General features: G+C 39.6%; 1 protein-coding gene, 1 long non-coding RNA gene and 1 pseudogene across 2 annotated transcripts; 2 read left to right on the forward strand and 1 right to left on the reverse strand.

Annotated features, from left to right (window-relative positions):
• Window positions 1-30,218: 30,218 nt before the first annotated feature.
• Window positions 30,219-32,140, reverse strand: LOC131250118 (uncharacterized). The gene is made up of 3 exons (XR_009173074.1): window positions 31,992-32,140; window positions 30,564-30,641; window positions 30,219-30,415 (listed from the first exon to the last, which is right to left on the reverse strand). It is a non-coding gene; the product is annotated as an uncharacterized LOC131250118 (long non-coding RNA).
• Window positions 32,141-44,515: 12,375 nt separating this feature from the next.
• Window positions 44,516-44,998, forward strand: LOC131249713 (serine/arginine-rich splicing factor SC35-like). Its single transcript, XM_058250486.1, has one exon. The coding sequence runs from the start codon at window positions 44,516-44,518 to the stop codon at window positions 44,996-44,998; it is 483 nt and encodes a 160-aa protein (XP_058106469.1).
• A 19,624-nt stretch (window positions 44,999-64,622) lies between these two features.
• Window positions 64,623-67,320, forward strand: LOC131249714 (large ribosomal subunit protein eL31-like; annotated as a pseudogene).
• Window positions 67,321-72,089: the final 4,769 nt, after the last annotated feature.

The raw sequence follows: 72,089 nt of genomic DNA on the forward strand, positions 1-72,089 counted from the left end.
ATATATATATATATATATATATATATATATATATATATATATATATATATATATATATATATATTGCATTCGATCAATTGTTTAAAAATAATATTAGATACAAATATGTACAATTAAACTACTGAAATTATATTAAAAAACAATTCTTAGACTAGAAAAACAATAATTTTCCACCATATTTTAAAAAAATGAAAGAAAATAGTTCAAGGCAAAAGTCCTTCTATGACGGGCCATGATCCATCGCAAAAGCAACTAAAAAATGTCATGAATTGCTGCTTTGGGTGGGAATTTGCAACTGATCATAGTCCATCGCAAAATCAAAATTTGCGACGGATTTAGTCTGTCGCTATGTTATGACGGACCAAAATCCATTGTAAATCCATTGTAAATTAGGTTTTAGCGACGGATTTAGATCCGTCGTAAAATTCCACGACGTTTGGACCGGATTTTCGAGAAGGGATTGGCGATGGACTTTTTCCGTTTCGTCGTAAAAATCGTCGCAAATTCACAATTTTGGCGTAGTGTTGGTTTAGGGCTTTGGAGAAATGGGTATATCTAGTTTTGGATGTGTGCGTTGATTAGGCAATTAATTTTCAATTTTTTTCAATTAATGAGAAACGCCGACGACTTTTCGCCGTCGAAAACGCTTACTATTTTGGCCGTCACCATTAGCCGTTGAAATCGAAAACGCCGATGGCTAAAACTCTCCCTCAGTTGTCGGAAACGTCGACGATTTAAATCCATCGGTGAGCAACGCCCACGCTCCCTTTCTCGACCAACCATCCGATGGCTTTTAGCCATCAAGGAAGGTCATTGCCGACGGATTTTAGCCGTCGGCATTGCCCTCTTTTTTGGTAGTGTACTAAACTGAAGTCATGTACCAAACCAATTCTACAAAGTCCAATAGAAGTGGCTAATGAATTTCATATCACAGTCAGAATTAATGATCTTGAGAACCCCATGTAGCCACACGACCTCTCTAAAGAATAGATTTGCGACGTGTGTTGCATCGATGATTTTCTTACGTGGGACAAAGTGCATCATTTTTTAAAAATAATTTACCACCACGAACACCGAATCCATGCTGCGTTGTGTTCATGAGAGACCAAGAGTCTATATATAAGTCCTCCTAATAGTCATCAAGCACAGGTAACGAGGTATAAAGGCCCATATTCTAAGACTGTCCCTTGGAGGTCTGACAAACAGGATAGTGTTGTACTGCTTTCCCCATGTCACGTACCAATTGCGGTCAGTAATATCGTTCCTCAGCGAGAGCCCGCATTTTGTCTCATCAAAGTTGTCCACCAAGGCCACCTCCATATATCACTTGGATAATCTACTCCCTTAGAGAATTTTGGGAGATGCACAATTGATTTTATTTGAGAGGAAATCATCTTGCATATGTAGGTCACTGGGATGACCCTCTTGATACCTCATCCATGTATCCTTGAGGTCCCCTTCTTTATCGTACAACTCCTTAAGACAATCGAATATGACCACCTTATTGTTCATCGTAATAAGTAGTGATGCACAACAGCTAAGTGCATCAACCACCTTGTACTGCTGCCCTGACTTATGCTTTAGAAAGAACATGAATTTTTGAAAACATGTGACCCATCTAGCATGCAAAAGGTTCATGTTAGCATGACTATTAATAAACCTTAATGCTTGATGGTCAGTTTAGAGAACAAACTCTATTTGAATCAGATAATGCCGCCAATGTTACAGTGCTTAAACCACTGCATACAGGTCAAGCCCATACGTCGACCATTTCTTTTGGTCTTTACTAAGCTTCTCACAGTAGAATACTACCAACCTACCTTCTTGTGATAAGATTCCTTCAATTCCGATATATGAGGTCTCACACTCAACCTTAAACAGCTTGTCGACACTATAAAGAACCACGACTGATGCTGTGGACAATTGATGCTTGATTTTTACAAAGTCGTTATCAGCCTCATCGGTCCACTAAAACAACCATTTTTCATGCAATCTGTAATGGGTGTGACAATAATGCCAAAATTCCGCATGAATCCATGATAGAATGTCATCAACCAGTGGAAAGTTCTCACTTCATGAATGCTCGTCGGAATTGGCTATTCCTTGATGGCTCATACCTTTTGATTGTCCACATGGATGCCTATAGACGTCCATTTGATTCTCCACATGGATGCCTATAGACGTCATAACAAATCCTAAGAACAATAAGTTGTCCATTAAAAAAATTGCACTTTTTCAATTTAAGGTACAACTTGTTAACTGCCAGGACTTGTAATATCTGCCTGAGATATTCAATGTGCTCCATCTTGCCCTAGCTATATATCCGGATATCATCAAAATATACTACCACAAATCGAACAATAAATGACTTCAACACTTGATTCATCAGATGTATAAATGTGCTCGGTGCGTTCGACAGACTGAAGGGCATGCCAACCACTTATGCAACCCTTCATTGGTCTTGAATGTCATTTTCCACTCATCACTGGGCTGGATACAAATCCAATCGTACCCGGTCCTCAAATCTAGTTTAGAGAACACCTTGGCACCTTCTAGCATATCAAACATGTCATCCACCCACGTTATCATGAATCGGTATTTAATGGTAATCTTGTTAACTAACCAATTGTCGATGCACATCCACTAGCTCCCATCTTTCTTTGATGTTAATAAATATGGCACGTCGCATGGGCTCATACTCTCTCTTAGAAGACCCTTACGAATGAATTAATCCACATGCCCTTGAAGTATCTCACTCTTTTGAACTCATATGATAGTGAGGGTGATTGGGCAAGCCAGCCCAAGGATAGGTCTATGTGATGTTGGATGTCCCATATGGGGGGCAATCCATCAGGAATCCCAACGTTATCTCTGATACTACTTGTTGAAAATCCGTTGACATCGTCCCGAGCTCTTCATTAGTGGAACGCTTCCACGTCATTGTCCTCCCCTCTTAAAGGTTTGATCCCCATCTTCATCTTCTGAGAGTTGTGGCAAGCCAGAAACTCAAAACGTTTCAAAAATTCTTCCAGCGAGATCGCCTCTATTGAAGCCCGGATCCTCCAATGGGTGAACCGTCTCAACCTCTTAATGCCTGCTCCTAGAAAGATTACAAGATCGGTGGTTTCCTTGGCCGTTGGCTGGAATCTCATGACTCCTCAAACTCGGCAGCCGAAAAACTCTATTGTGAAGTGGTACACACCCCCCCCCCCCGGGATGGATCATGCTGAACGTGGACGAGTTGGCTCGGGGCAACCTGGGGTGGTGGGGGAGTTGGGAGAGATGAGGCAAGCAATTTCATTTTTGGTTTTGCCAATGGCTACGGCACTGGCACTAACACTAGGGCGGAAGCAAAAGCGGCTTGAGATGCCCTCACCCTGGCCCATTAGTTGGGCTTCTCCAACATTGTTCTGGCTTCCGACTCCTTAACTGTCGTGAAAGCCCTCGAGCATTCGGCGGCGTTTTCCTGGCCAATCTAGTATTGGAAGACTCATGTCTCCCATCTCGCCCATGCCCTTCACCTCAGAATTATCCATACGCCAAGGGCAGCTAACCAAGTGGCAGACGGCCTGGCCCAATCCAACCAAATTTTCAAGAGTCGAGCTGATCTTCCCGTTCACATTAAGGGCCTCTTGCTCCTGGACAAAGTAGGCCTTGGCGTTCTGCATCAAACCTAACTCGTCTTCTCTTGTCTTTGCTGTCTTTGCTCTTCGCCTATATGATAGGAGGGCCGTTCCCTTTTTGTTTCAGGATCTCCCGAATCTTGTAAAGTCGGTTCCAGCCGTTCATTAATGGAATCTTTTCTTTAAAAAAAAAAAAACCAAATTTGGATCATATGAGATTAAGTAAAAGTAAACAAAGCAATCATAAGATTCTATAAAAGTGCGCGTGTCATCGATCTAAGCAACAATTGATTGACATTGATCTAGCAATCCTCAATCGATCGAGCTCCCATGTTCGATCGATAGAACATGCTCAAAACTATCTAGAGAGTTTAGTGGTATTATCTAAATTCTGTTGATCGATTGAGCCGAGACTTCGATTGATCATGAGTGTCCAAAGTTTCCTTGAGACTAATTTGTATAAGTTGAGGTCTACTTGATTGATCGTCCACCCGGTCAATCGATTGAACCCATGCTACATGTACAGATTGAAGACATCTCATAACACTGGTATTGTGCATATTGTGTAAATGGAGTTTTTTCACTTTGTTAGAGTGTGATGGTTGATAGCATGTGCTCATGAATTGTACCCACTGGATAGTTCACTGAAAAAAATAACATCAGCTATCTAAATTGTGAGACCCACCGTAGAGAGGTTCTCATCCAACACTCAGATTTGTTGAGCCATCATAATGCCTGATTAGTTGGCCATCTTTGTTTAACAGGTCCCCTGTGAGTCTCCACATCCATACACTACAAGAAAGAGGGTTTTTAGCGACGAAACTTTTAGCGACGAAATAACTTTTCGTCGCTAAAAGTCACTTTTAGCGACGAAATTAATTTTCGTTGCTAAAAGTTTACTTTTAGCGACGAATATTTTCGCAGCTAAAAATTGTGGATGAGACTTTTAGCGATGAAATTTTTTGTTGCTAAAGGCTATAAACAATTTTTCTTACTATTCGAATGGATTACTTTTAGCTACGACAATTTTCGTAGCTAAAAACTCTGGATGAGACTTTTGGCGACAAATATTTTCGTCGCCAAAGGCAGCAAACAAATTTTCGTAAAATTGGAATGGATTACTTTTAGCTACGAAAATTTTCGTAGCTAAAAATCACTAGTGAGACTTTTAGCGACGAAAGCTAAAAATCATTGGTGAGACTTTTAGAGTCGAAAATTTTCGTCGCCAAAGGTTGCAAACGGCTACGAATGGCTTACTTTTAGCTACGAAACTTTTCGTAGCTAAAAATCCTGGATGAGACTTTTAGCGACGAATATTTTCGTTACCAAAGGCAACAAACAAATTTTTTGGAAATTGGAATAGATTACTTTTAGCTACGAAAATTTTCGTAGCTAAAAATCCTGGATGAGACTTTTAGTGACAAGCATTTTCATCGCTAAAGGCTGCAAACAATATTTTCGTTACCAAAGGCAATAAACAAATTTTCTAGAAATTGGAATAGATTACTTTTAGCTACGAAAATTTTCGTAGCTAAAAATCCTGGATGAGACTTTTAGTGACGAGCATTTTCGTCGCTAAAGGCTGCAAACAATTTTTCATAAATTATTTTTAGCTACAAAAATGTTCGCAGTTAGACAAATTGGATTACTTTTAGCTACGAAAACTTTCGTAGCTAAAAATCCTGGATGAGACTTTTAACGACAAATAGTTTCGTCGCTAAAGGCTTTGGGTAATTCAAATGGATTATTTTTAGCTACCAAAATATTTTGTAGGTAAAAGTCTCTTTTTTTAAAAAAAAATATTCCATCTCAAATTTCCTGATATACACCTATTAGAATATAATTCATCATATTCTTCCTGATATATACCTGTTATATAATATATTTCATCATATTCACATTCACATCCATCTAAACCTAAACTGCGTAAATTCATCCAGACATAAACTACATTCATCCAAACATAATCTGCATCCATCCAAACACAAACAATCTTATGGAAAAAAATAAATGAAAAGAGAGAGAACATATGAGAGGTGATTCAGACAAATGAAAAGAAAAACAACCTTAACCTAAACCTAAACCTATAACCTACACTTATAGGTTTAGGTTATAGGTTTAGGTTTAAGTTTTAGGTTTAGATTAAGGTTAGGTAATAGGTTATAAGTTTAGGTTATAGGTTATGGGTTATAGGTTATAGGTTAAGGTTTAGGTTATAGGTTTTTGTTTAAGTTAAGGTTATAGGTTTAGGTTTAGGTTTAGATTTAGGTTTAGGTTATAGCTTTAGGGAATTGAGAATAGGTTAAGGTTTAGGTTTAAGAAATCAAGTTCTAGTTCGAGTTCGGTATCGGGTTTAGGTTTCGGTTTTCAAGTTTAGGTTTAGGTTTAGGTTAGGGAGTTGAGATTAGGATTAGGTGTAGGTTTAGGTTTAGGGATTTGAGATTACATTTAGGTTTTAGGTTTAGGTTTAGGGATTTGAGATTACATTTAGGTTTTAGGTTTAGGTTATAAGTTTAGGTTTAGGTTATAAGTGTAGGTTATAGGTTTAGGTTTAAGTTAGGTTATAGGTTAAGGTTTAGGGAATTGAGAATGGGTTAAGGTTTATGTTTAGGAAATCGGGTTCGGGTTCAGGTTTAGGTTTGGGGTTTCAAGTTTAGGTTTAGGTTAAGGAGTTGAGATTAGGATTAGGTGTAGGTGTAGGTTTAGGGATTTGATGATACATTTAGGTTATAGGTTTAGGTTTAAGTTATAAGTGTCAGTTATAGGTTTAGGTTTAAGTTAGGTTATAGGTTATAGCTTTAGGGAATTGAGAATAGGTTAAGATCTAGGTTTAGGAATTTGGGTTCGGGTTCGGGATCGGGTTTAGGTTAAGGAGTTGAGATTAGGATTAGGTGTAGGTTTAGGTTTAGGGATCTAAGAATACATTTAGATTTTAGGTTATAAGTGTAGGTTATAAGTTTAGGTTTAAGTTAGGTTATAGGTTAAGGTTTAAGGAATTGAGAATAGGTTAAGGTTTAGGTTTAGGGATTTGAGAATACATTTAGGTTTTAGGTTGTAAGTGTAGGTTATAGGTTTAGGTTTAAGTTAGGTTATAGGTTAAGGTTTAGGGAACTGAGAATAGGTTAAGGCTTAGGTTTAGGGATTTGAGAATACATTTAGGTTTTAGGTTTAAGTTTAGGTTTTAGTTTTAGGTTTAGGTTTAGGTTTAGGTTATAGCTTTAGGGAATTGAGAATAGGTTAAGGTTTAGGTTTTGGTTAAGGTTATAGGTTTTGGTTTAGGTTTAAGTTTAGGTTATAGGTTATAGGTTTTGGTTTAGGTTAAGGTTATAGGTTTTGGTTTAGGTTTAGGTTATAGGTTTTGGTTTAGGTTTAGGTTATAGGTTTAAGTTATAGGTTTAGGTTATAGGTTTAAGTTATATTCAGCTATGGATTTTATCCGTAGCTTTTTACAATGTAGCGGCGGCCAGCACAACCGTTAGTAAAGGTTCTGACCGCCAGTAAAGCCTTTACCAACTGAGGCTTTACCGGCTGTTAGTTGACCGCGGGCAAAGGATTTCCCGACGGTTTTCTGTGCCTTGGCTGGCGTTTTTGACCGCCGGTAAAGGATAGTTTTCTTGTAGTGGCCATAGCCAATGGACTGCAGATTGTCACCAATATAGCCTATCTAATGAGTATATTGTTGTAATTTTCGCCCCAAGTGATCTTTGAAATATGAACCACGTTTTTCACAGCTCATATATTTAGACTGAGATGATAAATTGTAGGAAAATAAAGATGGTGTATGCAAACATTTCTTGTATATCAGTCCCCCGGGAGGACATGTTGCGAGGGAAGGTGGATTGTCTGTTGACACCCTTGTGAGTTGACTTGGCATGATTTGATTGAGTCGCATGTTGATGATAGAAATGGAAGAGTGGATTAGATGTGCCTTGGCCTCATCTAAGAAGGTGCAGCCCTTACCTTGAGGCCCACTTTGATGAATGTATTCATGATGCCCATCTATTTTACTAGGTCATTTTAGCTCATGAGCTCATAAATGAAGTAGATTAAAATCTAAGGTGGACCACACTATAAGAAATAGTTGTGATTTAATATTGGACCATTAAAAACTTCCCAAGGCACACTGTAATGTTTATTTCTCTACCATTAAAAACTTCATAAGGCTTATCATAATGTTTATTTTCTATCCAATTTGTTAATATGGTCACAAAAATCCAGATGGAGGAAAAAAAAAAACTAATATCAACTTCATCCAAAACTTTTGTGGCCTCCTAGAAGTTTTTAATGGTCAATCACACCACTGTTTCCTATTATATGGTCCACCTGATATTTAAATTTATTTCATTTTCTGGGCTCATGCATTAAACTAATATGAAACAATGGATGGACAAAATAGAGCATGGGATTGCCTAGTGATCAAGTCACCAAGGATAACTTTGGGTGACCTAACCTGACGTGACGTGAAAGGATTTGATTTGCCACATGTTTAGCTCAGCATGTATTTGATTGGGCCTATCTTTATGGCACGGTTAGACAACTTGTTTGTCATGGACAATCCCATCCATCATTCCATTTGATTCATGGCCATTAAGGTAGCATTGGAAAGAAATCAGCCATTTTTAAATAAAATGAGCGAAAAAACGAGGCAAATCCAAATCGAAAGTGAACCATACATCATGAAACGGTGGTTATTGAATGCTTGTAGGCCGTAAACGTTTTGAATTTTAAATCTTGGTAGACATGGGCATTTGAGTGACTGACACAAGTATTTAAAACTTGGTTTGTTCATGTTTTGATTTTCTAAACATTGTTATTGTGTGATTGTGGAAAGGGAATTGCTAATTATAATCAAGGAGAAATCCAGTGAAAGTTTGTTTGCTTTTATGATTCCTATTCTTACTTCCTCATTTATGAATAGTGTGAAAGATATTTAGATGATGTTTCAAATTGTAGCATGAGGATGTTTGTATGCTTCAATATTACAAAGAGTTTCCATAATGTTTGACTTGTATTAGTGATTTGGATGTAAGATGCCTATTCAAAGTTGAAGCAATCATTAAGAGTGTAGGCTCAGGGTTCCACAATGCTTACATGGATGCATGATATAATCTGCTTATCAGGTGAAAGCCACTATATGGGTTGCCTTGTGTAAAATTCACGGCAGTGCACAGATCTGATGGGCCACACATGTACATTAAATGCTTATTGTCCATTTCTTTTGCATATGTTTGTCTGCCAGATTTGTGACTGACTTGATTCTTGGACCCATCCATTTCTTTTGGATATTGTCTCCAACTTGAAAATTAGAACTGCCTAAATTTTGCACAAGAAGATTTAATCAATCTGGCACATCTAATAGAATTGTGGAAAGCTGGGATCTCACACCCATCTTTCATATTAGCATGTGCAGCTACATGTGGACGGGCATGACTCCAACTTGAAAAGCAGAACTGCCGAGATGCTCACAAGGTGTGGTATAGGACATCTTTTGTTGTACGATTATGACACAATCTAGTTAGCTAACATGAATCGGCTCATCTTTCTTCTAGATCAGGCATGCATTATTCCACATCCTGTCAATTTTCTCCGTTTGGATGCATTGTGCCCTCATTTTGATGGAGAATCTACTTGTATGACCCTTAACATCTATGCATCTTATTTCTCTTCCATCTCAAGGTGGCATGACCAAGACAGATGCTCAGACCCTTTCAGAAATTAATCCTGATGTTGTGCCTGAGGTAAGAATTCAACTAGGAATCTATTTATGTCAAAATTATTCGTTTAAGGTCCTTGACTTGATTATTTCAGATCTTTGTATATTGCTTGATGGTCATGTGTTGTTTATGCAGTCACAGGTCCCATGATCATGCTAGGATGTGTGCTTATGCTATTAATTGTGTTCCTATATAATGCGCATGCGTGGTTAGTTTCATGTGGATGCAGTGTCGCAATACTGAAGAATGTAGTGTAGTACCCATGGAAGGATCTTGGGAAGCAATCTTTAAGTGCTTACATTTAATAAAATGCACATTTAAGTTATTGATTATTGTGCTTACTGAAACACTAAAGATTTAAACTGAAGATACAATAGTAGTTCAACACCATTTAGCTATCAAATTGGCATTTAGCAAATAAAATGGCTAGAGGCCCGAATTCAATGAGCAATATCAGATTGTTAAGATCACAGAATCAAGTGTGGATTTGGGCTACATTCAACAATGGGGCCTCAATTTGTTATTTTGTATGCTCTTTGTTTTTTTTAAAGGGTAATTTGTATTGTCTGGGGTTGCCAACTTGCTATGCATTTATGCCATATGGTGGATGAGAACCAGACATTAAGAATTGTGCACTATTTGAATTCTAGCTCATGTTTTAATGGTAGCTACATTTTAAACAACAAATGCTACAAATGTCACACATTTGCTTGCTAAATGGGACTCAACAAATTTTATTTATTTTTACTTTTATTTGTAAATTATTCATTTATAAATGGAAAGGGTGAACTTGTGAACACATGGTAGTGACATAGCATTAGCTAGCAGCTAGAGCCAAAACAAATTTTGGCATGAGTGTGGGAATGCTGAACGAGTGGCACAATTGGTGACATGTACCATATGCATATGCTGTTTAATTTCCCCAGAAAACTGAAGCAAAACCTGTTCAATCTTAATTCTTTGCCAGGAATGAGCTATCTATACCAAGTTTCAATTTTTATTTTTATTTTTGTCTCACTTTATATCTTTGTACAGACTGGATATAAACTAGAAAACTGAGTTGAAATGGATAACGTCCAATATGGAAGCCTAAAATTGAACCCTTATTGCATTTTTATCACTCTAGGCTACCTAGCCTTGAGAAATTCTAGAAATTCTATACTCCCATAAGTTCTGATTCAAAAACAGGCAGAAGACAGGTGGAGTTAATATGTCCATCTCATCTTTCAATCCAAATTGCATTTTTTTTTTCATATTTCAGAAATAGGAAAATACTTGTTCTTTGGGTGTCTTTTCTAATACTTTCAGGTGCTTTCTTGTACTAGCCAAGAAACCAAGTGTATGAAGATTCAAGTACTAGAAATCAAGTGATGCTAGCAATGATCTGCAGATTTTCAATGTTGAGAACTTACAGAGCAATAGTAAAATCTACTACAGGTTTGTTTTCACAACCAAATTTAGGTGGATGTCCTTTTTTGTTGGTGGATTGGTGGTGGCCTTTTTCACCAAGTTGATGTCTACTTTGAGGCTAAATCATTTTTGAGTTTTGCAATACTGAGTAATCTGAGAAAACCTAAAGTTTTTGACATAAGTTTCTGATGTAGAGTTTGAGAACCAAAAATGTTAGAAATATGAAGAAATTCTATGTCCACATTAAGATGTTTCTTGTTGCTTGATTTTTGCAGGTTCATATGTATGTAGATTCTCTCAGGAAAAGGTTATAGCTCAGTATCAGGTAACACCATTTTAAACCTAGTTTTTTTTTTCTTGCCAAACATGTAAGGAACCCATTAGAACATGAACTCAATCCTCGTGTACTATAGCATTGGACAACCACATGCATTATGACTCATCAGATGTATAGTTCTAGATTCACCATCCATAAAAACATGTGTACAGTTGAGTGGGAATGAACCATCCATAAACCATGTGTGCAGTTGAGTGGGAATGAAAGGGACTAATTAAGTCTTGCAATAATGTGAAGGTTCATGTAACTTAAACTTTGCAATCTATTCTTGGCTGTCATTGTCATAAGGCCATAAGATCTAAACATTTTAGCCCTATCTATTAGTTATTGCATGTTAAGGGTGTCTTCATGTGCAAATTTCTACACTTTGCTATATACCAATATGTGAAGACTTCAGCTGTATTATACTTAGTGCTCTTTGCCTCCTGATATAAAGCAATCGTTGTAATTTCTCCATTTCTCTGTGTGTTGTCTTCATTGTAACTTAGTTGCACTGGTCCTTTGTAATACTATTGTTTGGTTTTTGGCTTTTTGCTAATCCTTTGCTTTTAAGATGACTCAACATTGGGGAGATAAATGGACCCTCCTTGAAACCATAATGATAATTTGGTATAAAAATCTCAACCATTTATTTTTATAAGCTGGCTTATTGTCATTTGGTCATGTTTCTATTCTTAATTACTTCTCTGAACTCTATGTGATGTGATAAGATGGTTTGTGTTTGGATGAATGTACTTTTATGTTTGGATGGCTAGTTTGGGTTTATATGGATGTAAATGTGAATATGATGAAATATATTATATAACAGGTGTATATAATATTCCAGCAATTTTGTGTTGGATGTGAATGTGAGTATGATAAGAGACTTTTACCTACGAAAATTTTTGTAGGTAAAAGTTTTGTAAGTATTGTAATTATTTTAGCAACGAAAATTTTCGTCGCTAAAAGTTGAAGGAATATTTTTTAGCAGCGAATACTTTCGTTGCTAAAAATAGAATGAATAAAAATTTTCGCTAGAATATTTTTAGCAGCGAAAACTTTCATTGCTAAAAGTCTTGTAAAGTTTTTTTAGCGACGAAAATTTTCGTCGCTAAAAGTTGAACTTATATTTGTGGCAGCGAAAAGTTTCGCTGCTAAAAGTCTTGTACAATTTTTTTAGCAACGAAAATTTTCGTCGCTAAAAGTTTAACGTATATTTTTTGTAGCAAATATTTTCATTGCTGAAAGTCTTGTGATGTTACTAAAAGTGGAACATATATTTTTGGCAGCGAAAATTTTCGCTACTAAAAGTCTTGTGATGTTTTTTTAGCGATGAAAATTTTCGTCGCTAAAAATATTGCCTTTGGCGACGATTCGAATTTTTCGTTGATAAAACCCTTGTGTTTTAGCAACGAATTTAGCGACGAAAATTTTCGTCGCTATAAGTTTTTAGCTACGAAAATTTGACTTTCAGCGACAAAAATTTCCGTCACTAAAAGTGGGATTTCTTGTAGTGATACCGTACATGGGTTGAGAATGCACACGGGAAATATTGTAGAGAGGCTCTATGGCTCTTCACGTGGGGAGAGATTGCTGAAGTGAAACGTGGCACCTGCCAAAATAGGACAGGTGAGAGTTTAGGCCAAACATTAACCATGGCAGATCTTGGATACGCCTGGCTGGCCATAAATCAGTCCCATCCACTCATTAGGTGGCCCATACTGGCTAGGAGAAAGTTGAAGTTAGTGAGAAAATAACTAACGGCATATATTCAATGTTCACATGCGGTCCCCTGATAATTAGACCAGCCTGGATTTAGGGATAGGACATGTTCATGTTGGTCCCCACCTAGTACATAGTCCTGATCAGTCACACAAGTTCCTCAATCTCTTCTCACACGAAAAGCATTTCCCTCACTAATAATATTTGATCAAACTCCCTCCAATTTTATTGAAAACTAAGCTTTAAAGCATACACACTTTTATTGAATCAATCGTAACATACATGAAAAAAATATAAAAATAAAAGTAAAAATAAATTAATTAATTAAACTTTTGTATGATGGACATGCATCAGAGCTCTCCCTGTAATGCAGATCATGACCGTTGATCTGTGAAGGGAGTTATGACATTGAGAGCAAATGCGAATGGAAACGGGTGATGAGTCCATGGACGCTAGAAGATCCAGTGCGGGTAGGTCTGGCGAAGTTCCTGGCTTTGATAGGGCATTCTCCACCTTTCTTGGGGACGTGAGTGCAATCAGAACGTTTTGAAGGCGGAATGGGGCCTTGCTGGAGGGACTCGAAGGTGAGACCATTACTCAGGGACGGCCTCAGTCCTTCCCAAGGTCTAGTTGCTTCAAGAGATTGAGAATTCAATATCAAGAAGATGATGAAGAAGAAGAATACCATGGCAGTTCTTGTGAAGATATTTCTTTGGTAAGAGCCCATATTTGAGACTGAGAAGATAAAAAAGGAAGAGGTGTTTTGATGCAGGGTTTTGAAGTTTTTGGAGGGAAGGAGACGGTGGTTTTTGCTGTGGTTGTTGATGAGAATGAGAATGAGAAGTGGTGTTATATAGAGGTGGGAAGGTCCTGATCATCAGAACGATACTAGTGTCCTTATGTGCGAGTTTGTACGTGTAGGGCCATGCTTCCGTGAGACCCTTTCAGGAAGGAAAGAACGTTGGACGTGTGAGGTGACTTGAGAAATTTCCAGAGTAGAGAATGGTCAGAATAAAAAAAGAGCCTTACAAAAAACAAAAAAAAAAAGCCTTCCCAAAAAGTAGATCTCATAAATCTAGAGGGGCCCATCATACCAACGGTCTGGATCATAGAAACTGTCCCAATTTGTACAAAATAGCTGTTCCAGACGGGCTACAATTCCTCCATGCCGTCTTGTATCATCGTTTTATTTTTGCGGGTTTGAAGGGGGAGTTTGACTGCGAGAGATGATCGTTGACCAGGAACGGAGAAATGGAGAATCTGACCGACGGGGAAACGCGTTATAAGAAGTACTATAAGGTCCTGACGCGTCTGAATGTAAATAGTATCCTGATGCGCGAGTTTGAGTTGTAAAGCCATGGTTCGGATATTACAACCGTTGATTTCAAGGAACCCTTGACGGATGTAAGACTACAAAAATGTCGTTAGGATTATGCAAACTTGACCTTCGATCTTTGGTCTAAAAATTAACATGCAGAAGTAAAAGACATAGATGGGTCTGAAATTACCGGCACAGATTGCAAAGCTAGAATCATTGAATGTCGATATTTTGTGAGAACTTCTCAATTCAGTCTGGATCTCCCGACCATGGGCCCCACTGGGTACATAATGAAAGTAAACGGATTGGCTTCTCCCCCTGCCACCAGGCAATGGCTAGTGGTCGGTGCCCTTTGCGACCCACCATGATATCTGTGTTTAATCTATGCCGACCATCTATTTTTTTTAGATCATTTTATCGTTAGTGTTATCATTCCTCAACAAGAGCTTGTGTTTTATCTCACCCAAGTTGTCCACCAAGGTCACCTCTACGTAGCTCTTTGATAATCTGCTCCCTTAGAGAACTTTTAAGGATGTATAATTGATTTTCTTTGAAGATGAAACCATCTTGCATGTGTAGGTCACTAAGATGACCCTCTGGCACCTCATCCATGCATCCTTGAAGTCCTTATTCTCGACATATATTTCTTTAAGACAGTCGAATCTGACCATCTCGTTACTCATCGTAACAAGTAGTGATGCACGACGGCTAAGTGCATCAACCGCCTTTTTCTGCTGCCTTGATTTAAGCTTTAGAACGAATATGAATTCTTACAAAAATGTGACTCATATATCTAGCATGCACACGGTTAGTGTTACCCTGACTATTAATAAACCTTAAGGCTTGATGGTCAGTGTAGAGAACAAACTCTCTATAAATTAGATAATGCCACCAATGTTCCAGCGCTTGAACCACTACATATAGCTCAAGCTCATATGTCGATCATTTCTTTCAAGCTTTGCTGAGATTCTCGATTTAGAAGGCTATTGACCTACCTTTTTGTAATAAGACTCCTTTAATTTTGACATATGAGGCATCAAACTCAAACTCAAATAACTTGTCAAAACTGGGAAGAACCAAAATCGATATTGTGGACAATCGGTGCTTGATTTCAGGAAAGTTCTTGCCAGCCTCATCAGTCCACTAAAACAACCATTTTTTATGTAATCTATAATGGGTGCGATTATAGTGCTGAAATTCAGCATGAATTAACGATAAAATATTGTCAACTCGTGGAAACTCCTCACTTCATAAATACTCGTCGGAATTGGTCATTCCCTGATGACTTGCACCTTTTCATCGTTCACAAGAATTCCTGTGGACATCACAACAAATCTTAAGAACAATAAGTTGTCCATTAAAAAACTACACTTCTTTAAATTGAGGTACAACTTGTTAACTGTCAGGACCTGTAGCACCTGCTTGAGATATTTCATGGGCTCTGTCTCACCCTGGTTATATATATCAGGATATTATTAAAATATACTACCACAAACTGACCAATGAACGGCTTCAACGCTTGATTCATTAGACATATAAATATACTCAGTGCATTTGATTGACTGAAGGGCATGACCAGCCACTCATACAATCCTTAGTTTTAAATGCCGTTTTCCACTCATCATCAGGCTGGATACGAATCGATAGTACCCGCTCCTTAGATTTAGTTTAGAAAATACTTTGACACCTTCTAGCATATCAAGTATGTCATCTAACCACGGTATCGGGAATCGATATTAATTGTAATCTTATTAGTTGCCCGGCTGTCGACATATATGCGCCAACTTTCATCTTTTTCTTGCATTAATAAAGCTGGTATGACACATGAGCTCATGCTCTCTCTCTCTTAGAAGACCCTTATGGATGAATTCATCCACTTATCCCTAAAGTATCTTACACTCTTTCGGACTCATCGGATAGTGAGGGTGGTTGGGCAAACCAACCCTAAGGATGAGGTCTATGTGATGTTGGATGTTCTACATGGGGGGCAATCCATCAAGTAACTCATTCAGCGACGACCGTAAACTTGGAGGAATGTCAAAGAGCTTCAATTCCTCACCCTTTAGTAGTATGGCATACACCTCGCTGGTTTCCTTGGATTCCTCTACAAAATCCCGAATGATCAGGAGGGATCTCTCATCTACTTTAGAAACTTTGGGTTGGTTCTCTGGTGCCATAGGGGCAATGATTGTCTTACGACCATCATTGATGAATACGTAGACATTATCTCATCTTTTGTGGGACGTATCACGGTCTAATTACCATGGTCGACCGAGCAACATATGGCATACTTACATATCAACCACATCAAAGTACTTGATTTTTATAATTCCTACTAATTGAAAATAAGACAGTATATTATTCAGTTATCTTGGTCTCATTCACCTTTTTTATCCAGCCAAATCGAGTAAGGAGAATGATGTTTTTTCATAAGTAACTGCAATTTGTCCATCATCACCTTCAAAATGATGTTCTCACTACTACCATTGTATACGATTACATCACAGACCTTGTCGTTGATGGTACACTGTGTGTGAAATATATTGTGTTGTTGCAGGTGCACTTCCTTTCTTGGAGTATACAATAACCGCCTTACGACCAATGATTCACCATGATCCTCGGTCAACCATTCTTCATTACCAGCTCATTCTTCAGCAATTTGTTCGTTCTCATCAAATTCAGGGTCTTCTTCCACTGCCTCACCTTTAGCGCCCCCTTCGTTAACAGCTAAGTGGTCTCTGGGGCATTGAGACATGTTTGGCCACAACAAAAATAATAGTCCGGCCTTGACTAACCATAAGGATTTAGAATTCTGCTTGAACCTGCTGATGTGAGCGTTATACGTTGAGGCATAGATGGACAACTCCCTGTGTCATAATTTGCGATTGTAGGAGGTTGAGGACACCCTCCTACTGGTTCCTTTCCTTTGGCTAGTGCCAAATCTTGAGTGGAACCCGTCATGGGGGCCTGAGTCGAAGGATAAGGCCGAGTAAGGACCCTTATAAGCTAAATTTCTACCTTACCCGCCAACTGAACTGTTTCATCAACGGTCCCTACTGGGTACATCTGAAATCGGTCCTGAATTGTTGATTGTACACCGCCTATGACCTGTGCAATGTTTTGCAATTCAGTCTCTGACAAAACATTCTGTATTGCCAACTACTGGAATTCTTTGGTGTAATCTTTGATAGTTCGATTCCTTACTGACAATTTTAGTATTACTGGAATAACACATGTTTGTAATCACTGGGGAAGAATCGTGATCGAAAAAAGTATCTCATTTGTGGCTATGATTTGATGGGTGCCTTGTTCTGTTGAGCATGTGAGAGCTGTAATTGCTCCCATCATATATAAACATCAGATTTTAATTTAAACACAACCAACTTCACTTTGTTTTCTTCCGGCACATCCATATGATCAAAATACCTTTATACTTCGAGTAACCAATCGAGGAAGTCTTCTATTGGTAAAAGACAATTAAAATTGTAAAGTTTGTCCTTACCTCGATAGTCTCTTTCATCACAATCTAGTTGATCATCTTCATATATCAGTCGTCGGGTAACGATGCCACCGATGCCCTCATCATTGGAGCTCGACTCATCTAGCATAGCCCCGCGACTTGCCTTCGGAAGTGCTCTACATAAAATATGGTTGTGTTATACAATGATCATGGGTGGTTAAGCGTCGCATTGGGTTTAGGGTAGGATTAGTGCATCCATAATACGGTCGAGGGTTGCTTCCAGCCCTTGCATGGTTAACTAACTCTCCTACTGGAAAGCTTCCATTCTTTTCGATAGATAACGAATCCGATAATCACCATCGATAGGATTTTAGTACATTCCGTCGTTACTTACCATCGACCTGAGGGGAGTCCCTGTTATGATACCACCTGGTGTAGGGAGGGACATGGTTGATCACCATTTTCCTTAGGTGATAACTACTTCAAATCCATGGAGCTCTCTAGACTCCTCACAGAGCTTCCTCGAATCCACAAGGGATAAAAGCAAGAATAATTCCTAATAAATTTGAAATAACTTGATTGATGATATAAATAAAATAAAATTACAACTACTCTTTAAATAAGGAACTCAAACCTAGGATGGAGTTTTAGACCTTTTTTTTTTTAAAAAAAAAAAAAACATTTTTTTTTAAAGAAAGTGGGCTCATGCCGCGAATTCATTAATCACAGAAATTTATAGCCCTTTGGGTGGGTCTAAACAAAAAGATACGGGCCTCACCTATCAAGTACCCCCTAACTAAGCTAAATACAAAAGAAAATCTCAAAAAGGAAAGAGGAGACCAATTGCTTCCCTAAACGAGCCGAAAGCCCAGCGGGCCTAAGCTGGAAAACGAATCAACATCAAAGATTTCTGAAAGACCCTAAGCCTGTATTGTCAAGGACTAGCAAACCCCTAACTAACCTCAGAAGGAGAGAGCGGGAATTGAATATCGTTTCTAAGCACCCTTCACTAGCTTGCCTGGCCAATGCATCGGCCACCGAGTTCCTTTCACGATAGATGTGGCTAAAAGAAAGATTGAGCCTTTGCCTTATTTGTTGAATTCCTCCTATGGTGTGCCAAATATTCCAGGGAATGGGGGCTGAAGGGTCCCCTGCCGCTTCTACTATGAGCTTGGAATCTAATTCCACTACAATATTAGTTAACCCAAGGTTGGAGCAAATGATCAACCCATCTAACATGGCCTGAGCTTCCGCATTTGAAGCTACCTCGTAACTTCTCGAGAATTCAAAGATGAATCAACCCTGGCAGTCTCTACAGACACCCCCACCGCCACTCTGGCCCGGATTACCTCTCGAAGAGCCATCTATGTTTAGTTTTAGACTTAGACTCTAACTCAAACACCCTAAAAACATGACCGACTATAAATAGTAAACTTAGTATTTATAGACAATCTCTATTTCTACTAGACTTCATGGTTTTCAGCCAAAAATAGTAAGTGTCCAATTTGGCCCACCATTTTATTATCCTAACTTTTCTAAGACCTTTTCATGTTGTGCACTACTTCTACAACTTAAAGGATCAAAAATTATACTTGAGCTAAAACTTTTTATTTATAGTAAAAACAGAATTAAATAGGACTCCGACCATCGATTTGATAGAATCTCGCAAATCCGGTGTGATAATTCAGCGTAGCGGGTTGGTTGGCTTAAGTAGGTTTTCTTACCCCAAAATCATATATAATATGTCAAAAAACTCATCCCAATTTCCGATATACTACTAATTAAAGGTCCTAACAGTCTGGATCCGTTTCGCCTTAGATCGGGCCTTATTTGCTCCATCTTTTCCATGAAAGTGTTTGCGACCCTCTTTACGTCCGTGGTTGTCCATGGTTTCCTGTGGTGTGGCCCACCATGTTGCTTGTATTTGATCAAGCCTTTTTTTCTTTTGGAAAAAAAAAAGAACAAGGAAACAACTCCTATAGAAATACAGCACTGTATATTTGGAACATCACTACCAGTCATGGATGGCCAGTCTCGATCTCCTGGCCGCCCATGTTTGGACCGCCATTTACTTCCGGTTCCACAGTGTTAACATGGCGTCGCATCAGATTCCTTTCTCTTCCTCCATTGGAGTTGGGATCCACCTCATTTACATGGTTCCTAGCTAGTTCGACACTAGTGCTGGATGCAGTTCCATGATCATTACTAGATTCGTTGCCTTGGTTCGGTCTGACCGAGCGGGCCCTTCCGGTCATGAAATCAGCGATGGCTCTGAAGCACCTCAATAGCCATTCATTCATGGCACATATGGAGAGGATGTACATAAAATCCAGATAGTATGAATTGGCTTTCATTGTGTAAAGCAGTGGACAAATAATAAAATAATAAAATAACACCGATTAGACGATCCTTATAAATTATCCATCTGGTTATGCCCAGATGCTCCCCAAACGTGCCACGTTAGCACATGTGCTTCAATGTAACCTTTAGTTGTGTGTAACACTTTCAATTTCCGGCCAAGAAACACATGTTTTACTCGGTCCGAGCTGCAGTCAAAACTATTGACGTGACGATTCGATTGCCACTGCAACCCTTCCGGGTCACGGTCAAACTATCTCTAAGTCCTACAACACACCTGCACATGAGAAAAATAGCCCAAGACAAAATCTCTCTCTCTCTCTCTCTCTCTCTCTCTCTCTCTCTCTCTCTCCACATCTATATATAAAGTTCCTCTCTCCTCCATCTTCCCATCTTTCGAAGACCCCCATACTGAGTGGTTCAGATTTATTTTTGGGAAACCATATAGGAGATCGGACCAACGTGATGGCATGTTGACGAGCTTTATTGCATATGCATTTAAGCCTTGGTTGAACATTCAAGTCAACAGGATCTGAGTCGAGAATTAAGTCTAAGGTTCTAGTTTTTGGAACTAACATGCTGCTTTGAAACTTTTCAGGAGATTGGGAGTCCTCGCGCCCCCCCATGGAAGACTTAGTAAACAATGGCTGATATTAGAAATGAACTTTTTTTTAAGAAAAAAGTGGACCCATGCCACGAAAATTTCATTAATCATGAAAATTTACAGCTTTTCCAGTGGATCCCAACAAAAAGGTTTCAGACCATACCTATGATATAGCCACTAGATCTACTAAGATGAAGGACTAACAAAAGGGAGAAGACTGAATTCTCTGTACAACAGGAAAACAAAACAAAAATGGGAATGCAGGAATCAGAAAACTAGCCCCGATCAAGTGCACCTTATGGCCCCAAGGCCAGCATTATCCAAAACGAGAGCACCCCTCACTAACCTCAGAAGGTCTGAATGAGATCCAAAAATTCTGTTCGGGCATCCATCGCTTGCCATTCTTGCTAAGGCGTCAGCCATCGAGTTCCCCTCTCGATAGATATGGTTGAAAATGAGACTGAGATTCTGGCAAAATTTCTAAATAGCTCCCAACTTTTACCAAAATTTTCAAGAAATGTGGGCCCGAGGCTCTTCAACTGCATTGGCAATGATCTTAGCTTTAAGATGTGAATATTGTAGGCAAAACACTACAGGGGGTTCGTCGGTTGAGACCATCCAACATTTGTTTCTGGATAGTGAGATGGCAAAGCCAGCTTGGCATCACCTGGGAGAACAGTTTGGGATCAGCGTTCATTCATCAATTTTTGTTGAAGCTAGGCTGTTTCAATGGTGGGGTGCCATGTCAGGTAGGAGAAATTCTTGAGTGGTTTGTAAGCTCGTCCCTAGCTGTCTATTGTGGGAGCTCTGGAAAGCGAGGACCGCAACACGCTTTGAAGGGAAGGCAACCTCTCTAACGGCGCTGATGGGGCGTGTTTGTTGGTGAGCGTCCATTATTCGCGACTCCTTGGGCAGCAGCCAGAAGTATGGGCTGATGATCAGTGTTGCGCAGCAGCAGAGGAGTGCGGCTACTGACTCCGTGGCCCCTTTCTCGATCTTCACAGGTAGGGCAAATCACTCGAGGTTTGCTGAGGTGGTCAAGTGGATCAGGCCATGCTGTAACTAGGTTAAAATCAACGTTGATGGTTCTTCTAGAAGTAACCCAGGATCAGTAGGAGGAGGCGGAGTTTGCAGAGGCGACAAGGGCCAATTCATTTTCATCTTTTCTACAGGCTACGACTTTGGTTCTAACTCCTATGCGAAGCTTCATGCGGTGTATGAGGGCTTAGCCATATGTTTGTCTAGAGGCTTCAATCAGGTTATTCTAGAATCCGATTCTTTGCAGGTCGTGAAAGTGTTGAACAGGCTAAGCCAACCGGGTTAGAAGTGGAACTACTGGCTAAGATGGATTATGTACATGAAGAGTAGAGGTCGAACTGAGTTCGCTCATATCTTTAAGGAAGGGAATGCCCTAGCGGACGCCTTGGTTGCCAAGGCAGTGAGACTCAGATCTCTACCTCCTTTGATAGGCTAGCTGATCTCCTACCCTGGATCCGAGGTCTTCTCTTTCTTGATAAGTTGGGGCTGGGGGCGATTAGAGAGGTTTAGAGAGGTTTTGGTGTCGGTATTGGCTTACTAGGAGGTGCTATCTGGCTGGTTTTTTTGTTTTTCCTTTTCATGATATGATAGGCTTCCCAGGTCCTTTTTCTCCTAGGGAATCCCGAAATCAGGCCTTTTGTAATTTCCTTTGTACATCAACGAAACGTCCTTTTTGAAAAAAAAAAAAACGATGTCTAGATTTTGTTCAAAAAAAAAAAAGATCTTAAAGTCGGTTTCTACAATAATGTTGGTGAGGCCCAGGTTGGAACATATTGTTAAGCCATCCACCATGGCCTGCACCTTCGCAACCATTTCATGGAATGCCCATAATATCTATGAAACGCAAAAAGGATCTTGCCATGGTGGTCCCTGCAAACTCCCCCTCCTCCACTCTCACTTGGGTTCCCCCTTGAAGAACCATCAACATTCAGCTTCAGCCAACCTATAGGGGGTCTTTGCCATCTGACTACAATGGGTTTGGCAGCAGGAGGAAGATCTACTTTTGAAATCCTTAGGGCCTGGAGAATGATAATATTTGTCATGGAGTACCTGTCCGTAATAGGGATGGAAGACCCAATTTCTCTTAGCCATCGAGAGACGTTGAATATGATCTGCTTGTCTGACATGGTGTGGCCTTCAAATCGAGCATTATTTCTGTTAATCCATATCTCCCATATAATTAAGTTGGGGACGAGGCCATTCAGGAATGATATTCTGGTTTTCTTGCTTGCAATGGAGGTCCACAGGTGAATTCTCTGGAGGATAGACTGATTGGGCACTGGATCAATGTTAAAGAGTTGATTGAAATAGCCCCATACTTTCCCTGCAATGTTGCCGAGACTAAACAGGTGGTCAAGGTCCTCCACCGTCCCTTGCTCATAACCAGAGATGAGGTATGGCTGTTGTCCCTTGTTCAACTGACTAGGTTGTTGGCCGTTGGCAGAGATCTAAATCCCTTGCTGAGTAGCAATATGGGATGTGGGAAGGGCTGATTGGAATGAGGGAGACAACCTGCAACATTCACATTTGACGCTAAAGATATACCGAGTCTCTGAATTGTCGAATCCACCGGAACCGCTCCATAGGTGATTTTCCAAACAAATATTCTCATTTTCGGGGGAAGAGGTTTGTTCCAAATCCACTTAGACCAATGAACTGTGGGCTGATGTTGTCTGATTCCATTCCACGGTGACTTTATGGGGAATTTACCTGTAACACCCCGTACTTTCGTGTACTCGGGTATTGCCATTTAACCATAAGAAGTATTTAGGCGTGTGGGGACAATATAGATATCATCATCAGTTAATTCATGAAGAGACTATCTTTGAAACTCATGAACAATTCTAGAAAATTTCATTAGTCACAACTCTCATCGAGTCAAGTCAAAAGTCATTCTGAGAGCCCATTGAAGCTTAAGAAAAATCCCACTCACCAACCACTTTATAAAATAAGAAAATCGGTAATCCAATATCTACATCGTAGTGTGCACATATATACATAACCTAATCATATAATCAACACCACTAACCTTTACTATTTCGGACCACCTAAACCATAAGTCTAGTTAATCTTCTCACCAAAGGAAGTAGCTAAAACACTAAAATAAATGTGTGGCTCAATCGCTCAAGTCTACCTTTAAAATCATACTAGAACTAAAACAAACACCATTTTACTATGTTAAGACCCCAAATAATAAACTCTAAAAATGATGATACTAGGAAATCTTTAACCTTAAGTGCTCTAGGGACCACCCGAGAATAATTAACGGCGTGGATTAGCGCTAATCACTCCATGGATCTCACATCTGTTCGTGCGTGTGCACAGATTTTATGCACACGTCGTGCACGAAACTTACCATCGGGTCAAATGAGTGTTGACCCATTGAAAAACTGAAAACCTTAAAATTTCAAAGTAGACTCCCACCCGACACACGTTTAAACTCGACCGTTCGTTCGTCGACGCAAACAACCATCCTTTCGAATACAGTAGAAAAATCCAAACCATCCATCCGATTAGTAAGGTCCCACCGACCCTAACCATGCTGAGATTTACGATTGAAAACTAACTGTGCCACCTCTGTCAGCGACCAATCAAGCAGTGTATGAAAATGGCACTAACGAGGAAGGTAAATCCACATCTGCCACTCCTCTAGCACATCTGACCGTTGGGAGTCGTCAGATGGAAGCCATGTACACAGAGAAATCCCTATCAGCCCTACTGTTTTCCAAAAATGCTCCCCTACTTGTTGTAAAGCGGAAAGGATCTTTCCACTTATAGCAAGCATCCATCCCAGCTGACTGTTGGCTTTTAGAAATCTCTCTCGAACTAATCCTAGGTGTCGGCTTTAGGGTTGATAGAATTCTCGTAGCTAGACGAGAAAATCACGATAAATTCACAAGATAGTCGATCGGCGCAAACCGCCTCCGTGTAGCTAATCATGTTCAAGCTCTAGATTTCTATCACCATTGGGTGGACCCCACATGCATCCTAGGAGTCATCCGAGCCATCCCAATGGCCCTGATCAAATCAATCAGACATTGCAAAACTGCCATGGCTGCCAGATCATCTTCCCCGTTAACTGTATATACCCATTATCTTACAATGGGTCCTGTTTCATGATCAAGGCCGCCCATTCGGTGGGCCACGGTGTCAGAAATCTATCTGTGACAACAGATTTTGACCATACAAGCAATCTATAAAGAGATCACTCCTTGTTAATCTGGATTAGCAGGCGCAGCTGTAGCTAATCGGCCGATTAAGAGCCGATCTTTCTGGACCTTCCTCAGGGCTATAAATAGCCTCTTTTCCTTTTAGGGTAGCCATTCCAAAAGGAGGAAAAAAATAGAAAATATAGGAGAATGTGCCATTTTCATTGCCGCACCGAGTTAGGTTCCAGGCATGAGAGCAATGACTCGGTGAGTCATCGGGTTTGCTGATTCTCAGGTATTTCTGAGTTTGGGTCATCGGGTCTGTCTTCCAAAGAAAGAAAAGGAGAAATGATAAAGAAAAAGGGGAAGAAACAGTGGAAGAAGAAGGAAGAAGGGGGATAGAGAGAAGCAATGTCGTTGGTGTGAGTTTCCGACCGTCCATCCTCAGCCGGCTGTCTGGAGTTTCTCAGACTCATTGCAGACCTTGTTCCGTCTACTCTAGCCTGATTCAAACCTCTGTCATCCCAGTCGCATCCAGTCCTGACTCTTCCTACCTCTGAAAATGGCCTCAGATAAGGTAACCGCATTTGATTTGCACCCACTCGACCGACTGTATTCACAGTTGCATCCAAACTCAGGCACGAGTTGGTGTGACTCAGATCCGTGTTGCAGGATAAAATCCTGACTGGATCAGTGGTGGAGATCAGTTGATCTCTTAAACCAATCTCAGTTATGTCTTCAACACCACATCTAGTTATTTGAAATTCACGACTGGAATTCCTGTGTAGATTCGGTGACTCGAACTGAGTCCAAGGCCGAGTCCCGTGATCTAGTCAAAGCCTGGATCGAGTAACAACTCCTCTTATCCATCTACACCAGCAGTCAAGACCGTTCTGGATTTTAACAACTTAGTCAGCCATTGAAGAAGGCTTGCTCGGGTTGAAATCTCATCAATGATAGAAGGTACAACCAACAACTGTTCACCTTGGAAAACATTTCTTCCTTTAATAAATCCCAACAAGATCCTTCACTCATCTCATAAGAACATTCCAGATCAAGGAAATTACCCATCCAAGGTGAGGGATATCCCACATGGCTTCCTCATTTCATTGAATTCTAAGATAATTAAGCCTAAATGTATAAAAATATTTTAATTGTATATATCTTAATTTTGCTTCCTTTAATCTTGAATTGACATTGATAATCATATGGGATTGTTTCGAATCTTATTGTTTTAATCCATCTTATAAGGATTTTATTACGCACATTATGCCATATTTGAAATTACTTACGTACATGTATACTTCTACTATCTGCACTGAGAAGTAACGGGTCTTGTTTTCATGATGAGGTTGCTCCATTAATTCCATATATATGCTAGTTTAGTTTTAAATTGAAGTTAATGAGGTATTAGAATATTGCAAATAATGACTTGGTTCCTTAGTTTCTCATTTGGATGTGGTAAACATGAGTTATTTCACTAACTTTTATCACTCAAGTCCTATGATTAATAATTATGTGACTAGAACTTAGAATTGCATTCTTTATGCTATCCTAGAAAATTTTCATATTTGTACATAGTTTTATTAGTGGAGAAAAGAATCGTGATGCTTATATTCTTTCTATCTTATAAGATGTACAATGAATATCTCTTTTCTTAAGATGTGTAGTAATCCTGTTACTATCCTAATGTGTTTGAAATGTTATATTTGGGCCCTCCTTTGGACCTTGGGAAAGTAAATGAATTTATATTGAGCTCATATTTGAATGCTAGATATCTTATTAAAGGACCACAAGTCTTGATCATGCTTATGAGAGTAATCTTATTAATCCTACGGAATGTGCATGACCATCATGGTACATGACATTCATGCATGACATATGAGTTTTTCCGAGTGCTCAATGTAAGCCATACTCTATTCAATTTACTACAAGAAATCCCATCTTTAGCAATGAAAATTTTCGTCGCTAAAAGCCAAATTTTCGTGGCTAAAAACTTTTAGCGACGAAACTTTTCGTCGCTAAAAGGCCGATGCAAGAGGTTTTTATCAACGAAAAATTTGAATCGTTAGCAAAGGCAAGATTTTTAGCAACGAAAATTTTCGTTGCTAAAAAAACTTTTAGCGACGAATTTTTTCGCCGCTAAAAAATCTTTTAGCAACGAAAATTTTCATCACTAAAAAGTGAATGTTAAACTTTTAGCGAAGTTGCAAAACTTTTGGCGACGAAAATTTTTGTAGCTAAAAAATATTTGCAATACTTTTAGCTACAAAAATTTTCGTCGCTAAAAATAATTACAAAACTAAAAAATATTTGCAATACTTTTAGCTAAGAAAATTTTCGTCGTTAAAAAGTATTTGTTTAAAAAAAATTCAGCACAAAATTCCGGATATACACCTGTTACAATATATTTCATCATATTCATCCTAATATACAACTGTTATATAATATATTTCATCATATTCACATTCACATCCATCTAAACCCAAACTAGTAAATCTATTCAAACATAAACTACGTTCATCCAAACACAAATAATCTTATCCACATCACATTCATTCACGCATAAATATATATAAGCTTAACATCATAAACAAAAATACCCTAAACCTAAACCTAAAATCTATAACCTATAACCTAAACCTAAACTTAAAACCTAAATTATAACCTATAAGTTTAGGTTTAGGAAATCGGATTCGGGTTCGGGATCGGGTTTAGGTTTGGGTTTTCAAGTTTAGGTTATAGGTTTTGAGATTTGAGAATAGGTTTAGGTTAAGGTTATAAGTTTAGGTTTAGGAAATCGGGTTCGGGTTCAGGTTCGAGATCGGGTTTAGGTTTGAGTTTTCAAGTTTAGGTTTAGGTTTAGGTTAGGGAGTTGAGATTAAGATTAGGTGTAGGTTTAGGTTTAGAGATTTGAGAATACGTTAAGGTTTAGGTTTAGGAAATCGGGTTTGGGTTATAGGTTTAGGTTTAGGTTAGGTTATAGGTTAAGGTTTAGGAAATTGAGTTTAGATTATAGGTTTAGGTTATAAATTAAGGTTTAGGTTTAGGTTTAGGTTTAGGTTATAGGTTTTGGGATTTGAGAATAGGTTTAGGTTAAGGTTATAGGTTAAGGTTTAGGAAATTGAGTTTAGGTTATAGGTTAAGGTTTAGGTTTAGGTTTAGGTTATAAGTTTTGGGATTTGAGAATAGGTTTAGGCTAAGGTTACAAGTTTAGGTTTAGGAAATCGGGATCGGGTTTAGGTTTAGGTTATAGCATTAGGTTATAGGTTTAGGTTTAGGTTTAGGTTTATAGGTTTTGGGATTTGAGAATAGGTTTAGGTTATAAGTGTAGGTTTAGGTTAGGGTGTAGGTTAGGGTTTAGGGAATTGAGTTTAGGTTATAGGTTTAGGTTATAGGTTATAGGTTTTTGGTTAAGGTTTAGGTTATAGTTATAGGTTTTGGGATTTGAGAATAGGTTCAGGTTATAAGTATAGGTTTAGGTTAGGTTATAGGTTAAGGTTTAGGGAATTGAGTTTAGGTTATAGGTTCAGGTCATAGGTTATAGGTTTAGGTTAAGGTTTAGGTTTAAGTTATAGGTTTTGGGATTTGAGAATAGGTTTAGGTTTAAGTTATAGGTTTTGGGATTTGAGAATAGGTTTAGGTTATAAGTATAGGTTTAGGTTAGGGCGTAGGTTAAGGTTTAGGGAATTGAGTTTAGGTTATAAGTTAAGGTTTAGGAAATTGAGTTCAGGTTATAAGTTTAGGTTATAGGTTAAGGTTTAGGTTTAGGTTTAGGTTATAAGTTTTGGGATTTGAGAATAGGTTTAGGTTAAGGTTATAAGTTTAGGTTTAGGAAATCGGGATCGGGTTTAGGTTTAGGTTATAGCATTAGGTTATAGGTTTAAGTTTAGGTTTAGGTTCAGGTTTAGGTTTATAGGTTTTGGGATTTGAGAATAGGTTTAGGTTATAAGTATAGGTTTAGGTTAGGGTGTAGGTTAAGGTTTAGGAAATTGAGTTTAAGTTATAGGTTTAGGTTATAGGTTATAAGTTTTTGGTTAAGGTTTAGGTTATAGTTATAGGTTTTGGGATTTGAGAATAGGTTTAGGTTATAAGTATAGGTTTAGGTTAAGTTATATGTTAAGGTTTAGGGAATTGAGTTTAGGTTTAGGTTCAAGTTATAGGTTATAGGTTTAGGTTCAACTATAGCAATTTAAAATAATAAATATATAACAGAACAAGAACTTGAAGTTTCATACCGGAGAAGAAGAACCAAAAGTCTTTGACCCAAGTGTCGATAACAAAATATGAGCAGAGGATAAGCATTTGAAGGCTACTCAAATTTCAACTAGTGAGACTAAGAACAACAAGCATGGAATTAGAATTGACAATCTTAAAACTATTTAAACATGAATACTAAAGATGTGTGTGTCTTATGTAGACATGTATCATGTTTATGTGTGTGCCTACGTAGTTGAAGTACTATTCTTTTGACCAATCCATGAGATTCCCTGAAATCTGTGGCTCCTAAAAAAGGAAAAAAGAAAATAATGAAATCCAAAAGGAGGTTGAGAAAGGGTTACCACGTAGGCAGCCCTATGTCCAAAACTCTCCCACTTGAAGTTAGTGGTTCTTGTAAGTCTCATTTTAACCATCCATGAATGAGCCTCATATCCAAATATTAAGAATTTCCTGTCCACAATCGGACACAACATGCTAATGATATCAAATATAAAAACCACAGACAGAACTCACATATAAAAATTGAGAACTAGGGATGGATGGGACTATTAATGGGACCAAATTGGCCAAGGAAAATCAAAATTTTGAATAGCCCCTGCCTATCAGACCTAACCCAAACAGTTCAAAATTCAAGCCAGAGAAAGCCCAGGCTTAACCAATATGATATTTAAATAATTGAATCCGCAAAAAAAAATAAAAATAAATAAATAAATAAAAAATAAAAAATAAAAAAAATCTTGAAACATGTAATTTAATTTAAATTACTTATACAAAGTAATAGACTTCTCTCATGAATTTGGGGAAAAAAGGAAAATTGATAGATGTTATTTACATTTCTGCCTCATGGTGCCAATGTAACCAATCCTTTCCAAAATAAAATTCAAAAATGAATATGACAGAAAAAATTGAAAATATGAAAAAGAAAGATTTTCCATCTACAGAGTTGCTAAATCTTTTATGTACAATATTTGATTGATCAATATTTCCAGAGTTGCGAAATTTATACATTTATAATCTACTGGAGTAATCAGTTAATGAGTTGAGCACTTTACCAGGTGTGCGTGGACATTCCCTCAACTAGAAAATGCACATTCCATCAGCTAGAAAATATGAAGAGAAACATTAGAAAATCAAATAATTGCAATCATGAAGAGAGTTGCTGGTGGTTCTTACATAATGGGTTTTGAAAATCAAACAATTGCAACTGTCGACAATTCTTACATAAATTTCAAAATGGGTTTTGACAGATCATGTCATCATACATAGCCCAAACTTCAAGAGCAATCAGGGTTCTCATATCTTACTGTTGAAAGCTAGCTGCATGAGACCATTAAATCAAGAGAAATACCATTAAACAAAACACGTGCCACCAGGAGTTAATTTTTCTGAGGCTTAAACCCCAATCAAGAGAAATACCTTTAAACCAGTAGAATTCCAGAACTGATTTTGCACCGGTTGGTTTCCACCTTTTAGTAGACTATACTACAATGATAGTTCACCACCAATTTCTTAGTTCCAAAAGAAACAATAGCCTACATAGTAAACTAGCTCAAACTTGATGCCATGCCTCATAAAAGCCCCAAAATATTTAAAAACATAGTTTTAAAACTCGCCTCAGAAATGAGATCACCTGTAGTTGGATAGGGCATGCAATCTATCTCATCCTTGATAGCAATTGGAACTCCGTCCAAAACTGAGATTGGTTTGCCTGTAAAAGGCCATAATGAGCACTTATACAGGTAAGAGTACAACAAAAAATCTTACATCGTGAGTTGAATTTTCAGTGGATGATCCAACTTATGAGTGTTTCTTTGTTAGCATCGACAGTAGAAAGTGTGTCCTATCATATAAACAGTTTGTATCATTGGAGAACAAACCAGTTTTCCCAAGTCCTAATACAATGGACTGTGATACATTGGGATGTACTCCAACAGACTTCTTGTTTGATTTTAGAATGGCATCCAAGGCACCTGAAATATTCTTTTCAATGTTTTAAGTTTATCTTTCTAGAATCATTCCTCCAAAAAAGATGGCCTATATGAGCAAGATTACAACTTTCAAAACAATTAATTTATTCACTGTGAGACTAGAAAGTTTTTATGCTGCCATTTTCAAAAATTACATTTTTTTCTCTAGTTGGTTGACACACTAGATTGTAACAAGGCTCTTGTTTGATTTTAGAGAAGTATGTGAGGCTCCTTAAATATTCTTTTCAATATTTTAAGTTCATCTACATAGAATAATCCCTCTAGAATTTTGTACAGCTACTGGAAAACATTCTCAACCTCACGTAGGACCTCTCTTTATGAGAAACTACACGGCACATCAAAGAAAATTTAAGCTTGATACCAAAAAATGAGCTCAAAATAAATCTCGGGTGAACCACACCACAGGAAAACAGTAGTGATTGAATGTCCACCGTTAAAAATCGGCCCTTCGGCCACGGATTAAACAGGAAAATTAACAAAAAAAAGGAAGCTTAAACAGGAAAATTAGCATTAGTCAATGATAAAAGCATTTTTAAATAGTTAAAGATAAGTACAAATGAAGTTTCTCAAATAGACAGCCATGATCTTATTACTCGGCAGAATCCCCCATTGACACAGTTCAGATGCACAACAGAAACAGAATACCAGCAAGAAGATGGATGAGACCTGCTGTGAGCATTCCTGGTCTGAAAATCAAGGCAATCTAATTGCAAGGTGGGCCACACCTGTACATTGAGTATAATTGTCGGTCTTACTTTTCCAACCATCTAGTTTCTCATACATGCGGGGCCCACTTGATGGCCAGATTTTTAGGACTAGGGCATTCAAATGGTGCACCTGATCAATGGCCCAGATGTCAGACTATATGTCCAAACTCTCCTCATGTGCATTTCCTTTACCAGTTCTCAAGCTCTAAGTTAGAACCCAACACTTGTCAGGTAGGCCTTTTCCAACCATTCCTTTTCTCATACATGTGTGGGCCACTTATTATGATGTCATTGGAAACAAAATAAAGAAATACATGACAATTGCATTGGCATTTATATAAACAACAATAACAAACATCTCACCATTAAATCCACGGACAGTTGCAACAACAATGTCTTTGGTTCGAGCTTTGTAAACTTCCGCAGTCTCATAGTCTTCTCCAAAGATCTGATATGAGAATTCGAGAGATTGAGATAAGAGCATATAGTAGAAAGACACGCCTGCTAACACAGGGCGCTTGTTTATAGTAATTAGGACCATTGATTTTGTGCGCCACCACATGAATGGGCCATATCCAATGGGTTTGGACTGACATTCAATAGGCAAAACTTATATGGCGACAGTTGTCTGATTGCTGCAATCTTCAAACTATGGCCCATTGTAACGCCTTGAAATTCGGGGGTCGAGCATAACTCAGCTCCCGAGTTCCAAAACATCACTTATGCAACATATTTAATGATGGATGTATGTTGGCTGTATTAGTACATAAAACATGGAATAGATTAAGCCCAAAACACAGATATGATTCAGGGATAAGTGAATAAAGCAAGCGGAACACTTATAGAAAAGTATGTGTACAAGTGTAAATCCCTGAAATACATATACAAGCCAGATCGTATGAAAGTGTTATTTAACAAAATTATAAGTATCAAGTTACATCATTTAAATTCCCAAAAATAATCCCAGAGATCCCGCGCATCAGGCCGAGGCTCGCTAGAACCCGTCTGAAAACTGCATATAAGAGAACGCAGCCTCATCATCATCCAGCTCCCGCTCTGCCTCAGAAGTCGCATCCACATCTGCAACATCAGAGCCTAAGACAGAGTCTGGTAGGTGTGTAACACCGCCCCAGAAACGTGGGAGTGAGTGATCAAGTCAGTGGAACAATAAGGCACTGGTTAACATGTTATCAGTTCAATCAAACAGTAATGATAAAGCAGAACAATTAAATAAATCCTAAGTACTCTTGTTAATGCAAGGATGTATGCAATATGATGCGTGCCCTCATGCGTACACCCTCAGCGTCTTCATCTTACGTTACGCATGGCATCGCCTCAAAGTGCGCCACATCTACAAAGGACATGCAAATGCGGTGCATAGATATGATTACCAAGTTGTTATTAGTCTATTTTATACAGCAGGATTGGGAAGCTAAGATACCTTCCTCATATCACCATCCAAACAGTAATCCATACTAAGGTCGTCAATCCTAGACATCTCATACGATCATATATTTGAGGTCGTAGCAAAGGGCTCGTCACCAATCAATGCACGCCTTTCATGCCTTTACTACCACAATTCGGCTCGTCACCTCCTTGCGGTATCCAGGTATGCTTGAGGTCACTACAAATGGCTCGTCACCAATCAATGTAGGCCGACAGCACGAATATAGTGTCTCATACCACCATAATCGGTTCACGAGTTTAGTTGCTCACTGGTCACTACGAGGAGTCTCGTCACCCAAGCGTAGGCCGACAGCTCGACCACGGTGTCCCATACCACCATGTCCGACTCATGAGTTTTAGCGGATCGAGTACCATAGTTAATAGGATTTCACTGGTAAGTTCGGTACCCTAGATTCAAGCAGTAGCATCCATATATGGTGAACATACATCGGACAATCAGGTTACTTGACGAACTCGACTAGCACGAGCGCACGTTGAATTAAGCGACATAGAGTGCGTAAACACTCCGCGTGACCAAACCATTGCCGACAACTCTAATACGGCTCGGGTTCATCTAATACGTCCTACGTGGCGAAAGCAACCTCAACCACGAATATAGAGTCGATTACCGATTTCCTGGACTAATGCATAGTCCCACACACCTTACACTACAACAGGTATTCATATGGAATGTAAAACAGTAATGGAACAACAACTTAAATCATGGTACATAAGCACTTGAGGAATATCAACTTAACATAAATGTAAGCACAAGTGGTGCTTGAATTTAAATAACATAGAATGTAACTTGCATAAAGGAAATCATGCACATCAATAGGAGTATTGAGAATCACTTCTCAATGCCCGCAATTAGTGTAATAAGTTACACTTTAGATCATTCATACATTTCTACAAACACTTAGCATACATGGAACAACATACATGACATATGTTGAAATACATGCATTTTGACAATTCCTTTTACCAAGGAGTTATCATACATGCATCTAGCATACATACATGACAAATAATCATGGCAAACATAAGTGCATATTTTATACGTATACGGTACTTTATAAATACACATAGAATACACAAATCTCAATATAACACATGCATATCAGGAAAGCAATGTAAACACAACATTTTGCATGTGAAATCTCATCCATGACAGGAATAAATCATTAACTGGGATTGAAAGCCTTGAAAACCATAACCTATACACTTAAAGTCCGCACCTTAAGCAAGGAAAGAACACCGAACTGATTTAGACGAGATGTCTTCGTCAACGGCGAAAGAATACCCTAAAGCAAGGATAGAAATGAGATACAACGACACCAAGACTAATCTAAGTTCCAACACAGATTAGGGTTAGATTAACTTACCCCAAAATGAACTCAGAATCGTCAGAAGAACGATTCAAAGTGAAGGTTCAAAGATGAAGAAGAACAAGGAAGAATCCAAGATGATTCACCAACTTATCTCTCTCACTTTCTCTCTCTTTTCCACTCTCTTTCCAAGCTAGGGTTAGAGAAAATTCGTATGGAAAAGAGAGCTAGGGTTTAAGGACTATAAATAGGCCTATATTTGATGAAAATAACCCCAGGGACAAGGTATACTTAGGTTATAACCAAAGCATGCCTTTCTCGATCCAACGAAGCACTTCTGGTGGGCCTATAACCACGAAAGGTCGGACTTAAGCTCACTAACCATGGATCTAGGTCAGGCTGAGTTTTCGTACCGACCGGCTCTTCAGATCAGCCGTGGCGGACCACACTCAAAACAACGGTCACAGGATCTCGATCAGGTCCACAAGCACTAGGATATGCCTGGGCCAACTATCTTGATCAGAGGGTGAAATTGGGTCAAAATCCAATGGTCAGATAGCTTAAAATCGTCGCGCAAGCGACACGACTCAGATTTCATAAAAAGCTTATTAAATTCCAACCGTTCTCACACTCTTCACTCCGAGCTCAATCAAATCGACCCAGAACATCAGATGGACTTGATTTTCGAGGAGATGGTCAAGCCCAACTCGGTGACCGCAACAGCCTAAGATTATTACCATCGGACTTTCGACTCGCGGTCCAGGTCCGATCCAGATCTTCCAAAAATTCCCTAGAACAACTGGATTTAGCGATGGATCTCAGATTTCAGAGTAACGTAGCGCTAACTAATCTACAAGTTTAGAGCCAAGCAGATACAATTTAAAGTGATTGATGCGAATTTCACAAGCAATCGAGTATAGCGCTAATTACCCCAAAAACAACTACTTAAGGAAAGATTAGCACAAAAATTCCAAGGTCGTTACACCCATCCAAGTTGTGGTCCACTAGATCAACAGCCCTAATCACCATACATGTTTGCATTGGGAGAAAGGAAGAGAAGATTCGACAGAGAGTGAGATGTACCAAAGTCAAATTTGGTGGAATGGTTGGAGATTCAGATGGAATTTCTGTTCTACCAACTAGGAGTAATTCCAATAGCTTTTGTCCTGATGATGGAACAAAAAGACCCCATGCTATGGTTTTAGTTATCTAGGGGTAAGGCTAGTAGCTTGTGTGAGTGCTAACTCTTTCATTGACAACAAATATGATAAAAACATATATTAAAAACATTCAAGTCAATGGCACTTTACAAAAATTGTATGTCAAAGTCAATGGACTAGGATCTAGTGTTTCCTACAGACCATCAATGGCATACAAGTCATCAATCACTCAACAGAAGTATGTTTACAGATTGGAAATGCCACACTTTCATTCCTTGGACTAGGATCTAGTGTTTCGTACCGACCTTGTTCTCTCTCTTCTTACAATAAACCAAGAATAAACTGATTTTCACAGTTAAAAGGACTCCTATCTGATACCTTAGGCTAAGCCCAAACCTAGCCAAGGTGGACTCAGGCTTGCCCTAGGGCAGTCAAGTCCAGTTGCACCTCTAGCTACAGTTTTGGGTTCTAAGAAGTAGCAACAATACTACCTAAGTCTTAGATGGTGATGCTGCCTTCACGAGTTCAAGCTAGTTTTTTACATGCATGCAGTCATGAGAAAATACCAACATCCAAGTAGGGAAAATGTGAACCCATCATTTCTTCTTCTTCTTTTTCTTTTTTCTTTTTTTTTGTTTTGTTTTTCTTTTTGAATAAGGCTGCCATCCAAGTGTTAAGAATTTCCTTAATTTATGTTATCAAGTACTTCAGAAATTTCACTCTTTCTTAAACAAGACAAAAACAACAGAATCAACTAAATTTTGACAATTCACGATACAAATTAGAGAGACAGAGAGAAATTCAATGCAATGGTGGCGGAAAATATCATGAAATTTCTCACGATTAATCAGTCTAATTTAGTGAAAAATGTCATGATATTTCATGAAATTTGGTGAATCAAATAAACCCTGAAGCAAGAAAACAGCGCCAGTGAAGTACATTGGTGGAATTTTAAAAAGAAGAAAAGAATAAAAAAGAGGTATGAATGACTCCAAAGGCGACGAAAATAGATGCAGAAATCCAATTCCAATCTATTCGTAGGGGATACCAGATCAGCAAAAAATCCATCCCATGCAAGAAACAATTCTTGAAAGAGAAAGAGAAGAACCCTAGGAAGCAGTTACCTATTGAACGCATGTAGGGGGAAGTAGATATCCATGGTGAGAATCCCAACGTCCTTTTGGGAATCCATTTCCCTCCCTGGAATAGAGAGAGAGAGAGAGAGAGAGAGAGAGAGATTTCTCGATGGAAGATGAAAGACGGAAAAGAGGGAAAAGAGGGAAAAGATGGCACTCGATATGGATTTGGGATGGATTTGGAAATCCTCTTTCAAATAAGATAACTCTTTGAAATCCATATGTTGTGAGTTTTACATTAAATAATAACACAAACTCTATTAACGGTCGTACATGCATGGGACCACTTTCTGGATGGTTAGGATTGTATTATATAATAAAAATTTATAAATATTTACCATTTACAACTAAATTGATTATTTGGATGGTCTAGATAACTCTATATCTTAGCCACTATTGTTATGAACAAGTCACCACTATTTTATATTAAATACAAAACTCTAGTGAAAAACATAAAAATAAAAAGGGTAAATTAAGCTTTGGATCTGGTATGGCTCTGTGGGTCCCACCATGATTGATTTGTTTCATCCATGCCGTCCATCCATTTCTTAACATAATTTTATCATTTATCCCAAAAAATGAGCTTGAACTAAAGCTTGGGTTGACCACATAATGTGAAAACACTAGTGAATTTAACATCCACCATTAAAAAATTGCTTTCGCCGATGGCTTATTTGGGCCTGACTAAATGTGATTCACATATCTAACCGATTCATTATGTGTGTCCCACTTGGATGAGGGGTCAGACCGAGTTTCAGCCGCATTCAAAACTCATGTGGGCCTCACCAAGTGCTTTTATATTTTTTTAGATGTCTTCACATAGTTTTAGATGGATGACCCACCTGAGTTTCATATATGGATGATTTTTGAGATATCTCATAAGCTAAGGGGGATACATCAAATGCACGGTGTTGATGTTCGACACACATCATGATGGGCCCCACAAGACTTACTAACATTAATTCTTAGGTTCTCAGGGTGTCAACAAGTTGGGTCACAATTTTGACGATAATATTTGACCTATTTTACATGTCTGCTCCATTCACTCTATTTTACTGATCATTACACTCAATTTGACTAGTTACTCGTCCCGATCATGCTACATATGAGAAAGATATTAGGCAAAAAAGATTGATCAACCATTTGAGTGAATTTTGATTTAAACATCTGAAGTTATTTATTCTTCAATTTGGACTATTCAAATTGTCCAAAAATGGTTAAAGGTTGAGTAGACCCTGCATCTTTGCAAATTATACATGGGTTTTCAATTATTAACAAGTGGAGCTCATGGTTTTGTAATTCGGACCAGTGGTCTGTTGAGTAGACCCCACCTCTGATGGAGCATGCCCAAAAAATCTTCTATCGGTCGATCGCTTTGACTAATATTAGGACCTTTTTCAGTTGAACATGGATTGGTGTTGTGTTTTCACAACGTAACCTTTTATCTACAAGCCAGAAATTGAAAGGTTAAGATTATCCTATCGAGGAGATTCTTAGGCGCAGCCCATCTGCTGTCGGGACAAACAAACATGGGTTTGGATTATTGGACCATGGACCCCACCTGTCATTGAAAACTGAGGATTAAAATCAGTGTATTGGGTATCATATCATTCACCACCGATAAGGCGGCCAATACTTCAAACCTTGTTCAAAACTGTTGTATTCTGTGCAAAGATGTAACATTGCTACACGAGGCTCATACAAACATGCCCATCATGATGTATGTGTTTCATCCCAGCCGTCCATCTATTTTTCCATATCATTTTATGGTATGAGACAAAAAATGAGGTATATCCCAATCTCAACTGGACCACATTATAGGAAACAATGTTGAATGAGCGTTGACCATTAAAAACCTTTTGGGGGCCATAAAAGTTTTGGATCAATCTGATATTTGTTTTTTTTACTTTCATCTGGGCCTGTATGACCTAATCAACAGATTGGATGTCAAATAAAAAGTACAGTGGGCCTTAGGAGGGTTTTAATCGTGGATATCCAATCACTATTGTTTTCATGTGGTGTGGTCCACCTGAGATTTATATCCCTCTCATTTTTTGTATCAAGCCCTAATATGATATGTAAAAATGGATGGACAGCATGGATGAAGCACATACATCATGGTGGGACCCACAGAGCACCTACCACCAGCCACAGGGCTGGTGTCAGGAGTAGCCAATTTGTTTCCCTCTTGGATGCCCTACGGTGACGACACCAAGTTTTGTGGGCCCCACTATGATGTATTTGTTATATCCACACCGTCCATCCATTTTGAGATATCATTTTAAGTCATGAGCCAAAGAATGAGGCAGATAAAAACTCTAGTGGACCCCACCACAGAAAACAGTGGGGAGTGTGATTGCCATCGTTGAAACTATCATAAGGCCCATCGCAATGTTTATTTGAAATCCAACCTGTCCAAAAGTTAAAAAAGACATGAAATAAGGGATTTATTCCAAAAATGAGAGGTATATAAATCTTGATGGGCCTGTTTGGATGCCTGTAAGTTCTTTTTAGTTGTAAGTGACTTACCTGTAAGTCACTTACTTACAGGTATGGAGTAATAACTCAATTTATGTTATTTTGTTAGGCCCATCAAGATGAATATTTGAGATATTTATTAAGCTAAACCAATCATCAAGTGGGGTATAAAAGTGGGCCCACAAATTCAAAATATCTATAATATGGAGTAATAACTCAATTTAAACATTGGGAATAAACTTCTTCAGTGAAAAACTCGGCAACACAAACAAGGTGGGCCTAAAATTCCTGATGGAAAAATGGTTGGGTAGAGTGGATATATAACACATCATCAAGGTGGGCCCACTTGAGTTTCGTATATAGATGATTTTTGAGATATCTCATAACCTAAAGGGGACACATCAAATCCACGGTGTTGATGTTCGACACACATCATGATGGGGCCCACAAAACTTACTAACATCAATTCTTAGGTTCTCACGAGGTCACTAAGTTGGGTCACAATTTTGACCAGAATATTTGGCCCATTTTACATGTCTGGTCCGTTCACTCTATTTTACTGATCAATACCCTCAATTTGAGTAGTTACTCGCCTTAATCAGTTTACATATGAGAAAGATATTAGGCATACAAGATTGATCACACAATTTCAGTGAAAATCGATTTAAACATTTGAAGTTATTTATTCTTCAATCTGAACTAATTAGATTGTCCAAAAATGATTAAAGGTTCAATTAGTGGATGTGCCTAATAATTTAGTAATTTTATTTTTCACAGATAAATTTCAATTTTCATTTAAAAATAACATTTTTTTTCAAACTGTATATATTTTTACTCTTTTAATAAAATATCATTTTTATTATAAAATATTTCCAAAAAAAAATTATAATAAAAATTCTAAATTTTTATTTTTAAATTCTTAAAAGATTTCTCATATTTTAATTTTTTTCTTAAAAATTTTAAAATGCCATTTTTTTTCTTAAAATTTTTTTTCTTAAATTCTTAAAAATTTTTTTCTTAATTTTTTTATAAAAATTCAAAAACCCTTCACCAACGAAAATTTTCATCGCTAAAAATATTATTGGCGATGGTTTTGGTTCATCGGTAAAAGTCAGGGCGAAATTTTCTTAGTCAAAATTACAACACTTTTGGCAAATTACAACACTTTTGGTGACGAACATTTTCATCGCTAAAACTATTATTGGCGACAGTTTTGTTTCGTCGGTAAAAGTTAGGGCGAAAATTTTCTAATATAAAATTACAACACTTTTGGTGACGAAGATTTTCATCGCTAAAAGTATTGTTGGCGACGGTTTTGGTTCGTCGGTAAAAGTCAAGGCGAAATTTTCCAAATTAAAATTTACAACGCTTTTGGCGACGAACATTTTCGTCGCTAAAAATATTATTGGCGGCGGTTTTGGTTCGTCAGTAAAAGTCAGGGTGAAAATTTTCTAATATAAAATTATAACACTTTTGGCGACGAAAACTTTCGTTACTAAAGGTGGCTTTCGATTTTTTTCTTTTTTTCAAAAATTCAAAACACTCTTTAGCAATGAAAATTTTCGTTGCTAAAACTCTTAGCGGGAGAATTTTCACAATAGCGGAAAATTACTTTACCGACGAAAATTTTCGTCGGTAAAAGTGACTTTTAGCTACGAATTTACAATTTCGTCGCTAAAAGTCATTTTTAGTGATGAAAAAAAGTTTCATCGCTAAAAACCCTCTTTCTTGTAGTGATTTACTGAAAGTTCCAACACTTCAATTAAATTCACAAAGCATGTGCATTTGTGCCACTTTGGGCGTTCTTTCTTTACATGAGGCTTTTTCGGGATTTTAGAACCTCCTCAGGTGTACCCCGTGTATTTTTCCAGGAGGTTAGACATCCTTGGATGCGCTCACTTACATGGATTTTTCCAGGTAGATAATCTATCGCGGGCGGTCTGCATGGTCTTTTCCGGGTGACTAGTTCTCTTTGGGCGTACCTTTGGGTATTTTTTTGGGTGACTAGTTCTCCTTGGGCAACCCTTTATTTTGACAGCTGGATGTGCATCCCCAGATCTGTGACTTGATCATACACCCATACATTCATTTATAATTTCATGATTAGTCTCCTTGTAATTTGAATATGTTGTCTTAAACTATTTTGGAATGACATGATATGTATGAATCCGTGTGGGAAATTCCCACTGAGTTTTCACTCACCCAATCGTGTGGTTGCACCAAATAGACATAGGTATGATGAACAGGTGAAGGCCCCTATGACAGGATTCCAGAGACGGCTGAGTAGGAGTTCGAGAAAAAGGGCCTCTATGCCGATGTAGTTGACCCGTTGGAGCTCAACTGATATTTTAGAATTTTCATATTTTCATGTTTCATACTTTACGTGTTACTTGGATTGTAATAAAAATTTCCCTGCTGAGGGATTCCATGTTGCTTTCATTTTACTTGTATTACACTTCCTTATTGTTACTATTGATATTCTAGCTTTACGTTATGAGATTTGCTACTAATTAGATGTATGTTAGTTCACTCCGTGACATAACCCTCGGGTTCTCGTAGTTGAGAGACTATCCTTGGGTTTTGAGAACCAGGGTGTTACATTACCTGAGGCAGATAGGTCCCAGATCATCCTGTCTGCCCTGTTTGTTAGAGCTACTGGAATAGCAGAAACTGTTTACATTGTTGCTGGAGAAATAAGCTCTTAGACTTCAATAAGATTTCTTATGCTGTGATGGGAGAAGAAATCCCTTACCATGGCACTCTGCAGATGTTGCGGAATGAGGCTCCCAGCCGTACCAGCAAGAAGCCCTCTTCCCGTCCAATTCTGGGTCCACATTATGCAAGAATTCTATAAAGTGGGTTCTATTTATCAATGGTTTGGACTTCCCTAAGGGTTGGATAATGTGATGTTGGGCACGCATATAAGTGGAATCCATAAAGGTATGATTCATCTAAAATTGTGTAAGTAGTGGTGCCCTACAACTGCGTCACACACACAGTATTCTAATTAGACTAGAATTATCAAATTTGTGTGGAGCCTAAAGGAGAAGAGTTTTGATAAGTTTCAAATTCTTCAACCCTCTAAACTACATAAGCATAATGGGTCTCCAAGACTATGCACGACTAAAGCTTCTATTCCCATCCCAATGCTTCTGTATAGGGTGTAAGGTGTGGAAGACTACAATATCAGTTCTGTAGTGATGATGTCACAATCAAGTACAAATTTTGATTAAGGTTCATCTTCGTTGCACTGCATGGTCCTTTCAATTCTGCAATCTAGTTTAACAGTTGGTATTAGAGCTGACTAGGTCCCCAACCCTACACATGACTGAAGCTTCTATTCCCATCCTGGTGCTTCTTTATAGGGTGTAAAGTGTGGAAGACTTCAATAACAGTTCTGTAGTGATGGCCTCACAATCAAGTACAAATTTTGATTAATGTTTCCCAATTTCCATATTCGTTGCACTGCATGCACGGTCCTTTTAATTCCACAATCTAGTTTAACAATTGGTTTCAGAGCCAGCTGTGCATCATCTATGGAAGATCAATTCAGATTATTAAATCTGTTTCTTCCTTAGTTACATTTGGCCTCCATCCATATGAGGATCTATACTTGATCCAAATAGTCAACTAATGGGTCAGATCATGCAATAAACTGTTTTACTCTTTTAGCCATATAATGTCATCTTGATCTCTAAGGATGGTGACCCGATTGCAAACTAAAATCGGCAGTTCAATTTGGCTAGGGTTTTGCAAAACCCATCAGTTTTATCCTAACTTGTGGTGGGATTGGTTGCTAGAGAAGGGACTGGATCCATTAACGGTGAAAGCCGCACCGTCCTCGCCTCTAACGTCTATGAATGGCAACGTTTTCGACCATCATAACTACCCATTAAGATTAACAGAGTTTCCAAAACCCTTACCTGAGGTTCTCTAAACCTGGCGCCTCTCCTTTTTTTTTTCCACCATCAGCCATGTATGGTTGAGCGAGCCGGTAGCCCTGGACTTCTTTAGAGACCCTTGTCGTTCTCCATTGTTGTCAGCAACAGTTGTAGCCCTCGTTGGAGGTATCATTGAGGTCCCGTGTTGTGGAATTGGCCACCTGTAGCATTGTCTTGTCCTCTTCCCCTAAGTTCCAATATTAATCAATAGTGGCGGCGAAAGCTACCATTATTTCCAATGTGAGACCTCCATTACTACTGGGAAATCTCAGCGATGACTGGATTTTAGGGAAGAGGGCAGGTGCATTGACGACTTCGTCATTGCGAGGTTAGGGTAGGTATCACCAGCAATTGCCAGTCCCAGCTTTTCGGTCGTGCACTTGTCGACAAGATAAGGGGCGTCAGGTTTTGACATCTCCCTCGAGCCCTAGGGTTTGGGGTCTCCCATAACCGAGGTCCTACGACCCTATTTTGTTTTAAGTAATAAAAAAACGAGAGGGGCAACACCCTTTTCTTTTTTTCTTTTTTCTGGTTCTCCAGTGAGACTTGTGGGCCCACCTATTTTGGGCCATCAGTATGGACACATAATGGTTGATGGCATGCATAATCCTTCAGTCCGTGCCCATTTATAGTCAAGATGTGGGTCTCCTTCCATATGTGCTTTATGAACATTAATATATATGAGATCTGGACCGCCTATTTTGTATATTGTGGGTTTGCCATCTAGACCATTCGCTAGGTGGACAATTGAGGGTGTGTATGCATCATAGTTTGGACCATAATGTAAGATTTGACCAACCATTTAAATCAAACTAAAATATCTTGACTAGATCGTCCATCTTATGAACATTATGGCTAAATTTAAAACACTCACAAATGATGGATAAATCATATAGATTAAGTTTTGATTGGGCCCAATTATGGGTCCATACCCATTCTTTAGAAGTTGACGTAGACTATTGAGATGGAAGTGAAACTTAATTGTCATTTTCAATTGATGGATTTCTTATCATTCGACGGTCAATGCCAGTTGCTTACTAGGCTAAATCAGACCATTTATAGATAATCCATTGAGGATAAGATTATAATCGCAATCTTAAGTCTAAATCCATAGGATTGGATCTAATTGTGTTATCCACTATAGTGACCTCAATTGATGAAGATTGTTATGAGTTCGGACTTTTTCTTTTCTTTTCCACCATCAAACACTTTTTTATTATATATATATATATATATATATATATATATATATATATATATAAAACAAAAAACAGCTAGTATTAGGGCTGTACATCGAGTCGAGGTGGGCCGAGCTTGGCTCGACTTGTCCATGCTGTACTCGAGTTCAAGCTTGGCCAAAGTTGGTGTGCCTTCAAGTGATCTTTACTTTACCCACCCATGGAAGTGGACGAGCGCCCATGGATCCCAGTCACTAAAAAGACCCACCCTCCCTCTTCTTTCTCCATCTTCATCGGCAATATTACTTTCGATACTATGGTGGAGGATCTCAATTGGATTTTCGGGGCGTATGGTAAACTAGTAGATGTATTCCACCCTACGGATAGGGCTCGAAATCGATCTAGGGAATTTTCATTTGTGCGCTTCCGATATGAGCAAGATGCAATCAATGCTAAGAACTGTCTTCATAGGAGAAGGGTCGATGGTAGGATCATTACAGTGGAAAGGGCGAAGAATCAGAATGACCATTCCACGCCTACCCTGCAAAACCCCAATCGCAGCTCCCGTCATCAGCAAAACCCTAGTTCTTCTTGGGACAGGAGTCTACCATCCCCTCCATCTTATTTGGACAAGGCCTTAAACAATCCTCCTTTATATTCGGAAAAGGCCTTACCCCCCCTTCCTGTGACCCAGGCAGAGTAGTTGACGCATAGGACTCGGAGTCCTCAGTCCCCTTCCATTGCTTCGATCCACGTTAACAAGAGAGAGGTCAATCGATTACAAGGTAATCTTGCGGCAACTCTTATAGCTATGGCGACAGATGACAAGGTTTCCATCGTACGCTTGATCGACTCACTCCACACATCTGATCGCTCGAAGGCAAAGATATCTGTAGCCAGGGTATCATCCACACAATTCTTGATTAAGTTCCAGACCAAGTAGGAGATGGTATCCTTTTAGTCTGATTCATCTCTCCACAGCTGTATGGGAATAGCTGAACTTTCACAATGGAATCCGGAATCATCCTCCCTGTCGAACGACATCTGGATTCGCCTGGTGGGAATCCCAGCTCATGCTTGGTACAAGGGGGTGATCGTTGAGCTCGCTAAGACATGGGGAGATTTTCGAATTTGACAATGCTTCACTATAGGGGTCATTTCTCGGATTTGCAAGGGTTAAGATCAAACTGTTGTGCCAGCCCGATCTGCATAATCCTAGGCATCTGTTGCTGAATGGAATTTCCTTCCCAATCATGGGATTCCTGGAGAATCTCAGCATCATGTCTCCTCATGGGATTCATGGGGTTCCTCAAATCTTGCCCCGTGCTTCTCATCCTCCCAAATCCACTAAAGAATGGGTCTCAAGGGCTTTCGATAAGGAGGGTGCCCACCCTTCTCAGAGCCTTCCACCTGTTTGTGATATTGCTCCTCCCCAAACCTCTTCAATCCCTTCAGCCCAACCCTTCTATAGTGACCCCCCCCCCCCCCCCCCCATTAGTTCCTTCAGCCCACCCTAGCCCTTGCCGTCCTCCTATTTGTGATATTGCCCCACCTCTCAACCCTCCACCCCCTCCTCACATCCCTTTACCCTCACCTTTGGAGTCCCGTCCGGGCGCCTCTTCCCTCCCCTTTTTACCCCTCATCCCCTCCTAGCCAGCCCCCTCCCCCTTATCCCCTATCTCTAGAACAGGGTCCTCCCTTGCTCCCCCCCAAAACCCTGCCTTCTGGCCTTTCAACGACCTTGTTCTGTACCGGGTAGACCTGTAGCTGATCCTTCTCTAGATGTGGACCATGCCTGAGGCCATAACCTCCTTAACCTCCCCTCCCTGCCTTCTGGTCTTACAGGAAACCTCTTTTGTTCTGAATAGAACTGCAACTAAACCTTCTCTAGATGTGGACCATGTTATATGGCGTGCCCCTCCAAGTGATCTGTGCTAGGCTTTTTCCCCTCCAAGGCGATGCAAGATAAGGGCCAGGTCCGTTGGTGGCTCCTCCCTGTGACCTCTTAAACTCCTGCCGGATTGGAGAGGGGAGTTCATTAACCCGGTCCAATCTAGCCCCGGTGATCCCTCTCATGTACAATGCTCGCCATCCAGATATGAAGATTCTATTCAAGGCACCTTCACAATGGATTTGTCTCCATTTTTTGCCATTGAAGATAGAGATGCTGGCCCCCGGGATCCCCATCAATCAGGACCTCCCCTCTCCAATTCCTCGCATGCTACCATTTAACATTCTCCTCAGGCATTAGCGTTCCAAGATCCGAGTCCGAGGGCACAGTCTCCTCCAAAAGCCTCGTCTCCGCCTAACATACTCATTAATGACAGGAAAAGTAAGCTTCAAATAAGAAGGATTTCCATCTCGCAGGAAGCAGGAGAGTGGAACTGTAGGGTACGTCGGCTGAAGCGTAGGGCCATGAACTCTGGTTGTTTGACCGATGGATAGAGCGCTCATTTGGAATGCCCGTGCTGTGGGCAATTCGGCTACTATCAGAACGTTGAAGCGTCTCATTAGAAAATTCAATCCGTGCCTAGTGGAGATTCTTGAACGTATGCTTCGTGATGAGAGAAGGGTGGCTATCGGCCTGAAGCTCGGATTTCACTCTTCTGTTTTGAATAACGACATGGGGGGTAAAATATGAGTTTTTTATCATGCCAACATAAATGTTGCAGTTATTTCTTCTTCTAACTAATTGCTATCTATTAGTATGTCTTTTCAATACTCTAACAGTCCCATCCACCTCTCCATTGTCAATGCCCGATGCAGTTTGGTTCTCATAAGATCTCTTTGGCAGGAGATGGAATCTTTGAGTAATCTCCTCTCTGGGCCGTGGGCGATAGGTGGTGATTTTAACGCCGTGTTAGAATCGAGCGATAGATCAGCTAGCCAGTCGGCAGGAAACAACAGCAGGGCTGAATTCGCAGATGCAGTGCAGAATGTCGGCCTTATTGATGCAGGCTTTACGAGTAATTGGTTTACCTAGAGCAACAACAGATCAAGGCTTAGTCGCGCATGGGCGAGGTTGGACAGGGTTCTCATCAATGAGCAATGGGCCTCTTCCTTCCCGTCTTTCCAGGTCCAACATCTCCCATGCTGTAACTCGGATCACTCCCCGCTACTTCTTTCTTGTCCAATCCACGCCTAACCCAAGGTATGACCTTTTAGATTCCAAAGAATGTCGACTTTGCATGATTCTTTCAAGCAGGTTGTCAGCAAAGCTTGGACCAGCCAATGCTTAGATCAGCCTCTGTTGAATGTCCAACTCAAGATGAAGAAAGTTAAACAACTTCTCAAGGTGTGGAACAAAGAAGTATATGGCAACATTTTCAGTAGGTTGAAGAATGCTAAAGAGGACTTGCAGAACGCTGAGTGTAGGTTACAGGAAAACCCAAGTGATCTCCTCTTCATGGAAACTGCAGCAGCTAGGAGAAGGTTGGCAACCATATAACAAATAGAGGAAGTTTTTTAGAAGTAGAAAGTCAGGAATTCATGGCTTCAGGAAGGAGACCGCAATATGTGGTTCTTTCATGCCTTTGCTAATCAGAAGTTAAGACACTTAGCAATTCAAACCATCAAGCCACCCAACGGATCATTTATTTCCAATGTCAGTGTGATCCGATCAGCGGCTGTTGAATTCTTTGAGAAGCTATTTCGCAAAGAGCCCACCTCCACAGTCCCTGACCTGCTCTCCGCTATCCCATCTATCGTTTTGCTTCACAACAATGTCTCCTTTTCGTCCCTCCCTTCCAAGGAGGAGGTGCATGCGGCTGTCCGATCCATCCCTCAGGACAGTGCCCCGGGGCCTGACGGTTTCTCCGCAGCCTTTTCTCCGCCTGCTGGGAGATAGTCGGTGATGACATTCACGCTGCTGCTAACTCATTCTTTCGTGGTGATCCTCTTCCTAGGGCTTTCACTACTACCCTTATCTGTCTTATCCCCAAATGCCCACGCCTACCTCTTTTGCTGATTTTCGCCCCATTAGTTTATGTAACATCATTTACAAGATCATTTCAAAAATTCTGGCCACCAGATTAGGGACTATCCTTCTCAATTTGATTTCTCTTTAACAAGCGACAGTCGTCAAAGGTTGTAATATTACCAAAAACATCGCATTGGCCAATGAAGCTATGCGTGAGCTTGGAAGGAAAGTAAGAGGGAACAACTTAATTATCAAATTGGACTTAAAGAAAGCTTACGATCGGGTTAACTGGAAGTTCCTCTCTCAAGTGCTATCCAATTTTGGATTTAGTGAATCATCTATCCGTCTAATGGGAGCATGTTAGAAAAATTGTTGGTTCTCTTTCCTTATTAATGGCGAGCCGACGAGCTTCTTCCAATCTTCCAGAGGCATCTGCCGAGGAGATCCGATGTCCCCTGGCTTGTTTCTTATTGCGTCTGAGGCCTTCTCTCGGATCTTTAACATCTTCATGGGCAGAGGTTAGGTTCCTTCGTTCTAGCTCCACCGAGGTAGTCCACTGTTATCTCACTTGCTATTTGCAGATGACACATTGCTTTTCATCAATGGTAGCCGTGCTTCCCTCACTTCAACCAAGCAATTCCTCCACGCCTTCTAGTCTGCTTCGGGACAGAAAACCAACCTAAGCAAAAGCTATTTTCTTTGTGATGATAAGTTGCCGGCAGGGAGAGTACGAGCTATCCAACGCCTCCTAGGTATCTCAAAGGCATCCTCCGGATTACATACCTGGGAGTTCCTCTTTGTAAAGGCAAGTTGAAGTAGGTGAATTTCAAACCGCTCCTTGACTAGGTAAAAAGCCACATTAGTGGGTGGAGTGCCAAAATCTTATCTCAAGCGGGTAGGTTGACGTTGACGAAGAACGTCCTCGGTAGCATTCCAATACATACATTAGCAGTAGTGAACGTCCCGACCCAGGTTATTGCAGAGTTGGAACAAAAGTTTGCCAGATTCTTCTGGGGGTGGGCTGAGGGTAAGAAGAAATTGTAGTGGATCACTTGGAAGAAAATTACTTGCCCGGTGGAAGGAGGGCTGGGAGTCAGGAAATTGAAGGAATTTATGACTGCCCTACATCTCAAGTTGGCCTGGGCAGTGAAACATGGTACCACAGTCGGGCCCTGGGTCCATTTTACATGTAGCAGGTATGCCAATGACCTTATCCCATTTGATGGAAGTGGTTGTTGCAGAAATGTCTCTCTGCTTTGGAAGAAGATCAGGACCCATTTTCCATTCATCGATGAGAACACGCAGTGGGAAGTTGGAGATGGCGAGCAGAATCTTTGGGAGGTTAATTGGACAGGTAAGGGGCCCCTCCACCGCCTGGCCTCCGATCCCATTCTAGCTGATCTGCGCATGCTAAAAATCAAAGATTTCTTAGGCCCGGCTGGCACTCTTCTGCCGTCCGCTGTCTATTTGTATCTGTCGCATCAGATTTTTGATCAGATAGTCCATACCAGGTTTGCCACATCTTCAAGTCCCGCTTCATGGTTTTGGCCTCACAACCCCTCTGAGTCCTTTTCCGTCAAGTCAACCTGGTCTATCTCGAGGTCCCGGGGTCCTTCCGCTGGCTGGTCATCTTGGTTTTGGCATAAGTTAATGCCCCCCAGGATGTCCATATTTGTTTGGAGGCTCTTTCAAGGTGCTCTCCCAGTTGATGAAAGAATCCAAAACAGAGGGATCCAGCTCGCTTCTTGTTGTAACTGTTGCGTCCCGGGATCCTCCCAACATTTGGCTCAAGAATCGAGTCGCCACCTATTCCTTGAGGGACGACAGGCTTCGATGGCGTGGCATTTCTTCAGCTCCTGCTGCTGTATTCCCTTCCTCAACCACCAGTCGTTAGAGGGAAGACTTCTCCAATGGCATAGGGCCCACGCTTTGGGTTCTGCCCTAGTTCTCATTCGTAAACTTCTCCCCCTCACCATCCTCTGGGAAGTCTGGAAAGTGAGAAATGCAGCCCGCTTTGACAACAGCCCGATGAAAGATCTCTCCATCAGGTCCCGCATCAAATTTTTATTAGAAAAGCTTCTTGGCTTCCCCCTGGAGGGTGCCCTACTAAGTTTCCCTCCCCGAAGTGTATTGGGGACCCCTCAATCTTCATCCCATTCTGGTATTATCAGATGGTCCAGCCTCCCCTAGGGTGGATTAAGGTGAATGTGGATGGGTTTTCGAGAGGGAATCCGGGCCTTTCGGGTAGTGGAGGGGTGGGGCGGGACTCCTCCGGTAACCTCATCTTCGCCTTCTATCATGGCTTTGGTGTGGGCTCCAACATCGGAGCTGAACTCCGTGTGATTCACGACGGCATCCAGTTATGTTTGAAAGTGCGGTTGACCAAGGCCATTATTGAATCAGATTCTAAGGTTGTCATTGATGGTATATCTGGTAACTCTCTTATCTCGAGGCGATGGAAACCTTGGGTCAATTGGATTACTAACTCAACAAGACAGTGCGTCTTCTCATATTCGTACATTGCTAGGGAAGGTAATAGACCGGCTGATGGTTTGGCTAGAGAAGGTAGCAATCACCAAGTTAAGAAGGAATTTCATCATGTCTGGGATCTACCCCTTCAGGTCTGAGGGCTGCTATTTCTTGATAAGGTGGGCTTGGGTTATCTCGGGCCTATCCGCGATCTCCCTCGCTAAGCTCATCTATCCACTCCTGGGGGTTGCATCTCTCCTGTCCTCCTCGTCGGCAGGCTCGCTCCCTTACTTCTAGGCCTTGTTTGGCAACACTCCTTCCTTTCGGTTCTTAGGGGTTTGTTTAGTCATGTATAGACACGATACCTTCCCAAGCTTATCAGAGGTGCTCTTGTTTTAGATAACTTAGGCCTTGAATCATTGAGAAGGCCTTAGTTTGGAATGTACATGGTTATATCTTTCAGTTTGAGACTTCCTAGGATTTTCTTTTTGTCAGTTTTTTCTAGAGGGGTGACACGATAGGAGTGGCCATTGCTTTTTGTTTGGTCCCTCCCGGATGCTTGTAAATGTCTCAAATTAATGAAATATCAGTGGCGAGAGTTTACTTTCTTTTTTCTTTTTTTAAATGTATAGACATGATAGGCGGGATGTTTAGAATTTTGGTGCCTTTCTCCAGCCCGAATCCCTTTTAGGTTGTATCTTTCTCTTCTTTCAATGGATCCGTAAAAAAAAAAATAATAATAAAAAAACCTTACATCATCCTAGACAATCATACACCTTCTTAGCGACCCACACACTATTCTAATCAATCATACATCATACATGTTCCTTCTAACCACCTCGAAGAGTCGCTCAAGAAGTCTCATTTGAGATATGTGGGGAAGCTAAGTGGGAAAATGGCTAGGTGGTAGTCTTGACCAAGCATTAATTATTTAATTAGAATACATTGCAAGACGTGATCCTGACAGTCAAAGGTAGTTGTGTTGTTCTTCCTCCTTCCCTAGATCTCCATAAGTCAAAGGGATTAGAATGATATCCATGCACCGGTTTGAGGGATAGATTAGTCTACACATACGGTGTACACAAATCTATGTACACATGGAATGCCAAATTTTGATTGAGATTAGGACTATGGGATCTAATCTGATTTTTATGTTTTTATCTCCTTAAATCTCCTCTTGTGAAACAACTACTTGCCTGTAATCTTTTCTTTTAAGTACAACATTAGAAATCTCTCTTAAAGAAAAAAACCTTGAGCTCAACATTGAAGCTTGGCTTGTTTGCCAAAGTTGGTGAGTTGAGTTCAAGTCGAGCTAGTGGTTTGAGTCGCGTCTAGTTTACCTTGAGCTCGAGCTTGTTCATATGTTAACCCAGCCCTCAACCCGACCCAAACCCCAACCCGACTCAACCCAACCCCCTACCTGACCCAAACCCTAACTCGACTCAATCCAACGCCCAACCCGACCCAAACCCATCGCCTAACCTGACCCAAACAACCAAATCCCAACCCGACTCAACTTATTGTTGCTGCTGTCCAATCTGACCCAAATGACTAAACCCAACCCGACTCAACCTATTGCTGCTGCTGCCCGACCCGACCCGACACGACCCATCGGCCATCATCACCCAACCCGACCCAATTAATCATATTAAAAAAATCTACAATCATATATTTATTATATTAATATAAAAAAATTAATCAAAATCACCTACCTTTATGCTTTGTGGTGCCCGAATGGGCTGAGTGGGCTGCTGGGTGCGGCCATGCAGGTTGCTCAAAGTCACTGAGTCAGGATTGGGTGTGGCAACGCGGGTTGGCTCGGAGAGATCAAGACTTCAGGAGAATGAGAGAAAGAGAGAGATAGAGAGGGGCAGAGATGACGACCGATGAGCCGCTGGGTGTGGTCGTGCGGTCTGTGGCGTGCTAGTTGCTGGGTAGGGTAAGAGTAAGGGAAAGAAAGAGAGGGAGAGAGAATGGGTCAGGTAGGGTTTTTTTTTACTTTTTTACTTTTTTTTTTTTAAAGTTATATATATATATATATATATATATATATTAAAATATACTACTCGAGCTGAGTTGAGCTCGAGTTCGAGCTTCAAGTCGAGTCGAGTCGAGTTGAAATGCACCATGGTCAAACTCGGTTCGAACTCAACTCGAGCTTTAGAAAAGAAGCTTGACTCACACCGAGTTGGCCTTTCAAGCCAAGTCAATTCGAGCTTACTCGTGCCGAGTCGAGTGAGCTTTTCGAGCTAGCTCGACTCGTGTACAGCCCTAGCTGGTATCCATTTCAATGAACAACATGTACAACTCCTAGACATTTAGGCTCCCCCACGAAAAAAGGACCTGGGGGACGCCTATCATAAAACAAAAGAGAGGAACAACTACACACTTGGACAAAGAGAGACCAGCCTGGACTATTCGCTAGAGTTCCTACTAAGGACATGCCAGATAGCCCCAGATCCACTCTATCTAGGAACATTAAGACATCTAACATGGAAAGGGAGGTCCGAGAAATTACTCACCAACATATTAGATTGGGCCTCGCTACCCATGTGGGCCATAACTATTTGCCGGTGCGTTACCATCCCGATAGATATGGGCGAACTTCACCTACCCCATGAGTTTGAAATACTCAATCCTGGACATCTAATGTATCCATTTTCAACCCAGGAGCAAGGACCCATTAAGGAACTCCACCACCAACTGAGAATCTTATTCCACCACCACCTTAGAGAAGCCCAAACTGAAACAGCTGGACAAACTATCATGTATCGCCCGAAGCTCTGCACTGACGTTCGAACCAACCCCATATCCAGCCGAAAAAGTGAAAAGGAATTCTCCCTTGTCACCTCTACACACTCCCCCTCCACCAGATAAGCTCAGGTTGCCCCTAGCCATCCATTAACATTGATCTTGGCCTAACCGAGAGAAGGCTTCAGCCACCGAACAATGGAGGGCTGTTGCAATGGATGGGACCGAGCAGCAATCCCTAGCTCTGTCAGAGCCTCGCGATAAGCCATGGATATAGGCCCTAGAATGGAAATGCTGATAGAGGTCATTCACCATCTGACTTTTGCTATCAGCTGAGCAATAGAGGGGGCTTTCCCATCGAACTTCGTAGAAAATCTGGACTTCCAGACTTCCCAAGGAATAAGACTTGGAACCAACTTTTGTAAGATAGAGGTCTTACCATCTGGCGATGTGGAAGTCCACCAGTGACTCAATATAGACTAAACCAAAGTGGACCCCAAACCAGCAACACCAAACACCCTGCCAAAAAAATCCCAACGAGCTGATGCTAAGGAGCTAAAAATGAGCAAGTGCTGAAAAGATTCGCATGAGTGGCCCTAGGGGGAGTCGACGCAACAAACACACTTCGAGACCAATTAGATTCCGCGAGCTTGGACAGCTTCATCAACTAGGATAACTTTTAACAACACTCTCCTAACAAAAATAAGGAGATCCTGGGAGGCAGCTTTCTCGTGCCACACCCATTTGGCCCATCCTTTTCTGGGACTACTTGATCTGCTCCTCTCCCAAGCAGACTTGACGGAAAACTCACCAGAGGCAGTAAAAGGCCAGATATGGATATCAGGCTCTATCAAAATGCAGAAACCGGCCTGAAAAATAAACTCAACAACATTTTATGGGAGGCAGATGAAGACAGAAGATGGAGGGAGCGGGCCATTAAAACCCAGAAATTGATTGACTTTCAGCGGAAGTAGCTCATTTGGAATATTAGAACTAGCAAGCTATTCCAATGGACCCAAGCTCGTCCACTTGGAACACCAAAGGCTGCATTCACCAATCCCAAGCTTCCTCTACACATTCCTCTCTAGCAAAAGCAGTAACTTGCAAATATTTTTCCATAACGGGGAGGCGAATGTAGCCGGGTTACTCAAAGCAGAAGGGGAGAGGTCTTGCTTATACTTCTTTTGCATAAACGAACTCCACAAGCTACCAACCGGACTGAATTTTACCGCCTAGGCTATCTTCAACCTGAGGGCTTTCATAACCTCTGAGAGCTTCTTGAAACTGAGCCCACCTTTCTCTTTTGGAGATGCAATCGTCTTCCAACATCTCCAGTGAAGTTTTCTTCAGCGTTTAGCCCAGCCCCAAAGGAAGCTGGTGAAACATGACTCTAAAGCTGCAAGGACCAATGCAGGTGCATGAGTTATCGCCAACGAGTGGACCGGTATATATGCTGCCTAGGACGTACTCCACCAAGACTGCTCTCCCCACTTAGGAGAGGCACCTAGCCTGACAACCTTTGATTCACCCCTCCACTTTATCTAGCAATGGTTGGAATGCGCTAGCTTTCAGCCTGTCGATGGTAATAGGGACACCCAGGTATGTAAGCCCAGAAGAGGACTTGGAGATCCCACGGATTCTTTCAATGGACCTGACCCTGGAGGATGGGAAGTTTTTTAAGAAGATCATCACACTCTTTAGGAGATTGAATCTTTGCCCCGAGACATCTGGGAAGGACTGAAGGAATGCCTTAGCTACCTGGAGAGACCTTTGACCCCCGTTAAGGAACAATAAGGTGTTGTCGGTGTAAAGGAGGTGAGAGATTGGAGGACATCCTCTCTTGAGTTTAAAAGGATGGCAAATACCCTGCTCCATCAGACTTTTTAGACCCCTGCTAAGTACTTCAGCTGCTAGAATTAAGAAGCTTGGAGAGATTGGGTCCCCCTGATGGAGACCCCTAGAGGACTTGAAGAACCCCGTTGGCTCCCCACTAATAAGCACCGAGAACCATGAGTTACTCCAACATTTCTCCAGCAGATCCACCTAGCTGTCATAGAAGCCAAAATGCCTTAAAACCTACTTTAAAAAGAACCAATTCACCCTATCATAAGCCTTCTCCATATCCAGCTTTAAGACAATAATTTCGCCTCAAACTTTCCTATTAATCTCCCTAAAAAACTCCTGAGCTAGAGCAATATTTTTTGCCATTGAGCGACCTTGAATAAATGCTCCTTGTTCCGGGGAGATAAGAGAAGGTAGCACCTCACTCAACTTGGTTGCAATAATTTTAGAAAGATTACATGTTATGAGTTCAGACTTGTGATATTAGGATTTAGTTAAAAGATTACATGCGGTTACATTTATGTCTAATGTAGATGGTGACAAAAATGTAAATGATCATCATTTAGTAGGGACATGAACGGTGTAAAGTAAATGGTGCTGGTAATGTAAGCTTAAAAGACTCATCTCATCATGATCGTCATCGTTGAACTTCATGTTCAGGAGAATCACTTGCATGTCATGACTATTTCCCATGGGAGGAGTAATGATGATGTTATTAATTCTCACTAGGATTGATTGGTTGGGCCCATCTTCATCCCGGGTAATTCAAATGAGGCCCCAATCAATTGAATTTATAAATTTAACTAATATTCAATTTTATTCATGAATAATTTTATATAAATAATTTGCTAATGTGAGTTTTTTAAAACCAAATAGAATTTCAACTCAAACGCATCATGTTCCTACCTTAACTGGGTCTAATTATGTTCAATGGAAAGAGTCCATATAGATTGTTCAGGGGCGCTTACAACTGAACCTTGCCTTGTATAAACCAAAACCTCAAACTATCTGAAAATGCTACTAAATCAAAGGCTAATCATTATGAGGCATGGTTTAGATCCAATAATATGTGCCTCAAAATCATAAAGCAAGCAATTTCTAAGATAATGAGGGGTGCCATGCCTAATGTGGATAAGGCTACAATTTTCTTGACTAAAATGGATAGCCGATTCAAAAAATTGGATAAGGGTGAAGTGGGTTTCTTACTGAACAAATTAACCTTCTCATCCTATGATGGAAAAGGAAACATTCACGAATATATTATAGCGTAGATCAAAGTGGTATCTAAGATCCGCTCTTTGAGCCTAGTATATGCTTTTCAATATATTTTAATTGCAAATCTATAAATGAATTGTGAAACTTAAACATCATGCATTTGTACTATGTCTATACTCATTCTTAAAAGACCCCAGCTCCCCAGATGAATTGTTTATCCTAGTAGTTTTCCTTCCAAATGTTGGTTTTAACCATGCCTACCAATATGGTGGGTGACTTCCCTCGTGGCGGATGCAGGTTGATGATTTTCCAACTCATGCAAGTAGATACATCCCCTACTTGGTGCACAAATGCATTTCACGCATTTAATAAAATTAACAATCATTTAGTGTCTTTATGTTTCTTTACTATTTTCAGTTTTAATGTGAATGAATCCCGGTGGGAACTTACACTGGCCTGGTTAGCTTACCCTTTTATTAATGAAAAACAAACAAATGTAACTGAGATTGAGACGTTAGCAAAAGAGCATGAAGATACAACTGAGCCGGGATTAGGATGCACGCTTGGTCTACGAATTTCTTCTTATCAAAATTTTCAAAAAACTGAAGATTGGTCCTTGTTGTATCTTTAAGAAAATCGGGTTGAATGCATATTGGCTTAATTTATCCGAATGAATGGGGATTAGTCTCATTTTCAACATTGACAACCTTTATTCATATCATGGCAATCTAAATCAATCCCCATCAAGCCTTAAAGATTTAAGCATACATTTTTCAATAAAAATTCAATCCAAAACATATTTTCCATGAATAGAAGACGAGTTACCAATACCAATATCTTATCCAATGGAAGAACAAGCTGAGATCCAAAGTTACTTGGATAAATGGAGATGAGTTGTGAAATCTTGAAAAAGAATTTTGGAAGAGGATCTAGAAACCAAACTTTGTGATGAACTTTTTTATGAGGGGAGACTGTTGAACCCCCATCCCCTGATGGCTCTCTTTCTCCTTCTAAATGGTCAATCCCCCTATAATATGAGCTTTGTATGAGAATAAATGAGTCATTGGTGTATTTTTTTTCTTTGTTTGATTTTTTTTGTTCCTCTTTGAGGGTGGGTGAGTCCTTTTTTATAGGGTAAGTGAATCCTGAAGTAAGTGAGTCCTCAAGCCACTGATATTGTTTACCACTATTTTAATTTTATAAAAAAAAATCATTACTCTCTCTACTTCCCACGTGGTTGTTTAATCAACATCAAATTGCTTGCCATTATTGCCAACATCGCCAAAATTTTCTAGGCCCATGTACCTTATAGCCATGGTAGTCTTTTTCTTTTTTCATTTAAAGGTGGGAGCACATGACTTGAAAAACCAAACCCCCATTCCACAACAAAACAACTATGCTTCGCATGAAATCCACCTAAAACCAAAAGAATATATAGGGAAATAAAGGAGCAAAACAACTCGCACATGGAAAACCATCCCACTCAAATGAACCCAATTCTAGCATTATCCAAACCTATGAACTCTTTTATACTTAGAAGCTTAACAAGCCTTCTAAACAATCTAATTCCCCCTCCCCTACTCCCCAAAGGAGCCAAACCATACTCTACTGAGTTACCTTCTGTATACGTATGGGTAATGTGTTAAACTACATTGTGGAATTGAAAGAACAGTGCAGTGCATCGAAGATGGAGATCAAAAATCCTTAATCAAACTTCGTACTTGATTGTGACACCATCACTGCAGAATTGATGTTGTAGTCTTCTGCACCTTACACCCTACAGAGAAGCACCGGGATTGGAATAAAATCTTTAATCATGTGTAGGCTTGGGGACCCAGCCCTACTTATATAGTTTAGAGGGTTGAAGACTTTGAAACCCATCGAAACTCTTCTCACTTAGGCTCTACATGAATTTGACAATCCTACTTTAACTAAAACATTGTGCATGTGACACAGTTGTAGCCCACCACCCTTACATGATTTTAGATGAATCACACCTTTGTGGGGTCCACTGGTATAATCGATCACATTATCCAAACCTTAGGGAAGTCCTGATTGTTGATCAATAAGATCTTCTTTATAGAATTCATAAATTCTCTCACTTGGGCCACATTGATAAATGTTAAGGGTTAATTTTAAAAACATGTTTTAATTTTGAAGAGAACATCCAAATGGTTAACCAACATGATTGTTAGATAATATGGGCAATGCTTTTATAATCTGGTTCATCAAAATCACTAGTATCAAATTGTGGTAGCCAACACAACTTTTAATTTCTATGAAGTAAGACTAAACATGGTCACAAATATTACCAATCTTAATGACAAAAATTAGGAACTAGGAAGTGTTGTATAAGAATTACACATGTAATGTGATCATATGTGCCTATCTTTAAGTGGTTTAGGAGCTTTCACATGTCTCCAATAAAATATGACTTTAATTTCACTTATTCATTATAAATTGTGCATGCATGAAGAGAAGTAGAAATTAACTTTATACCAGAGTCATCAAAACTTTACAAATGAGATGTCTTTAATGTCTAAGTTGTAACGCCTCGAAATTCAAGGGCCGAGCAGGAACTCGCCTCTCGAATTTTTGAGTTCCACATATGCCCTAACGGGCCTCATATGCGATTATATGTAAAGTATTCTATGGGCAATGGAGAATTAAGAAAGACGTAGATGATAAATAAGTCACATGGAAATGTCAAGTGCTACTAATTATACAAGTATCCATACACAAATTCATAAGAAATCCAAAATAACATCCAAATAGGGAACTTGTCCCATCCATACACATAACCTAAAATGACTAGGGCCCTGGCTCAATCCCACGATCGCTAAACTGAACTAGAAAGATGGTAGTAAGCTCGCTCCTCCTCGTCGTCCACACTGGCATCCTCCAGCGCATCCATCTCCATCATCCCTACATCTATAACAAGTTCTGGTTGGTGTTTTAAAACGCTGTCCTAAAATAGGAGTGAGTAGCTAACTTGGTGGTACTATTAACAATAATTTACACAAATTATCATACACAAGAGTAAATTTAGTGAAAGGCATACATTCACAGAGCCCTAGATACTCTAATTAATGCAATGCATGGTTTAATGATAGGATACATGCCTCTCACCACAACACTCCCTCTTGCGACACCATTTAACATTCGCGAACCACCACTCCCACAAGTGACCACGATTGCCAAATCGCAAAAGTAACCAATGGATGTAATGCACAAGTTAGCCTAGTTGATTAGTTAAGTTTATTCATCTAGCAAATTGGGAAAATCGAAATACCTCGATGAATCGTTGCCCTAATCCGATCGCGCGGCTCTACTGGCCATGGCCGTGCGACTCTCGCGATCCTTAGCCCTTGTGGGTTTATCATTTCCATAGCTCTTAAGCTCATACAAAAACTATTAAGACATTAGAGTCCTACTTGTGATCACTACGGGGAGGTCGTTACCCCAGCATAGGCTGACAACTCGGGCATAGTGTCCCATACTACCATCCCCAGCTCACGAGTCTTTGGTACTCACTAGTCACTATGAGGAAGCTCGTCACCCTAGCATAGGCTGACAGTTTGGGCATAGTGTCCCATACCACCATTCCCGGCTCACAAGTTCTATAGGTTGCAATTTATGATTATCAGTGGGCGCAAGGGTTACATGGTACCTCAGGTTCCAGCAGGTGTGTACAATCATGGTTAATATATAAGGATGACCAACCAGTGGACTAATCTGCCCGCATGAGACAAACCATAGGCTGTGCGGCTTGAGAACAATGTCTCATGTAGTCCAACTACGGCCGACAATTCGCGGTTCGACTAGTCGGGCCAAACTTGCCTGTGGGCTGACCTAACGGAAAGGTTACCTAAAGGAGTTCCAGTTGGTTGGCTGATCCATAAAGGAACATGTGTGCAAATGTATAGCATGTATTCAACAATTCTCAGGAATTATTCCAGTAAACAATGGCATGTTCTAAATCCTAACAACATGGACAACAATACACTAAATCCCACAAATCATTCGCATCTTGACAAATCAATCCTATGAGATTAGCAGTAATGGAGATCAAGCTCAACATGTTTCAGTAATTCAACAAATTGGACAACCATATACCTAACTCACATCAATTCAATTGTATGTACCAACATATATCATGTAAATCAACCAAACAACATATAAAATACCAATCAGCAACCAATCATATAATATACAAATCAGCAACCAACATGTAATGTATAAATCAGCAACCAACACGTGACATACAAATCAGCAACCAACATGTAACATACACATCAGCCACATTTGGTCGATTATACTCATAATTCCCCAAACTGACTGACAAAGCAACCATCTACACATCAAGGGATCCTCGGGACCTAATTCCATTTCCCAAATTTAGGAAAAATTTATGCATATGTTCTAAGTCAAATAATACCAAAAATTTAGTAGCATGCATACACATATATCACCCAGAATCACCATGATTTACGTTAGGCACGAGAATCGGCCGCCTAGAGGTAACCTATTGTTGACCATAAGCTCTTGCGGTCGCTCTAGTGTAGTTGGGTCCGCAAACTTGACATGTCGGGGCCCTGCGTCACATGAACTCTGTGTTAAGACGCATACATGCTATCTTAGCTAGGGAGAGATGGATGGGAGTTCTGGTTCTCACCTTAGATCGGACGTAGCTCGTCCCTATGATGATAGAGTCAAGATTCTCGACAATGTGGAGGTGAGTGTGCGGGAAATTTCGGTCCTCAAGTACAACATGCACCCACACACACTTTTTCCCTCTTTCTCTCTTTCTCTCTCTCTCTTCTCTCTCTCTCTCTCCTCTCTCTCTCTCTCTCAACTACTTGAGTTTCTGTGGAAGTGAGTGTGAGAGAGGGATTTAAGGGTTTTATACCATGGATTTAGGCTAGTTGACCTTGGGTTCCGTTAATTGCTTTAAATGGCCTTGTAGGACCCATTTCTGACTGTTGGGGCTGCTTTGATGGCCTCCTGGCCCCTCTATTTCACAGGATAGGAGCCCCATGGCCTAATGAAGGGCTATGTAAAGTTTGACGCCAAACGTTTGAGGGGTTTTATTGCAAATGTCCGATTTGCGATCAACGGTCATTGATTCTTGATCAAGGGTTAAATTTTATGGATGAGTATAGGGAAATATCTTCGCCTTCGGTGTAAGTTGTGAAGAAATCCGATGGCTGAAATACCCCAATTCACCATCCCAAGTAGTGGGGCCATTTATTTTTAGAATTCAGATTTTATTTTCAAAGCTAGGGCGACTTGCACTTTACAAGTGCCGACTGGATGGCGCGATTCGTTCGTTTCCAGGTGTCATCCACGATGGACCACAAGCCCAGTGAGGCCCATGGCCTCTCAAAGTTTCAGAATTTTTTGTCCTACCTTGGGCGATGCACGACCCGTATAGATAGTCGTCAAGTACAATTAGGCTAACCGACTCTACGGCCCGTGTTCGGCCCAATCATAATTGGAATCAATTGCATTAGTGGCTTAATCCGAATTAATTTATCAGTAATAAATCCACACATGTAATCGAATCGTATGGTCCTGTATTAATTCACATGTGGACGCCTCAGGACACTGTTCTGATTGGGTCGGGTGTTACAATGAAATTAAAGCATGCTTAACTCTCACTAATTAAATACATATGTGAGATCAATGACTCTCATGGAAGTTACATGTTTCTGAAATAATTTGATAGGGAGTCCTTTAGGGAACAGATTTGTAATCATCTTCTTAGTGTTAATGAACTCCACAGACACTTGATGTCGATATACTCCAACCTTAATGAATGCTTATTGTAGCTAGAGAAGGAAACTGTAACTAAGTTATTACAAAAGATTTCTACATTAGAAATTTAGCTCATAAGGTTACCTCATGGTTTTGATTCATAAATATTCCCAAGTCGTTAAAAAATATTTTAAAAATATGTGAATTTTTAAAAATTATAGCTTATAAAAGTCCCATGTGGATTTTCTGCACATCCAGCAGGGCATTCGAGCAGCCCCCAGCAACAAAAAGATAGGGGGCAATTATCGTAAAAGTAGCCATAGACGGGCACCAATGTATAAAAAGAAACCCCTAAGATCTATCAGGAAGGGATCTTAAAGATCTTAACCCGACCCTATCTAGGAAATTCAGTCCACGCACCTACATCGAGAGGGTATCCATTTAGTTGTAGAAGGAGACTGACTGACGGTTACTTCCCTCTCTTGCCATCCCATCAGTCGGGCTATTTCCTTCCCTACGGATATGCCTGAAAGAGAAAGTACCTCTCTGCTTCAAGGTGTTAATCCTAGAGACCCATGGTCTCCACCGCCAGGGAATGCGGGACTTCCCCGCGATGAGATCAACTACTACTTTGGAATCGGATTCAACCTCAATCTTTTCCAACCCTCTTTCCAAGCATAAAATGAGCCTGTCATAAATCGCACGCAGCTCGGCTAGGTTGTTTAAACCCACTCCGTAACGTGTTGAGAAGGCAAAAATAAAATTTCCGTTATCCCTTTTGCAAACACCTCCCCCACCTGATAATCTCGGGTTACCTCTTACTGAGCCATCCACATTCAACTTTACCCAATCTTTAGCCGGTTTCTTCCACTTGATGATCTCTGAATGATACCTGCAAAGATCAGAGGATGGGATCCCCAACCCATCCATGATCTGATCTCTAAGCGGGCTGAATTCTAACTCACCATTGAGTATTGTTTTGGCCCACCATTTGATGAGGGCAATGGAGAACTTAGACTTCATGGGTCTGTGATAGTATTTGGCTTCGTTCCTAGCATGCCAAACTTCCCAAAGAATAAGGTTTGGAAGAAGACTACGGATTGGGGCTGGAGCGCAACCTGGAGCTGAAGCTCTGTGCCATTGTAACATTCTCCCTTCAATCGATTGGTGAAGCAGAGGAGATATCCCGAAAAGAGAGTTGAAATGGTTCCAATTTTTGGCTGCATGCTTCTTGTAGAGGAAGAGGTGAGTAATGGATTCTGTCTTAGGCCTGGAGATGGACGCGTCTTCACAACAAAAGCATTTGGTGGCCAACCCAATTCCCTTGGACTGGACTCTATCGTCCACCGGCGTAGCCCCTTGTAACATTCTCCAGAGGAAAATGGAGATTTTGGGAGGAAGCTTGATGTGTCATACCCATTTAGACCACCTTGTAGCTGGGACTATGACTCTGCTCAACTTCCAGGCCGACTAGAGAGAGAAAGCGCCTGAGGGATCATGGGGCCAGAAGCAATCGGATTTGTCCTTCGAGGTAGCAAAGCCTCTATTAAAGATGGAATTAAGGACCTCTTGAGACAGAAAAGAAAAAACGGATGATGGAGGAAGGGGGCCAGCGGCACCAAGAAAATCACAGACCTTTAAGGATCTGAGAGTGTCTAGAATTGGGCTGACAGTGAGTTGTTGTAGGGGTCCTAGCCAAGTCCAGTTGGCAGTCCATAGATTTTGCTCCCATGTGGATGACCTTCAGTTGATTGACAGTTAAATCCCATGTGAAAACAATAGTTGAATAATGATAAATACCTTGTGGATGACCTTGGACTTATTGGAAATCTTAGAACTATCCAAATTAACTTCATACCTTAGGAAATAGCAAGTGAAAAACTGGGAAATTTAGTCTAATAGTATACAAGGTTACCTAGGGCCAGTTAAATTAGGTAAAGTTTTCATGTGAGTTGAGCTTCAACAAGTGTTTGGCATGTGCATGCACAAAAGTATGCAAGTGCTCAGGAAACAATTACCACCGCCAATGTGAAGGGGAAAAAAAAAACTAATAACTAAAGACATGTTCTCTAATTTTTTGAGAGAAAAGAGATGTTTCTCTAATGCTTGATTTAGTTAAATAATTTACTTATTTTCCACTAGAATGTTTTTGGGATAACAAAAAGATCAAAGCGATAAGGAATTCACTTACAAATAAACACCTTCATTGAAACATCAACAGTAGAATTTACCTTTACCAACAAAAATGTAAAGGTAAGAGCCAAAGTTTCATGCATTATGAAGCAACAACTTACAAATGCAAGGAAATAAATATAATAAAGAAATAAGATTCAACCTCTCAACCTCCTTTTCACTGAAGGCAACTCGATAGCAGATGGCCATGCAAAGACTGCTAGCAGCAGCTTTCCGGACAAACTATATCGCTTTAGATCTCTTCTTCCAATTAAAATCAGGTGCTCCCTAGTATTGGACAATGCAAGAATTGGTATGATTAGGAGGAAAAAAATTAAAATGGGAGTGGGCTGACTCTCTATGGGATTTTCTAATCTTGGAATTGAGGTGGCAGCATCAGGGGCTTCATTCAGGGGTTGGTTGTAAGAATTGGTTGCAGTGCAAGTTATGTAAACTGTGGAATGCTTGGCTTTTGGTCTGCTTGGCAGTTGGTCCAATGAGAGGCAGGTTTTATGCTTTCTCTGGAAGGTTCTCCTTGGAGCGGATTGGTGCCATTGATTTGGTTGGAGGGCCCCGTCAAGCCTCAGATTGCATCCTTCATCTCCCTTTTCTCTCTCCCCATCTGTAGATCAAGGATGGGGCATGTTGAAATTGGTCTCAACTTGGCCCTCTCCTCTATTTTTCCTTTTTGGTTTTTTGTTGCTATATGATAGGTGAGGCCTGTCATATTTTGTGGAGCCCACCCGAAACACTAGGCTATATACTTGCTATTGGCAATATAATTCAGGTGGGGAACTTCTACATCTTTCTTTAAAAAAAAAAAAAAGAAAAAAAAGAAAAAAAAAAGAAAAAAAAAGATTCATCCCTAAGGGCCTTAGCTTCAACTTCACTAGCATCTCCCCAGACACATGGAGACAAAGAACAAGGAGTGAATATGAGTACGATATCATCTCGAGTCCCCACCTATACCATAATTGCTCATGGTGCAAATGGCTAAGGGTTGCTTCCAATAACAAACCAATAATCAAGAAGTGCTCAAACTCACCAATCAATGCACAATGTATGTCATGTAATGCATGCTTTCCACTATGTTTCTTGATGTACAAACACATTTGGAAATTAGTAAATACAAAGTAGAGTAATGTAAGAGCACATGGCATCGAGGACCTGTGCTAAAACGAATGTGAAGGACAAAAATATCTAGTTAAACCTTTCAATAAACAATTATTTTCAAATTGAGCATACTTAAATGAGATAAACTGAATTTTTATAAAAAAAATAATAATAAAATTGAGAAATGACAAGATTTGATATGCTAAATGAAGTTGCAAATATTGTCACAAAGATGAATGCTCCCGAAACTAAAATTAGATAATTAGCTAGGAATGTTGTTTTAAAATATGGAATTTTTATCCAAACTATCTTAATGAAAATCATCAAAAGTTTTGAAATTGAAATTGACAAATCATATATAGATCTCACACATGGAGAATCATCGACAACAAAATAGCTGGTGGGAAGATGATGGGCTGGCTCATAGTAATTTCAACAAACACAATGAATGTAGGAATTTATTAAGAACCTAATGTCAGCTATTTTTCAAATTGACTTTTCAATAATATTACAAGTGATCAATTAAACAAAGGAAAAGTCTAAGGCTGAAAGGATCTGATAACCAATTGAGGCATCAACGGTAGTAGATTTACTTACATTTGGGCTTACATTGAATATATTTGAGTAATGTAAAAGATTCTTGGGTTTTACTTCTACTTGCTTAGCCATCATACAGAATACACATCTACAATATAGGCAATACCAGCTGCCTTTTAGAAGGGCCTGCAACATGTTATAAATTTAGGGAGAACAAAGTTCCTTGAATTTGAAAGCAAAAATTTTAAAAAAATAAAAATAAAAGATAACCTAAAGAAGTTATTTTATTAACAAAAAATGTGTTCGATTTGGGCTAAAAAAAGGAACAACATGATATTAAATAATAAATTTAGTAATCCTTTTTTTTTTTTTTCTCATTTCTGTGTGAGAATTCTCCTCTCGTAGTCGAAACTTCAGGGACTAGGGTTTTGAGAGAGCAGGAGAGGGAAGAGCTACGAAGACGGTGGAGAAGACGGCCAAAGGGAGAAAGGAGGAGGTAGTGACAAGAGAATACACTATCGATCTCCACAGGCGTTTCCATGGATGCACCTTTAAGAAGATGGCTCCCAAAGCCATAAAAGAGATAAGGAAATTTGCATAGAAGGCGATGGGGACAACAAATGTTAGGGTCGATGTGAAGCTAAACAAGCACATATGGAGCAGGGGTATTTGGGGTGTGCCTAGATGTGTCTGTGTGCGCATCGTTCGCAAGAGGAATGAAGAGTAAGATGCCAAGGAGGAGCTTTATTTGTTGGTCACTGTAGCAGAGGTCCCACCTAAAGGGCTTAAGGGATTGGGAACCAAGGTCATTGAAGAAGGAGATTAGACTTAGTAAACTTCAATTTTTAAGAGGTTGAACTCAGTAAACTTTAGTTTTAAGAGGTACTTTTTTGAGATTTATGTTTTGATTCATTTTTTTTATCAGTGCATTTTGGATGTATTCTGGATTTTGGATTTTGAGATTGCCCTTTGAAAGTTATATTCAGTCAGAATTTTTAGCTTTACACATTACATCTAAACGTTTAAATGGCACTTAATTGCTTTTTTTTTTTTTTTTTTAAAGTGTGAGAATTCTGAAATAACCTTTTAAAAAAAAGCTCTAAGACATTGAAATGGAAAATTGATACCACACCATGATGACCATTTTCCGAATACTATATAACGATCCATCGAGCGATAGGAGTTATTCAGTACACTTATTGAATGTAATGATTAAAACACGTGCAGTCCAAGCGATCAAATTCCTCTCAAGAATTTCATCAAACACCCCGTGTGCATACTCAATCACTTCACATTTTGCATAGAAATTTAACAGCTCAATCTGCACAAACATGGCTTAAGAGATTATATAGCAAATGTTCAATAGTAGCCAGCTTTCTATCTTGGCATAAGAATCTGATTCTTCATCGAATCCATCGATTCCTAAAGGGAAAGAAAAAAAAATCAATTTCAAATACCTGTACATGCGAAATCATCATTCCACAAGCTTTTCTACATCAAGAAAGGTGGAGCAACAGAAGAAACTATCATTGTCAAAGGCATAAGATTTAGCTGCAAGGGATGGCGATCCTTGGAAGATCTCAAGCTCAACCATAGATCTTCCTTTTTCACTACCATTTCCTCTTTCCTTTTTCCCTCTTTCTAGGGTTAGGATTTCACTTCCAGCCTTTGGAATCACTTTACCTTTTCTCTCACCCTCTTAAATCCCTCTCTAACATTAGGGTTTCTTTTCCACGCTGGTAAATCATAGGAGAGAGAGAGAGAGGAATTGGGGGCGGGGAGAGGGAGAGGGAGAGGGAGAGAGAGAATGGTCGAATGAGAGGAGGGGCGGGTAGGATTTTATTTTTTAATTTTGGGATCCTTTGCTGGTTTTACGGGTTAGACCCCAATAAAAATGCACACGCAATACCACATTTTCTTACAGCATTTAAAAAAAAGAAATAATTCATCTCTATACCCCCCACATGGATTTCCTTTGGAAGATCCATCCACATTAAGCTACTTTAAAAAAAAAAAAAAATCCATCCTTTTTTTAAAAAAGGAATGAATCTTTGTATTTATGAACAGAGGGAGTACAAAACAAAGACTTCAAGAGGGCGCCACAAAATCGGGCCTCACCCATCATATAATAAGTAAAGCAAAAACATTGAAACAGACCCATTGCCTAATTTACTTACTAGCCTATCCTAAATGGTAGATTAGAATTAGACAATATGGACCTCTCTTGTTTTCTGCCACTCTTTCTTCTATGTTATCTATTGAAGTTATCAACTCAGCAGATTGAGTTCGCTAAAAAAAAAAAAAAAACTAGCTTCTCTAGTAGCTTCTTCACCTCTCGAGCAACATGTACTTCCTCGGCCATATATGCCCCTCTTCCAGATCCTAATGAGAAACTGCATCCTAGATATCATATCCACTATGCTAATAGCCTGATTATATAGCCCCTCTCCTCATCTAGAAAGAAAAAAGCCAACACTCAACTTCCAAGATAACCCTGCCACTAGCTAACTAGCGTATCACTGTAACGAACACAGGCCCAAGCCATAATGCCAAAAACTGTAGCAGGTGACCTCTAACAAAAAAGAATCAGCGTCAAACTGGCTGACAATAACCACCGATCTTGCATCATTTCACTAAGTTAGGCTGCTAACCAACCATAATAATTCTAACAAAATCGACCATGCTCGACATAACCATCTCAGACAGATAATTAGATAGAGACTTGGGAAAAACCTGTAGAAACAGGGCTAGAGTCGAAGGATTTGAAGACAGAGGACAAGGCCTCACTTGGAGCCAAAGAGGGCCTAATACTGATGTGAATCCAGCCTTCCCACATGACCATAACCCAGAAGAAATTTGTTGATTCGAAGGTAGACAGGAAGCAACTAGATCCGCATCCAGCATACACTACCTTTCAGTCCCATCTCACTCTATATGGATAGCTTACCCAGATTTCATACTCAAGGGGAGAATAGGCTGAATGTTATAGGAAGATCTCCATGCACTTGTAAAAGCTTTATCTTGTCTTGAACTTCATTAGAGGGCCTAGCACAGGAGGGTGGAAAACCCAAATGAGTATAATAAACCAAGCAGGCCATTAGCCACGAGCCGCCATCAAACCATATCCCAAAAGCAGAAAAAAAAACCCAGCGAGAATCAACCCGCTCCCTTCTTGGATAAGGTCTTCCTAATCATGCCCATGCTAGCCATGTCCAGAACTAGGGACCCCCTAACTTTGGTAGGAAGGTTAGTTCTTGAGAAATATAGCTGTCAGGACAACCGCTACTAGTAGTTTTAGCAAGTTCGTCTACTACCGAATTGTCTTTGCGAAAAGTATGAGAGAAGAGGAGATTGAGAGGTTCTATAAGGCTGAGGATAGCTCCTAGTTGGTACCAGGATTTCCAATAACATGATGATTCAGGGGAGGATATGGCTTCAACAATAATTTGAGAGTCAGACTTAACAATAATGTTCGATAGACCCATATCTTTGCAGACTTGCAGGTTGTCTACCATATCGTGAGCTTTTGTGAAGGTATTTGTAACCATACCATAACTATCACTACGTGAAAAATGGAAAAAAATGATGGATTTAGAGACGGTTCTGGACCGTCTCTAAAATTGCTTGGTTTAAAGACGCTTTAGAGACGGCCGTAAACCGTCTCTAAAATTTTAGACGGCCCCTGACCGTCCTTAATATTGTCTTAAAAATTTGAACGTCCACAAATCATTTCGGACAGTCATTGACTGTCTTATATGGGTCATCTGAGACGGTCATTGGCCGTCCGCATTAGAGACGGTCCTTGACCATCTTATATGCAGTCATCTGAGACAGTCATTGGCTGTCTTCATTAGAGACGGTTATTGGCCGTCTTTTACTTACAATTTGAGGCTGTCAAAGACTGTCTCTATTAGAGACGGTCCTTAGTCGTCTTACAGCCCTGTCAAAGACCGTCTCTATTAGAGACGGCCCTAGACCGTCTCTATTAGAGACTGTCAAGGACCATCTTTATTAGAGACGGTCTTAAACCGTCTTATAGTCCTATCAAAGACCGTGCCTATTAGAAGCTGTCAAAGACCGTCAACCGTCTCTAATGCTCAATTAAGCCACTTAAAAAAATTATGAATTTCAAAAAAAGAAATAGTTAAGAAGCTTAGAAAAATAATTAACAATGTTTAAGAAAAAATTAAATTTTGAAAAAAAAAAACTGTTGATAATTTTGAAAAAAAAAATTCCATAAAAAAACGATATTTTGAAAAAGAAAATTTAAAAAATTTAACAAAATTGTGAAAATTTTGACAAATTGAAAAAAAAATATATTTTTTAAAAAAGAAAACTAGATTTTGCATTTTGACAAGAAAAATTGAAAAGTTATATATAACAAAAGTAAGATTAAAAAAACGATATTAAAAAAAATTAATTTAAGAAATTAAACAAAATTGTGAAAAAATTGACAAATTGTAAAAAATATATATATTTTAAAAAAGAAAATTAGATTTTGTATTTTGACAAGAAAAATTGAAAAGTTAGATAATAAAAGGGAGATTTCGATAAAAAAAAAATGATATTTTGAAAAAGAAAATTTAAAAAATAAACAAAATTGTGAAAAAATTGTCAAATTGTAAAAAAAAATATTTTTTAAAAAGGAAAACTAGATTTTGTATTTTGACAAGAAAAATTGAGAAGTTATATAACAAAAGTGAGATTTTGATGATGTGTTGTATATCCTTACCGCCCATACGTTTCTCCAACCCATTTTTTGGGCGGGTATAAAAAAATGTGTAGATTTAAATCCTAAGTGAACCACACCACTGGAAAGAATGATAATATAGTGCCTCGCCATTAAAATTTTTAAAGAGCCCATCGTAAGGTTTTAGTAATGTTTATTTGCAATCCAACTTGTTGATAATGTAAAGAAGATCTCGATGAAGGTAAACTACAAAGATCAAATTGATCCAAAACTTTTGTAGCCTTCAAAAGGTTTTTAATGGTTATTCATCATATTATTTTGATTGGTATGGCCTACCTAAGATTATTTAGTTCTGATGATTTTAAATCACATCCTAAATATATGATGGAAAAATATATGGACGGTGTCGATATACATAAAATATATCAAGGTGGGCCCTACACAGTTAGAGTAACACCCATGAAGGAGTTACCTAAAATAGTGCAATAGTACTATAAGGTTACCTCATGGGAACTTCCCGTACATCATCATAGCCTATAGAGCTTTGACTTGTGGACTACTGGTGTTGGGGTCACTTGCCAAACCGCATGCAAATCCTACACCTCCACTCTGTCCATCTATTTTGACAGATCATTTTAGGTTATGATGCCAAAAAGGAGGCGGATATGAGACTTTGGTGGACCACACCACAGGAAACATGGGTCACAACTGTAGTCATTTAGGTGGGGCCTATATAGTTCCACAATAATGTCCACCACAAAAATTCATCTATATAGATCATTTCAGGGCATGGGTCAAAGAATGAGGTAGATCAAAATCTCAAGTTGATCCACCACAAAAAATAAAAATAAAAAATGTAGGGATTGAACGCTTACTTATAAAAAAATTCAGAGGGCTACAAAAGTCTTGGATCAAGCTGATATTTGATTTTTCTCTTCATCCATGTCTTTTTTTTCTTCTTCTTCTTCTTCTTCTTCTTCTTCTTCTTTTTTTTCTTTTTTTTTTTTCTTTTTTTTTTTTAAAACTTATTAACAGGTTAAATCTCAAATAAACATCATAGTGGCCCTAGGAAAGTCTCAATGGTGGGTGTCACAGTCCCCACTGTTTTCAATGGTGGGGCCACTTGAGATTTGGATTTGACTCGTTCTTTTGATCATCCCAAAAAATGATCTCTCCAAATGAATGGACAGTGTTGATATAATACATACATCATGGTGGGGCACACAGATCTGAGTCCTTTTTTGGATCAACTGTTAAAATAATCCGTTAAAATGAATGGATGGAGTGGATAAATAACATACATCACGGTGGGCCCCACAAGACTTAAAA

This window comes from Magnolia sinica, chromosome 6, assembly GCF_029962835.1.
Source record: "Magnolia sinica isolate HGM2019 chromosome 6, MsV1, whole genome shotgun sequence".
NCBI classification, from domain to species: domain Eukaryota; kingdom Viridiplantae; phylum Streptophyta; class Magnoliopsida; order Magnoliales; family Magnoliaceae; genus Magnolia; species Magnolia sinica.

Coding starts and splice junctions, on each gene's coding strand:
- LOC131249713 (XM_058250486.1), top strand. CDS start 44,516: ATGGAAGTGGACGAGCGCCCATGGATCCCAGTCACTAAAAAGACCCAC.